Genomic DNA, 72089 nt, shown 5'->3' with positions numbered 1-72089 from the left:
TTGGGATGGGGGTAAATGGCTTGGGAGGGCGGGATTCGAGTGCAGGGACTTTGGGCTGCACGGAGGTTTCCTTTTTTCTTCTTCTCCAGTCTGTTTCCTGCCTTCTTTCCTTCTTTCACCACTTTCCTATATATATATATATATATATATATATATCATTAACCCCTCGTTTCTGTAATCTTTGTTTCTTTCCCTCCTAACCTCTGACATAAAGTATTAATTTTTGGCATTTTTTTCCCTTTTCTTTGAAGTGCTCCTTCTGGCTACAAAAACTTCCAATTAAGTTTTTTAAATAAAAGATAGAAGTTAAAAGCAACGGCTGCCTCGGGTTAGCAGGATGGAAACTTGTAGTTGCTTGAAGCTGTACTTCAAAAAGAGAAAACTCAATTTTAAAAGTGTAGAAGTTTATTCATAAAATACATTGTGCTCAAAAAATGGATTCTATGGGCTGCAGAGGAGTCAAGCTGTAGGTCAGTTGTTCTGTTGTATTTATTTACAGAATATTCTTTCTCTATGGAATGTTTTCATTCTAAACAAAAGTAAAGAGAAATTTTTGAGCATCTGGATTGTTGTTCTAGTCTCAGGAATGTTAATTAAGTTAATATTAAGATTCTCATCTCTACTAACTAAAGAATTTTGACAAAGTTCTTATGTATATTTCCTTTTAGGTGCTAGGGACACATACAAAAGAGTCTTGAATGCATCTCAAAGTTTTCTTTTTTAAAGCACTTTCTCTTATTTCTATTTTTTTAAAAGGTTTTATTTTTACTTATTTTTATTTTTGTGGGGGGGGGAAGGGGCAGAGGGAGAGAGAGAATCTCAAGCAGACTCCATACCCAGCACAGAGACTGACATGGGGCTCGAGTTCCTGACCCTGAGATCATGACCTGAGCCGAAATCAAGAGTTTGATGCTTAACCAACTGAGCCACCCAGGTGCCCCTAAAGATTTTATTTTTTAAGTCATCTTTACATCCACTGTGGGACTTGAACTTACAACCCTGAGATCAAGAGTCATATGCTCTACTGACTGAACCAGTCAGGCGCCCCATCAATTTCCCTTATTTCTAAATTCCACTTATAATAGACTCCCCAGAATGTGGAGGTGTTCTGAGGAATCACAGGAGTGCGGAGTCAGTGGCCAGCGTTTATGAAGTTTTACACGAGCAGGTTTCCAGGGTTCTGTGAGCTTCTTGAATGCCACGAGGGAACACCCACCTGGCCTCTCTTTCCCTCTGGCTCAGGGCTACTCTATATTCTAGCCAGGAAGGGATGACCACTCTATTAATTCAGCATCAGAGGCTGCAGCAAATCCAAGAAAAACTGGGCTTCCTAGAGAAACTGGGGCTGACCAGCAACATGGACAAAAAAAGGGGAAACTTCCAGGGGTGGCTCAGTTGGTTGGGTGTCCGGCTCTTGATTTCAGCTTAGGTCAGGATCTCAAGGTTGTAGGACTGAGCCCCATGTTGGACCCTGTGCTCAGCCCACAGTCTGCTCCTCCTCCTGCTTGCATTCTCTCTCTCTCTCAAAAATAAATAAAATATTTTTTTAAAGGGGAAACTTCTAGAAAAATCACTCCCCCCATTTTCATCCTAAAGCCAAAGCAATAATCAAGACGAAAAATAAACAATCATCACTAAATGCCATGTTTTTCGAATGGCCAGCTGGTCCCATTGGTGAATCATGAAATCAATTCAAAGGCTTATGATCTGCATTAAAATAGAGGAGCAAATAGAAAATCCAAATGCATGGGTCAGTGAAGGTAAATATTGTTTCAGTGAATCTTTTTTTTTTTAAGAGTTTATTTATTTATTAGAGAGAGAACGAGCACGAACACAAGTAGGGGGGAGTGGGAGAGGGAGAAGCAGGCTCTCTGCTGAGTAGGGAGCCCAATACGGGGCTCCATCCCAGGACCTAGCCCAAGGCAGAGGCTTAACCGACTGAGCCACCCTGGTGCGCCTCAGTGAATCTTTATACATGCGTCTGTATGTGTGTATCTACCCACACAGGAACCTGATATAAACTGTTGACTTGAGGGGCGCCTGGGTGGTGCAGTCGCTTAAGCATCCGACTCTTGGTTTCAGCTCAGGTCATGATCTCAGGATACTGAGATCGATCCCCGAGTTTGGCTCTGCACTGGGTGTGGAACCTACTTAAGATTCTCTCTCTCCCTCTCTGCTCCCCACTCCCCTGTGCTTTCTCTCTCTCTCTGAAATAAATAAATCTTAAGAAAAAAAAATGCCTTGAAAGGAGTCTGAGAAAGTTGGCTTAAAGGGTGCAGAGCTTCTCCCGTGTGCCAAGTCTTCCCCTCTGGGTAGGGCTCCCATTTCCCACGGAAGCCCCACTCTTTACTGGTGCTCTGCAGGCCCGACTGACATGCTTTTTGAGGGACTCTATCACCTTTTCCTAATTTCTTGATCTGTGTGTTAATATCACCATTTTTCAAATAGATCTGCCTTTGGAGCTCCAAGCCCATCCACCTCTCTCCAAGCCTACATAAGCCTCTTTAGTCAAACTGCTGTCTGTCATCTGGGAGAATGCCCCCTGCCAGGGTGTGGGGGGCTTTGGGCGACCGAGCAAGGGAAACAATATGACCACAAGGTGGCAGTAGCACATGCTGGCTTTATGGGGCAATGCTTTCCTATTTCCCAGCTGTGAAGTCACGCTCAGCTGGAGTGCGTGCGTGCGTGCGTGCGTGCGTGTGTGTGTGTGTGTGTGTGTGTGGTTGCTATTCAGAAGGGGAAGGGGCAGGGCACTCCCCGGGGAGGGGGGTTATGTGTCTAGGGGGTGGCCCTCAGCAGCACAGCAGGGAGTCTCCGGGTCAGAGTGCTCTGAAGGACAGTAGCCCTTGAAGTCTTGTAACCATAATGCTGTCAGGTGAGATTTGTGCACTGTGTAAGGCAGGGAGGCCCTAAATGCCTAAATATCTGTTTGTTTGGACTGTTTGCAAATTACTGAACATGTAAAAGTTTGAGCCTGATACCAGTGGGCTTCTGAGCTCACGGGCCTCAGCCAGCAGTGGAGAAATAACCTAGGGGTCTTCCACAAGGGTCATCTTTGGCTCATTTATACAACACACCCTCAATCCATTCTCCACGAAGAGACCTGAGCTGTTTTTAAAAATGCAAATCAGGACTTGTTACTGCCCTGCTTTCTTATGGTTTCCATTTGCCTGGAATACCTTTGCCCACCCCTTTATTTTGGCAAGACAATGATGCCAGGGGGCAAGATGCGATGTAGCTGTGTCCAGGGGCCACATGTCTGGAAAGGTATATAAAGGCCAGGTGGAGAGCCTGGTGTGTCAAATTGAGGAGCAGCTTCTGCAAAGAGGGTAGAACTATGAGGGCCCAGCCCAGCATCCTGTACACAGTAGGTGCTCTCCAGCATTTGGTGATGAATTGGCCCTTAGGTATATTCTTTGTTCAGACTCTTCTCTGATTGAAGCTTGACCCTGATATGAGCAAAAGGAATAAGGGAGGGGAGGCCCGCATCATGTAGAATGCTTGAAAACGACACGTCTATAGGAGTGTTTAGCTTGCTATTGGCTCCAGTTATCTGTTCTCAGAAGTTGTCTTTTGTGCTTTAAAATATATTTAATGAAAACCTATCTTATCTTAAAATTGACATTTTAACATTTTTAAAATTCCAATTTTTGGGGGTGCCTGGGTGGCTCAGTCGGTTAAGTGTCTGACTCTTGATTTCGGCTCAGGTCATGATCTCAGGGTTGTGGGATTGAGCTCCATGCCAGGTTCTGTGCTGGCCGCCAAGCCTGCTTAAGATTCTTTCTCTCCCTCTCCCTCTGCATCCCCCCAAACCCAACTCATGCTCTCTCAAATAAATAAATAAATAAATAAATAAATAAATAAATAAATAAAATTCCAATTTTTTTCCAATTGGTGATTCAAATAGGAAAACATTCTCACCATTTGATCCCTTATTTGCTTTTTGTCTTTACTTTTTTCTCTCTCTTCCAATTTTATATTTTGCCTGTTTTAGGAGTTAATTTTCTTCTGTAATATTTTCAATGTTTGAAATCTGCTTCTCATGTTTGTGTGATGCTTTTTTCTCTATTAAAAAAGATTAGTTCATTTCACTCATCCAGTTGAAGTAACAGCAATCTTCTGTGCCTTTTTCTGGGGGGTGCATGTTGATAGAGGAGGAGACCGTGCCTACGTTCACCTGTTTGCTGGGTCTGGAGAATATCCCCGTGTAGAGGTTTCTAGCTTTAGGGTGATGAGTTTGGACCTAGCCTTGACTTTACAGGCTGCAGAGATTCGCCTGCCTTCAATTTTGATGAAGTGTGAGAGTTGCCTCTAGTAATGTCAGGATCTTTGGATATTATTACATTAACATTTGCTTTATCCTTTTTTTTTTTAATTCACTATTTTTGATGTCACCAGTTTTGTGGCCCTGGGGGATGGTTTCTAGAAGCTTTGTGACAGCAACTAGTTCTATTTTTCTAATAATTTGGAGTTTCTAAAAAGAACACTTTCCTTATTTAAGAGGAATTATACTTTATCTTATATTATTTGTAATCTAAGAACCTGAAATTCTTAGTCACCCACCCCACCAGTATGGATGGACACACTTAAGCTATTGGGAAGGGCAGGGCTGAGAAAGAGCAGCTTTGCAGCTTTGGTACATGAATGAGATCGTGCATCAGGGACAAGTCCAAATGCATCATTTGGTGTTACATTGACTTTTTGTAGTCTTCTAAAAATATGCAGTTGTTTCTAGTAGTAAATGAAGATAAATATTAGAACATTCCAGCTCTTCATTTTGTTTCATGGGAAAGAAAGAAATTTTTTCTATAGCATCTATTAACACAGATGAGGGTGGGAAGCAGGAAATGTGACTGATTGGGGTGGCCACACCTCTGGGGGCGGTGTCTGGGTGTGACCCCGGCTTTATACACCAGAGTGTGGAAAATTGTCTTTATGCGCCCCTTCTGTGGTTCCAAGTTCAAATCATTTAGAGGGGGCCTTTATTATTTAGCAGATCAAGTTTTCCTTTTTGTGATGTCCCTTTTTTTAAACAAGGGTGTCCCTTTTGTATTCTCAGGGAACAGAGATGAGAGGGATTTAGGAGAACTTTTTGCTTCAAAGTACCCCTTGGTACATTCAGTGGCCATTTTCCCTTTCTCAGAGCCGTTTTATGGGCATCAACTCTCAGTCCCTGATACACCATTTTCAAGTTTATCCTGGAAGTATCAAGTGCTGGAAGAACTGAGTCTAAATATGTTCTGAAAATATCCACAGCTGATTGTGTGTATGGGTAGAGTATTAGTAACAATTTTTCTCTTTACACAACTAGCTTGGTTTTTAGGAGTTATTTGGTAGTCTTGGCTCACAAAATTTTATTTTATTTAAAGATTTTATTTTTAAGAAACCTGTGCACCCCATGTGGTGCTCGAATTTACAACCCCAAGATCAAGAGTCGTACACTCCACCCACTGAGCCAGCCAGGTGCCCCTTGGCTCACAAAATTTTAAAATGAAGGCTTTTAAACGTTTGTTCTTCAGACCTTTGTGTTATATGCTGGGCGGTATGTACAGGCTTTGGAGTCAAGGAGATGTGAATTCAAGTCCTGATTCTTCCTCTGCCAACTCTTGGGCCATTGGGCAAATCGCTTAACCATTCTGAGTTGCAGTATATAAAATAGGCTTCATAAAGTGTAGCTTATGTAATGTCGTAAGGGTTAAATAAGACACTATGTATAAAACAGTACTTGAGGGGCGGAGCAAGATGGCGGAGGAGTAGGAGACCTGGATTTCGTCTGGTCTCAGGAATTCAGCTGGATAGGGATCAAACCATTCTGAACACCTACGAACTCAACAGGAGATCGAAGATAAGAAGAGTAACAACACTCTGAACAGAAAAGCGACCGCTTTCTGGAAGGTAGGACGTGCGGAGAAGTGAATCCGAGGTGATATTCGGGAGGATAGACGGCGGGGGAGGGGGCCTCCTTTGGCCGCTTCCGGCAAGTGCTAGAGCCGCGGAGCACAAAATCGGACCTTTTAGAAGTTGGCTCCGCTGAGGGACGTCGCTCCAGTGGCTAAGCAGGGGGGGAACCCTCGCGGGACAGTGTGGTCTCAGGACCCTCGAGGTCACAGAAAGACCGGGGGTGCCTGAGTGCGGCAGAGCTCCCAGGTATCGGAGCGGGGAAGCCGGCTGTAGAGACGGAGCCGAGGCGCGGGCTCTCAACTCAGGGTGGCCATAAACTGTGATTCGTGGCCCAGTCGGGCCACTGCTCCTCCAGCAGGGACCCAACAAGCGACAGAGCCGGGGAGATTCCCCTTCCTCCCCCGGGAGGAGCGGCGCGGGAGCGCACCGCAGGGATCTGCTGGGTTTGGAGAATCCACACGGGGTCGGGTGACAGAGATGGAAACACTCGGTCACAGGCCGGGTGAGCACGGAGTGCGACGGGGACCGGGGACACGGGAGTGACTGACTGCTTTTCTCTCGGAGTGCACTGAGGAGCGGGGCCCCGAGTTCTCAGCTCCTCCGGGCGGAGATTGGGAGGCCACCATTTTTGCCCTGGTCCTCCAAGGCTGTACGGAGAGCTTGCAGGGAACAAAAGCTCCTGAGATCAAACCCGAGCAGACTGCTTAGCCAGGACCAACAACGCGGGGGGGGGGGCAATTCCGCCTCCGGAAAAGACATTTGGGAACCACGGCAACAGGCCCCTCCCCCAGAAGATCAGCCCGAACAGCCAACAAGCCAAGACCAACTTTACCGATCAAGGAGAACGGGAGAACTCCAGCGCTAGGGGAATACTGTACATAGAATTCATGGCTTTTTTACCATGATTCATTAGTTTTTCAAAGTTAATTTTTTAACTGTTTTTTTCTTTTTTTTTGAATTTTTCTTTTTCCCTTTTTCAACCAACATCTTAGCAATCCCTTTTTTAAAAAATTTTTTTATTTTTTTATTTTTAGAAAATTTATCCCTTCATAGTAGTTACCCTTATTTTTCGCATATATATATAAGTTGTTCTCTCTTTAAAATTTTGAGATACAGTTTCTTCTAACAGATCAAAATATACCCTAAATCACTAGTATATGGCTTTGTTCTAGTCTCCTGCCTGATCACATTCTCTCCCTTTTTTTTTTCAAATCTTCTTCTTTCTTCTTTCAAACAACTTATCGATTCCGTTTATAAAACCTTTTATAATTTTCATCTTTACAGTCATCTTCCATCCCTTCATTGTATCAACCCTTATTTTGTACATATATAAGTCTTTCTTCCTTTAAAATTTTAGGAGGCACTTTCTTCTAATAGACCAAAATACACTCAAAATCTAGTGTGTGGCACTGATCTATGCACTAGCCTGATCATATTTGATCGTATTCTGGTTTTTGTTTTGTTTTGTTCTGGTTTTGTTTGCTTTTATCTTTTTCTTTCTCTTTTTTCCTCTTTCTTTTTCCCTGGTTTCAGGTCTTTTCTGGTTTGTATAGAGTATATTTGCTGGGGACGTTGTTAACCTGTTAGCATTTTGTTCTCTCATTCATCTATTCTCCTCTGGACAAAATGACAAGACGAAAAAAATCACCTCAGCAAAAAGAACAAGAGGTAGTACCGTCTGCCAGGGACCTACTCAATACGGACATTAGTACGATGTCGGACCTAGAGTTCAGAATCATGACTTTAAAGATACAAGCTGGGCTTGAAAAAAGCGTGGACGTTATTAGAGAAACCCTTTCTGGAGAAATAAAAGAACTAAAATCTAACCAAGTCGAAATCAAAAAGGCTATTAATGAGGTGCAATCAAAAATGGGGGCACTAACTGCTAGGATAAATGAGGCAGAAGAGAGAATCAGCGATATAGAAGACCAAATGATGGAAAATAAAGAGGCTGAGAAAAAGAGAGAGAAACAACTACAGGATCACGAGGGCAGAATTCGAGAGATAAGCGATACGATAAGACGAAACAACATTAGAATAATTGGGATCCCAGAAGAAGAAGAAAGAGAGAGAGGGGCAGAAGGTATATTGGAGCAAATTACAGCAGAGAACTTCCCTAATGTGGGGAAGGAAACAGGCCTCAAAATCCAGGAGGCACAGAGAACCCCTCTCAAAATCAATAAAAATAGGTCAACACCCCGACATCTAATAGTAAAACTTACGAGTGTCAGAGACAAAGAGAAAATCCTGAAAGCAGCTCGGGAGAAGAGATATGTAACCTACAATGGTAGAAACATTAGATTGGCAACAGACCTATCCACAGAGACCTGGCAGGCCAGAAAGGACTGGCATGATATCTTCAGAGCACTAAACGAGAAAAATATGCAGCCAAGAATACTATATCCAGCTAGGCTGTCATTGAAAATTGAAGGAGAGATAAAAAGCTTCCAGGACAAACAAAAACTAAAGGAATTTGCAAACACGAAACCAGCCCTACAAGAAATATTGAAAGGGGTCCTCTAAGCAAAGAGAGAGCCTAAAAGCAGCATAGATCAGAAAGGAATACAGACAATATACAGTCACAGTCACCTTACAGGCAATACAATGGCACTAAATTCATATCTTTCAATAGTCACCCTGAATGTAAATGGGCTAAATGCCCCAATCAAAAGACACAGGCTATCAGATTGGATTAAAAAACAAGACCCATCAATATGCTGTCTGCAAGAGACTCATTTGAGACCCAAAGATACCCCCACATTGAAAGGGAGGGGGTGGAAAACGATTTACCATGCTAATGGACACCGAAAGAAAGCTGGGGTGGCAATCCTTATATCAGACAAATTAGATTTTAAAACAAAGACTGTAATAAGAGATGAGGAAGGACACTATATCCTACTTAAAGGGTCTATCCAACAGGAAGATCTAACAATTGTAAATATCTATGCCCCTAACATGGGAGCAGCCAATTATATAAGGCAATTAATAACAAAAGCAAAGAAACACATTGGCAACAATACAATAATAGTGGGGGACTTTAACACCCCCCTGACTGAAATGGACAGATCATCTAAGCAAAAGATCAACAAGGAAATAAAGACTTTAAATGAAACACTGGACCAAATGGACTTCACAGACATATTCGGAACATTCCATCCCAAAGCAACGGAATACACATTCTTCTCTAGTGCCCATGGAACATTCTCCAGAATTGATCACATCCTAGGTCACAAATCAGGTCTCAACCGGTACCAAAAGATTGGGATTATTCCCTGCATATTTTCAGACCACACTGCTTTGAAACTAGAACTCAATCACAAGAGGAAAGTCGGAAAGAACTCAAATACATGGAGGCTAAAGAGCATCCTACTAAAGAATGAATGGGTCAACCAGGAAATTAAAGAAGAATTAAAAAAATTCATGGAAACCAATGAAAATGAAAACACAACTGTTCAAAATCTCTGGGATACAGCAAAGGCAGTCCTGAGAGGAAAGTATATAGCAATACAAGCCTTTCTCAAGAAACAAGAAAGGTCTCAAATACACAACCTAACCCTACAGCTAAAGGAGCTAGAGAAAAAAACAGCAAATAAAGCCTAAACCCAGCAGGAGAAGAGAAATAATAAAGATCAGAGCAGAAATCAATGAACTAGAAACCAAAAGAACAGTAGAACAGATCAACGAAACTAGGAGCTGGTTCTTTGAAAGAATTAACAAGATTGATAAACCCCTGGCCAGACTGATCAAAAAGAAAAGAGAAATGACCCAAATCAACAAAATCATGAATGAGAGAGGAGAGATCACAACCAACACCAAAGAAATACAAACAATTATAAGAACATATTATGAGCAACTCTATGCCAGCAAATTAGATAACCTGGAAGAAATGGGTGCATTCCTAGAGCTGTATCAACTACCAAAACTGAACCAGGAAGAAAGAGAAAACCTGAACAGACCTATAACCACTAAGGAAATTGAAGCAGTCATCAAAAATCTCCCAAGAAACAAAAGCCCAGGGCCAGATGGCTTCCCAGGGGAATTCTATCAGACATTTCAAGAAGAATTAATACCTATTCTCCTGAAACTGTTCCAAAAAATAGAAATGGAAGGGAAACTTCCAAACTCATTTTATGAGGCCAGCATTACCTTGATCCCCAAACCAGACAAAGACCCCATTAAAAAAGAGAATTACAGACCAATATCCTTGATGAACATGGATGCAAAAATTCTCACCAAAATACTAGCCAATAGGATCCAACAGTACATTAAAAGGATTATTCACCACGACCAAGTGGGATTTATCCCTGGGCTGCAAGGCTGGTTCAACATCCGCAAATCAATCAACGTGATACAATACATTAACAAAAGAAAGAACAAGAATCATATGATCCTCTCAATAGATGCAGAAAAAGCATTTGACAAAGTACAGCATCCTTTCTTGATCAAAACTCTTCAGAGTATAGGGATAGAGGGTACATACCTCAATATCATAAAAGCCATCTATGAAAAACCTACAGCGAATATCATTCTCAATGGGGAAAGGCTGAGAGCTTTTCCCCTAAGGTCAGGAACGCGGCAGGGATGTCCACTCTCACCACTGCTATTCAACATAGTATTAGAAGTCCTAGCCACAGCAATTAGACAACAAAAAGAAATCAAAGGCATCCAAATCGGCAAAGAGGAAGTCAAACTCTCACTCTTTGCAGATGATATGATACTGTATGTGGAAAACCCAAAAGACTCCACCCCAAAACTGCTAGAACTCATACAGGAATTCAGTAAAGTAGCAGGATACAAAATCAATGCACAGAAATCAGTGGCATTCCTATACACGAACAACAAGACAGAAGAGAGACAAATCAAGGAGTCGATCCCATTTACAATTGCACCCAAAACCATTAGATACCTAGGAATAAATCTAACCAAAGAGGCAAAGGATCTGTACTCAGAAAACTATAAAATACTCATGAAAGAAATTGAAGAAGACACAAAGAAATGGAAAAACGTTCCATGCTCATGGATTGGGAGAATCAACATTGTGAAGATGTCAATGCTACCTAGAGCAATCTACACATTCAATGCAATCCCCATCAAAATACCATCCACTTTTTTCAAAGAAATGGAACAAATAATCCTAAAATTTGTATGGAACCAGAAGAGACCCAGAATAGCCAGAGGAATACTGAAAAAGAAAAGCAAAGCTGGCGGCATCACAATTCCGGACTTCCAGCTCTATTACAAAGCTGTCATCATCAAGACAGTATGGTACTGGCACAAAAACAGACACATCGATCAATGGAACAGAATCGAGAGCCCAGAAATGGACCCTCAACTCTATGGTCAACTTATCTTTGACAAAGCAGGAAAGAATGTCCAATGGAAAAGAGACAGTCTCTTCAACAAATGGTGTTGGGAAAATCGGACAGCCACATGCAGAAGAATGAAACTGGACCATTTCCTTACACCACACACAAAAATAGACTCCAAATGGTTGAAAGACCTAAACGTGAGACAGGAGTCCATCAAAATCCTAAAGGAGAACACAGGTAGCAACCTCTTCGACCTCAGCCGCAGCAACTTCTTCCTAGAAACATCGCCAAAGGCACGGGAAGCCAGGGCAAAAATGAACAATTGGGATTTCATCAAGATAAAAAGCTTTTGCAGAGCAAAAGAAACAGTCCACAAAACCAAAAGACAACCGACAGAATGGGAGAAAATATTTGCAAATGACATATCAGATAAAGGGCTAGTATCCAAAATCTATAAAGAACTTATCAAACTCAACACCCAAAGAACAAATAATCCAATCAAGAAATGGGCAGAAGACATGAACAGACATTTCTCCAAAGAAGACATCCAAATGGCCAACAGGCACATGAAAAAGTGCTCAACATCGCTCGGCATCAGGGAAATCCAAATCAAAACCTCAATGAGATACCACCTCACACCCGTCAGAATGGCTAAAATTAACAAGTCAGGGAACGACAGATGTTGGCGGGGATGTGGAGAAAGGGGAACCCTCCTACACTGTTGGTGGGAATGCAAGCTGGTGCAACCCCTCTGGAAAACAGTATGGAGGTTACTCAAACAGTTGAAATTAGAGCTACCGTTCGATCCAGCAATTGCACTACTGGGTATTTACCACAAAGATACAAATGTAGGGACCCGAAGGGGTACGTGTACCCCAATGTTTATAGCAGCAATGTCCACCATAGCCAAACTGTGGAAAGAGCCAAGATGCCCATCGACAGATGAATGGATAAAGAAGAAGTGGTATATATACACAATGGAATATTATGCAGCCATCAAAAGGAATGAGATCTTGCCATTTGCAACGACGTGGATGGAACTGGAGGGTGTTATGCTGAGTGAAATAAGTCAATCAGAGAAAGACATGTATCACATGACCTCACTGATATGAGGAATTCTTAATCTCAGGAAAGAAACTGAGTGTTGCTGGAGTGGTTGGGGTTGGAGGGATGGGGTGGCTGGGTGATAGACATTGGGGAGGGGATGTGCTACGGTGAGCGCTGTGAATTGTGCAAGACTGTTGAATCACAGTTCTGTACTTCTGAAACAAATAACGCAACATATTTTAAGAAAAAAGAAAAAGAAGAAGATAACAGGAGAGGAAGAAAAGGGGAGTATGTCAGAGGGGGAGACGAACCATGAGAGATGATGGACTCTGAAAAACAAACTGAGGGTTCTAGATGGGAGGGGGGTAGGGGGATGGGTTAGCCTGGTGATGGGTATTGAGGAGGGCACGTTCTGCATGGAGCACTGGGTGTTATGAACAAACAATGAATCATGGAACACTGCACCAAAAACTAATGATGTAATATATGGTGATTAACATAACAATAAAAAAAAAGAAGGCACATTCTGTGTGGAGCACTGGGTGTTATGCACAAACAATGAATCATGGAACACTACATCAAAAACTAATGATGTAATGTATGATGATTAACATAACAATAATAATAAATAAATAAATAAATAAAAGGAGTGGGGGAGGGGTGCCTGGGGTGGCACAGTCAGTTAAGCATCTGACTCTTGGTTTCAGCTCAGGTTTTGATCTCAGGGTCATGAGATTCAGCCCCATATCGGGCTCCAAGCTCAGTGCAGAGTCGGCTTGAGATTTTCTCTCCCTCTCCTTCTGTCACTCCCACTCATGATCTCTCTCTCTCTTTCTAAAATAAATAAATCTTTTTAAAAAGAGAGAGCGATCTAAAATATAAAGAGAGAATGGAAGTAAAAGGGGCAAGACAAGAAGTGTTAACCAAACATTCACCCACACGGAGCTAGTATAACATAAATGGAACTGGAAGCAAAAAGCATTATTAAAGATAAAGATAGGGGCGCCTGGGTGGCTCAGTTGGTTGAGCGACTGCCTTCAGCTCCGGTCATGGTCCTGGAGTCCCAGGATCGAATCCTACATCCCGCTCCCTGCTCAGCGGGGAGTCTGCTTCTCCCTCTGACCCTCCCCCTGTTCTGTGCTCTCTCTCTCAAATAAAATCTTTGAAAAAAATTAAATTAAAAAATAAAGATAGTCATTGCTTAACAATTCAGAAAAAATCATGATCTCAAAAACACCTATTAACATAACCTCAAAATATATAATCTGTATACTTTTTTCCCCAAAAAGCTTTAATTCTGAAGTAGTCTCCCAAATGAAGCCCACCATCTGCTCATTTTTCCATTATTGCCCTGCTTCCTGTCTTAAAGTCTACTGTGACATACTGAAAAATATTCCAAGTTTTACTGTATGTAACTTTAAGTGAAATTATGAAATCATAATCATTCCTCCAGGCAAAAGAAAAATGTCTTTAAGGCAACTCACATCAAGAATGATCAGGGACAGGGGCGCCTGGGTGGCTCAGTCGTTAAGCGTCTGCCTTCGGCTCAGGTCATGATCCCAGGGTCCTGGGATCGAGCCCCGCATCGGGCTCCCTGCTTAGCGGGAAGCCTGCTTCTCCCTCTCCCACTCCCCCTGCTTGTGTTTCCTCTCTTGCTATGTCTATCTCTGTCAAATAAATAAATAAAATTAAAAAAAAAAAAAAAGAATGATCAGGGATATCCCACGTTTAGACCTGAGGTTTTGAGTTTATAATTTAACATCAGCCTGAAGTAAAAACACCCAACTCAGTGGTTCACTTGCTTTCAATCTCCTCCCTCTCCAGACTCAAAGACACTGCCTGAATTAGACTTCCATTTTATCAAGAGCTACACAGAACACTGTGCTTGGGGCTCTCACAGCCTCCTGGTGACTTCAAGACCAGCAGGGATCATCCCAAAGAGAGTGTCCTGACTTCAGCATCTGGAGAGGTCATCTACAGAAAGAAGGTCAGACATAAAGAAACACAAAAAAGAAGAAAGACTACAGAAATAAAAGGGGGACTCGGGTGGGTCAGTTAACAAGTAAGCAAATATATTTACAGAGTTTATCAGGAATGTGTGACATTACAGTTACATGGATTTATAAAAAGAGAACAAGTTTGGTAAATCACAAAGTATGAAATAGTACCAAAAGTAGAGAAAACTGCTAAATACTCTGCCTTCCCAAGCAGCAAACAAATGCAAAAAACCTGAAGCCTGCCAATGTCAGCATTTTAAGATTTCCCTGGCACCGCCAATTGCAAATGACAATGAGATTCCTAGTTAGGTCTGCAAAAGTTTGCTAGAATGTAAATGCCCTCAGGTAGTCTTTTTCTGTTAATTCTAAGTCAAAGGAACACAGTTTTCTCTTTCACGTGCTAAGTAAATATTAATCTGGCTGGATTAATCTGCATTTTACAAGATACCTATATAATAATCACAAACAACACATATTTGGAAAAATGGGCATTTGCAACCACGCTTTTTCATATCAAAGGGGTTTCCCAGCTCAGAATCAATTAGAAGAACTCAGTTGTTTAGGGCATGCGCAATGCATAGGTATGTTTCTAAAAACAAAATTATTGAGAGCAAAACTCATTTTATATAATTAATTTTTAAAATACTGGTAAATCGTCTGATTTTTAAATTTGTTTAAAAAAAGGGGTAACTTTTAAAGTTTGACATCGTTCAGGAGAAGGCAAAATTAACATGTATTAAGTGCTTGCTAAAAATCAAGTACCGTTTTTTTAAATTTTTTATTGTTATGTTACCATATATTACATCATTAGTTTTTGATGTAGTGTTCCATGATTCATTGTTTGTGCATAACACCCAGTGCTCCATGCAGAATGTGCCCTCTTTAATACCCATCACCAGGCTAACCCAACCCCCCACCCGCCTCCCCTCTAGAACCCTCACTTTGTTTTTCAGAGTCCATTGTCTCTCATGGTTCATCTCCCCCTCTGACTTACTCCCCTTCATTCTTCCCTCCTGCTATCTTCTTCTTCTTTTTTTTTTCTTAACATATACTGCATTGTTTCAGAAGTACAGATCTGTGATTCAACAGTCTTGCACAATTCACAGTGCTCGCCATAGCACATACCCTCCCCAATGTCTATCACCCAGTCCCCCCAGCCCTCCCACCCCCACCACTCCAGCAACCCTCGGTTTGTTGCCTGAGATTAAGAATTCCTCATATCATTGAGGTCATATGATACATGTCTTTCTCTGATTGACTTATTTCACTCAGCGTAACACCCTCCAGTTCCATCCACGTCGTTGCAAATGGCAAGATCTCATTCCTTTTGATGGCTGCATAATATTCCATTGTGTATATATACCACTTCTTCTTTATCCATTCATCTGTCGATGGACATCTTGGCTCTTTCCACAGTTTGGCTATGGCGGACATTGCTGCTATAAACATCGGGGTGCACGTACCCCTTTGGATCCCTACATTTGTATCTTTGTGGTAAATACCCAGTAGTGCAATTGCTGGGTCGTAGGGTAGCTCTATTTTCAACTGTTTGAGGAACCTCCACACTGTTTTCCAGAGTGGTTGCACCAGCTTGCATTCCCACCAACAGTGTAGGAGGGTTCCCCTTTCTCCGCATCCCCGCTAACATCTGTCGTTTCCTGACTTGTTAATTGTAGCCATTCTGACGGGTGTGAGGTGGTATCTCATTGAGGTTTTGATTTGGATTTCCCTGATGCCGAGCGATGTTGAGCACTTTTTCATGTGTCTGTTGGTCATTTGGATGTCTTCTTTGGAAAAATGTCTGTTCATGTCTTCTGCCCATTTCTTGATTGGATTATTTGTTCTTTGGGTGTTGAGTTTGATAAGTTCTTTATAGATTTTGGATACTAGCCCTTTATCTGATATGTCATTTGCAAATATTTTCTCCCATTCTGTCGGTTGTCTTTTGGTTTTGTGGACTGTTTCTTTTGCTCTGCAAAAGCTTTTTATCTTGATGAAATCCCAATAGTTCATTTTTGCCCTGGCTTCCCTTGCCTTTGGCGATGTTTCTAGGAAGAAGTTGCTGCGGCTGAGGTCGAAGAGGTTGCTACCTGTGTTCTCCTTTAGGATTTTGATGGACTCCTGTCTCACGTTTAGGTCTTTCAACCATTTGGAGTCTATTTTTGTGTGTGGTGTAAGGAAATGGTCCAGTTTCATTCTTCTGCATGTGGCTGTCCGATTTTCCCAACACCATTTGTTGAAGAGACTCTCTTTATTCCTTTGGACATTCTTTCCTTTGTCAAAGATGAGTTGACCATAGAGTTGAGGGTCCATTTCTGGGCTCTCGATTCTGTTCCATTGATCTATGTGTCTGTTTTTGTGCCAGTACCATACTGTCTTGGTGATGACAGCTTTGTAATAGAGCTGGAAGTCCGGAATTGTGATGCCGCCAGCTTTGCTTTTCTTTTTCAGTATTCCTCTGGCTATTCTGGGTCTCTTCTGGTTCCATACAAATTTTAGGATTATTTGTTCCATTTCTTTGAAAAAAGTGGATGGTATTTTGATGGGGATTGCATTGAATGTGTAGATTGCTCTAGGTAGCATTGACATCTTCACAATGTTTGTTCTTCCAATCCATGAGCATGGAACGTTTTTCCATTTCTTTGTGTCTTCTTCAATTTCTTTCATGAGTATTTTATAGTTTTCTGAGTACAGATCCTTTGCCTCTTTGGTTAAATTTATTCCTAGGTATCTTATGGTTTTGGGTGCAATTGTAAATGGGATCGACTCCTTGATTTGTCTCTCTTCTGTCTTGTTGTTCGTGTATAGGAATGCCACTGATTTCTGTGCATTGATTTTATATCCTGCTACTTCACTGAATTCCTGTATGAGTTCTAGCAGTTTTGGGGTGGAGTCTTTTGGGTTTTCCACATACAGTATGATAACATCTGCAAAGAGTGAGAGTTTGACTTCCTCTTTGCCGATTTGGATGCCTTTGATTTCTTTTTGTTGTCTGATTGCTGTGGCTAGGACTTCTAATACCATGTTGAATAGCAGTGGTGAGAGTGGACATCCCTGCCGCGTTCCTGACCTTAGGAGAAAAGCTCTCAGCTTTTCCCCATTGAGAATGATATTCGCTGTAGGTTTTTCATAGATGGCTTTCATGATATTGAGGTATGTACCCTCTATCCCTATACTCTGAAGAGTTTTGATCAAGAAAGGATGCTGTACTTTGTCAAATGCTTTTCTGCATCTATTGAGAGGATCATATGATTCTTGTTCTTTCTTCTGTTAATGTATTGTATCACATTGATTGATTTGCGGATGTTGAACCAACCTTGCAGCCCAGGGATAAATCCCACTTGGTCATGGTGAATAATCCTTTTAATGTACTGTTGGATCCTATTGGCTAGTATTTTGGTGAGAATTTTTGCATCCCTGTTCATCAAGGATATTGGTCTGTAATTCTCCTTTTTGATGGGGTCTTTGTCTGGTTTGGGGATCAAGGTAATGCTGGCCTCATAAAATGAGTTTGGAAGTTTCCCTTCCATTTCTATTTTTTGGAACAGTTTCAGAATAGGTATTAATTCTTCTTTAAATGTTTGGTAGAATTCCCCTGGGAAGGCATCTGGCCCTGGGCTTTTGTTTCTTGGGAGATTTTTGATGACTGCTTCAATTTCCTTAGTGGTTATAGGTCTGTTCAGGTTTTCTCTTTCTTCCTGGTTCAGTTTTGGTAGTTGATACAGCTCTAGGAATGCACCCATTTCTTCCAGGTTATCTAATTTGCTGGCATAGAGTTGCTCATAATATGTTCTTATAATTGTTTGTATTTCTTTGGTGTTGGTTGTGATCTCTCCTCTCTCATTCATGATTTTGTTGATTTGGGTCATTTCTCTTTTCTTTTTGATCAGTCTGGCCAGGGGTTTATCAATCTTGTTAATTCTTTCAAAGAACCAGCTCCTAGTTTCGTTGATCTGTTCTACTGTTCTTTTGGTTTCTAGTTCATTGATTTCTGCTCTGATCTTTATTATTTCTCTTCTCCTGCTGGGTTTAGGCTTTATTTGCTGTTTTTTTCTCTAGCTCCTTTAGCTGTAGGGTTAGGTTGTGTATTTGAGACCTTTCTTGTTTCTTGAGAAAGGCTTGTATTGCTATATACTTTCCTCTCAGGACTGCCTTTGCTGTATCCCAGAGATTTTGAACAGTTGTGTTTTCATTTTCATTGGTTTCCATGAATTTTTTTAATTCTTCTTTAATTTCCTGGTTGACCCATTCATTCTTTAGTAGGATGCTCTTTAGCCTCCATGTATTTGAGTTCTTTCCGACTTTCCTCTTGTGATTGAGTTCTAGTTTCAAAGCAGTGTGGTCTGAAAATATGCAGGGAATAATCCCAATCTTTTGGTACCGGTTGAGACCTGATTTGTGACCTAGGATGTGATCAATTCTGGAGAATGTTCCATGGGCACTAGAGAAGAATGTGTATTCCGTTGCTTTGGGATGGAATGTTCCGAATATGTCTGTGAAGTCCATTTGGTCCAGTGTTTCATTTAAAGTCTTTATTTCCTTGTTGATCTTTTGCTTAGATGATCTGTCCATTTCAGTCAGGGGGGTGTTAAAGTCCCCCACTATTATTGTATTGTTGCCAATGTGTTTCTTTGCTTTTGTTATTAATTGCCTTATATAATTGGCTGCTCCCATGTTAGGGGCATAGATATTTACAATTGTTAGATCTTCCTGTTGGATAGACCCTTTAAGTAGGATATAGTGTCCTTCCTCATCTCTTATTACAGTCTTTGTTTTAAAATCTAATTTGTCTGATATAAGGATTGCCACCCCAGCTTTCTTTCGGTGTCCATTAGCATGGTAAATCGTTTTCCACCCCCTCCCTTTCAATGTGGGGGTATCTTTGGGTCTCAAATGAGTCTCTTGCAGACAGCATATTGATGGGTCTTGTTTTTTAATCCAATCTGATAGCCTGTGTCTTTTGATTGGGGCATTTAGCCCATTTACATTCAGGGTGACTATTGAAAGATATGAATTTAGTGCCATTGTATTGCCTGTAAGGTGACTGTGACTGTATATTGTCTGTATTCCTTTCTGATCTATGCTGCTTTTAGGCTCTCTCTTTGCTTAGAGGACCCCTTTCAATATTTCTTGTAGGGCTGGTTTCGTGTTTGCAAATTCCTTTAGTTTTTGTTTGTCCTGGAAGCTTTTTATCTCTCCTTCAATTTTCAATGACAGCCTAGCTGGATATAGTATTCTTGGCTGCATATTTTTCTCGTTTAGTGCTCTGAAGATATCATGCCAGTCCTTTCTGGCCTGCCAGGTCTCTGTGGATAGGTCTGTTGCCAATCTAATGTTTCTACCATTGTAGGTTACATATCTCTTCTCCCGAGCTGCTTTCAGGATTTTCTTTTTGTCTCTGACACTCGTAAGTTTTACTATTAGATGTCGGGGTGTTGACCTATTTTTATTGATTTTGAGAGGGGTTCTCTGTGCCTCCTGGATTTTGAGGCCTGTTTCCTTCCCCACATTAGGGAAGTTCTCTGCTGTAATTTGCTCCAATATACCTTCTGCCCCTCTCTCTCTTTCTTCTTCTTCTGGGATCCCAATTATTCTAATGTTGTTTCGTCTTATCGTATCGCTTATCTCTCGAATTCTGCCCTCGTGATCCTGTAGTTGTTTCTCTCTCTTTTTCTCAGCCTCTTTATTTTCCATCATTTGGTCTTCTATATTGCTGATTCTCTCTTCTGCCTCATTTATCCTAGCAGTTAGTGCCCCCATTTTTGATTGCACCTCATTAATAGCCTTTTTGATTTCGACTTGGTTAGATTTTAGTTCTTTTATTTCTCCAGAAAGGGTTTCTCTAATAACGTCCACGCTTTTTTCAAGCCCAGCTTGTATCTTTAAAGTCATGATTCTGAACTCTAGGTCCGACATCGTACTAATGTCCGTATTGAGTAGGTCCCTGGCAGACGGTACTACCTCTTGTTCTTTTTGCTGAGGTGATTTTTTTCGTCTTGTCATTTTGTCCAGAGGAGAATAGATGAATGAGAGAACAAAATGCTAACAGGTTAACAACGTCCCCAGCAAATATACTCTATACAAACCAGAAAAGACCTGAAACCAGGGAAAAAGAAAGAGGAAAAAAGAGAAAGAAAAAGATAAAAGCAAACAAAACCAGAACAAAACAAAACAGAAACCAGAATACGATCAAATATGATCAGGCTAGTGCATAGATCAGTGCCACACACTAGATTTTGAGTGTATTTTGGTCTGTTAGAAGAAAGTGCCTCCTAAAATTTTAAAGGAAGAAAGACTTATATATGTACAAAATAAGGGTTGATACAATGAAGGGATGGAAGATGACTGTAAAGATGAAAATTATAAAAGGTTTTATAAATGGAATCGATAAGATAAGTTGTTTGAAAGAAGAAAGAAGAAGATTTGAAAAAAAAAAAGGGAGAGAATGTGATCAGGCAGGAGACTAGAACAAAGCCATATACTAGTGATTTAGGGTATATTTTGATCTGTTAGAAGAAACTGTATCTCAAAATTTTAAAGAGAGAACAACTTATATATATATATGCGAAAAATAAGGGTAACTACTATGAAGGGATAAATTTTCTAAAAATGAAAAATAAAAAAATTTTTTAAAAAAGGGATTGCTAAGATGTTGGTTGAAAAAAGGAAAAAGAAAAATTCAAAAAAAAAGAAAAAAACAGTTAAAAAATTAACTTTGAAAAACTAATGAATCATGGTAAAAAAGCCATGAATTCTATGTACAGTATTCCCCTAGCGCTGGAGTTCTCCCGTTCTCCTTGATCGGTAAAGTTGGTCTTGGCTTGTTGGCTGTTCGGGCTGATCTTCTGGGGGAGGGGCCTGTTGCCGTGGTTCCCAAATGTCTTTTCTGGAGGCGGAATTGCCCCCCCCCCCCCCCGCGTTGTTGTTCCCGGCTAAGCAGTCTGCTTGGGTTTGCTCTCAGGGGCTTTTGTTCCCTGCAAGCTCTCGGTACAGCTTTGGAGGACCAGAGTGAAAATGGTGGCCTCCCAATCTCCGCCCAGAGGAGCTGAGAACTCGGGGCCCCGCTCCTCAGTGCACTCCGAGAGAAAAGCAGTCAGTCACTCCCGTGTCCCCGGTCCCCGTCGCACTCCGTGCTCACCCGGCCTGTGACCGAGTGTTTCTATCTCTGGCACCCGACCCCGTGTGGAGTCTCCAAACCCAGCAGATCCCTGCGGTGCGCTCCCGCGCCGCTCCTCCTGGGGGAGGAAGGGGAATCTCCCCGGCTCTGCCGCTTGTTGGGTCCCTGCTGGAGGAGCAGTGGCCCGACTGGGACACAGATCACAGTTTATGGCAACCCCGTGCTGAGAGCCCGCGCCTCGGCTCCGTCTCTGCAGCCGGCTTCCCCGCTCCGATACCTGGGAGCTCTGCCGCACTCAGGCACCCCCGGTCTTTCTGTGACCCCAAGGGTCCTGAGTCCACACTGTCCCGCGAGGTTTTCACCTCGTCCTTAGCCAATGGAGTGACGTCCCTCAGCGGAGCCGACTTCTAAAAGTTCCAATTTTGTGCTCCGTGGCTCTAGCACTTGCCAGAAGCAGCCGATGGAGGCCCCCTCCCCCGCCGTCTATCCTCCCAAATATCCCCTCGGATTCACTTCTCCGCACGTCCTACATTCCAGTAAGTGGTCGCTTCTCTGTTCAGAGTTGTTGCTACTCTCTTCTTCGATCTCCTGTTGAGTTTGTAGGTGTTCAGATAGGTTTGATCCCTATTCAGCTGAATTTCTGAGACCAGAGGAAATCCAGGTCCCCTACTCCTCCGCCATCTTGCTCCGCTCCTCCCCCACTCCTTTTAGAAAAAACTTTCTCTTTTTAGGACAGGTTTATATTTTACAGAAAAATTACAAAGATAGTACAGAGAGTTCCTATATACTCTGCCCGGTTTCTCCTATTATTAATCTTATGTTAGTTTAATATATTTGTTACAGTTAATAAACCAATATTGATACACTGTTATTAACTAAAGTCCATACTTGATTCACCCACCCTTAGTTTTTACCTAATGTTCTTTTTCTGTCCCAGAATTCTTTTCAGGAGACAATATTACACTTAGTTGTCATGTCTTCTTAGATTCCTTTTGGTTGTCATGGTTTCTGAGGCTCTTGTTGTTTTTTGATGACATGGATAGTTTGGAGGGGTCCTGGTCAGGTATTATATAGAAGATCCCTCAAATGGGGTTTTTCTGATTTTTATTTTCATGATTAGACAGGGATTGTGGGTTTTAGGGAGGATCACAGAGGTAAAGTGCCATTTTCATTATATCATATCAGGACATTTGTAAATCAGCATGATTTATTACTGTTGATGTTGACCTTGGCCACCTGGCTAAGCTAGTGTTTGTCAGGATTTTCCACAGTAAAATTACTCCCACCCCATCCTTTCCATGTTGTCCTCTTTGGAATGAAGTCACTATGTGCAGCCCACATCTGAGGGGTAGAGACTTACGCTCTACCTGTTTGAAGGTGGAGTACCTACATCCATTATTTTAGTTTCTTCTGCATGGGAGATTTGTCTCTTCTGCCCATTTATTTATTTAATCACTTATTTATGTCCATATGGGTTCCTGCATATTTATATCATACTTTGGGTTATGATCCAATCTACTTTATTTTCTTGTCCCAACTTTAGCCAGTGGGAGCCTTTTCAATTGGGTCCCTTTGATAGGCTTCCAGTGATGCAGCCTTTTTTTCTTTTTCTTTTTTTTTTGCCCTAGCCCCAGAATCTGTCATTTTCCCAAGTAATCCTGGTTCCTTTTGTTGGAGAATGGTATTAGAAACCAAGATCTGGGGGCTAGGTGTGCTCATTGCTACTGGGATGCCATTGCTTCTGGGCTCTCTCAGCTGTGAGAGCAAGGAAATATACTTATGCATAGGCATGTCTCTTTTTAAATGGCATATAAGTGGAATTATCTTCCTTAAAAAAAATCCGACCTGAAAAACTCTGTCTTTTATAAGCAGTTTTAATTGGTTTATATTTATTATGAATGCTGATTGCAGCAGAAGCTCTGGGATGCCCAGCCTCATCATAGTTATCCATGGCAGCATTTGTCTCCTGTCCTGAAGTTTTCTCTAACTGCTGGAGACTTTTCAGCCACAAGCAGCCTAGGGGGGAAGCGTCTGAGAATTAATACCTGGCAACTCTCAGATCTCTCCAACAGGACTAAGCTATAGGTATGCACAATGGGAATGTGCTGCACAATATATCATTTTGTGACTGCCTTCCCTGTTCCCCAACCTGGATAGTTCCTGGAACTCTCAACTAAACTACTTGCACTTGAATCTTTATTTCAGGTTATGCTCCTGGAGGAACCCAAACTAATTCACTGATACATTTAGATATATTTCTATCATGTCCTGCTTTCTCTATGTAATTATGCTTCTCCCTCTCCTAGTCCCTTCCTTTCTTCATCAAGTTTTTTTTTTCTCCCTACCCTGCCAATAGTTTAGAACTTCTACATTCGCTTCTCTTCTTTTTGAGGTTACCTTTATCTTTTTAACATGCTTAGTAAGCATATCTCTACTGATAATATAAGGACTTTAGGAAACTTTTGAGCTGTTCCTCTCCTATCATTCATACTGGCATTGAGTAATTTTAAATTCTACCTTCTTTTAGTTACTTCTTCTTGCCCCAAATTGGACACTACTTTTTAAAAATATGTTTTTATAGTCAATACTTATTTAGATATGTTTATGAGTTTCTTTGCTAATTATTCTCTTTGCTTTTGAAGTGTCTTTCTTCCCAAAATACACCCATTAGTAATTCTTCCAGCAGAGGTCTGTGAGTGACACACTTTCAATATTTGTTTGAAAATGTCTTTATTTCACTCTTACTCCTTTAAAAAAAGATTTATTTATTCATCAGAGAGAGAGAGATGAGGGAGAGGCAGAGAGAGAATCCTTAAGCAGCTTCCCCACTGAGCACAGAGCCTGACGATGTGGAGCTTGATCCCAGGACCCTGAGATTATGACCTGAGCCAAAATCAAAAGCTGGATGCTTAACTGACTGAGCCACCCAGGCGCCCCTCACTCTTACTCTTGACTGATAATTTAGCAGAGTATAGAATTATAGACAATTATATAGAATTCTAGATAATTTTTTCCCTAAATACTTTTATACTACCATCCACTGATTTTGGTGTCTATAGTTTTGATGAAAAATGTGCTGCCAGTCAGATTACAATTTCTTTGTAGGCAATGAAATTATGGTAACTTTCTAAGATTATATTCTTATATTTGATATGTTTTCTAGTTTTAGTAGGATTTTTAAAAAAGATTTATTTTTGGGGGGGAGGGGCAGAGGGAGAGAGAGAGAATCTCAAGCAGACTCCCTGCTGAGTGCAGAGTTCGAGGCCAGGGCTTGGTCCAATGGCCCTGAGATGATTACCCAAGCCAAAATCAAGAGTTGGACACTTAACTGACTGAGCTACCCAGTTGTCCCACTAGAATTTTTTGGTGGATTTGTTTTTACTTATCCTACTCTGCAGTAAGGACTTACAACTTCATAATTGAAGCCATTATATCTTGAAATACTTCCTTCTCCTATCTCTGTGAATTTTGAATTTGTAGCCTTCCTATTATATCATGTCATCCACAAATAGTGACAGTTTACTTCTTCCTTTCCAATTTAGATGCCCTTTATTCTTTTTCTTGCCTAATTGCTCTGGCTAGGATATCCAATACTATGTTGAATAGAAGTGATGAGAGTAGGTATCTTTATTTTTCCTGATCTTAGAAAAAAAGATTTTAGCTTCTTACCACTGAGTATAATGTTAGCTCTGGGCTTGTCATATGTGGCCTTTATAATGTTGAGGTACATTCCCTCTGTATCCACTTTTTTGAGTGTTTATCATAAATGGATGTTGAATTTTGCCAAATGCTTTTTCTGCACCTATGGAGATGATCATATGATTTTTATCCTTAATTTTTTTAATATGGTGTATTAATATGGTGTATTGATTGATTTGCAGATGTTCAACCATCTTTGCATCCCTGAAATAAATCCCACTTGATTGTGGTGTATGATCCTTTTAAAGTATTTTCGAATTTGGTTTGCTAATATTTTGTTGAGGATTTTTGCATCTATATTCATCAAGGATGTTGGTATGTAATTTTCTTTTCTTGTGGCCTCCTTGTCTAGTTTTGGTATCAGGGTAATTCTGGCCTTGTAAAAGCAGTTTAGAAGTGTTCCATCCTCTTCTGTTTTTTGGAAGAGTTTGAGAAAGATGGATATTAATTCTTTGTTGGCTGTTAGGCTTAATTCACCAGTGAAGCCCCTGGTCCTGGGCTTTTGTTTGAGGGGAGGTTTTTGATTACTGATTCAATCTCCTTACTGGTAATTGGTCTGTTTAGATTTTCTGTTTCTTCATGATTCAGTCTTGGTAGGTTGTATGTTTCTAGGAATTTATCCATTTGTTTTAGGTTGTCAAATTTTTTGGTGTATAGTTGTTCATAGTAGTCGCTTATGATCCTTTGTATTTCTCTAGTATCAGTTGTTATATTGCCTCTTTCTTTTTCTGATTTTATTTGTGTCCCCTCTCTTTTTTTCTTGGTGAATCTCCCTAAAGATTTGTCTGTTTTGCTTATCTTTTCATAGGACCAGCTCTTACTTTCACTGATCTTTTCTATTGTCTTTTTAGTCTCTATTTTATTTATTTCTTCTCTAATCTTTGTTATTTCCTTTTTTCTTCTTTATAAACTCTAGGCTTTTTTTTTTTTCTCTTCTAGTTCTTTGAGGTGTAAAGTTAGGTTTATTTGAGATTTTTCTTGTTTATTGCTGTAGGGATTTATTGCTATGGACTTCCCTCTTAGAACTACTTTTGCTGTATTCCACAAGTTTTGGAATACAATGTTTGGAATACAATACAATGTTCTATTTCCATTTTCATTTGTCTCAAGGTATTTTTTAATTTCTCTTGATTTCTTTGATTCATTGGTTGTTTATGTGACCTTCCTATTATATATATGTTGCGTCTTATCATTTTATTTTTTGTGTATCCTAATTACTTTCCCACACTCTCTGTGTCATTCTGGGTGATTTTTTTTGTATGTTTTCCAATTTTTAAATTCTTTCCTCAGCATTGTCAATCTATTTAATCCATTCATCAACTTTAAAATTTAATGACTATATTTGTCATTTCCAGAAGTTTCATTCTTTAAAATCCTACCTCTTTGAAAAGAAAAAAAAGAAAAGGATTTCTCTTTAAAAAAAAAACAAAACTCCCTAGGTATTTTAAAACATATTTTACAGGGTCTATCTACTCTCCCTTGTGGTGACTTGTTTTCTTGTGTACTATGTAATTTTTAACTGTGAGTTTATCTTCCCTTGGAATTGTTTTTAAAAACAAGTGATTTTTCTATGTTCTGGGATTTGAAAGTGTTTCTACAGAGTGATACCATGTTTTCTTTGGCAGACTTTTGGAGTTTTGGTAATCCTAGAGCAGCTTGTATGCTAATTAAGCATCTTGGATTTCCCACACTACTCTGGAAGTGTAAATTTGGATCCTGCATCTATCTATGTCATAGACATAGGAATGATATTACCTGGAAATTATTTTTTCTTCTTGTCACTCTTAGTTCAGAGTAAATGGCATGCTTCCATACTTCTCTTGGCTGAGGATGGGCTAGGGTCTCTTTTTAGTCTGCTTATCATGGACTAAGGAGCCCTTGGGAAGCCTTAGGTTTCATGTAAAGGAGCAAATTCCAGGCCCCTGCTTCAAGTGATCTTAAGGCCATACATACCTTTTATCCCCATTTACCCTTAAAGCCTATTCTGGTATCTGAAAGTTACTGTCAGTTCAAAGCCTAGCTTTGAGAGTCCTCTATTTTTGGTGCTTGGGCATTTCCATCTTTGTTTTGAGTTTCATTTTGTGTTAAACCATTTAAATAGTATTTCATTCATTGTTTTGTTCATTTACTTAACACAAATTTATTGAACACTTTCCTTGTATTCAGGCACTATTCTACACACTGGGGATACATAAGTTGTGAGAAGAGTGACATGATCATACTAACATTTAAAAAGGATTAAGTCCAGCTGCTTTGTAGATATTAGACTACAGGAAAGCAAAACTAAAAGCAAGAAGAGGTATAGGCTATTATATTAAGTCGGACAGGAGAGGATGGTGGCTTGCCAGAGTAGCAAGAAGAAGAGACGTGGTCAGATTCTGATCATAGTTTAAAGGAAGAGCCAACATGATTTGTTGATGAGTTTGGGAATGGGATATGAGAGAGAGCCATCAGAGAACTTCCAAGTTTCTGACTAGGGTCCCAGAAAAAATTGATTGCTAACCAAAAGAAGACTGCAGGAAGAGCAGGTGGGGAGTGGTGGAAAATAAGGAATTCAGTCTTGAACATGTTAAGTTTCAGGTGTTTATGACACATCCAAGTAGACATAATGAGTAGGCCACTGAATATACAAGGGGGGAGAAGAGTTTGAAATGAGAGCTATATATTTGGAGAATACATATGTAGAGATGGAATTCCAATTCCTGAGATGAGAAATGGTATAGCTGAAGAAAAAAAAATCCGAGGACTGACCCCATAGAATCTCCAGTGTTAAGAGGTGTTTGTAGTGGGGTAGGAGGGTTTTATCTGCTTTAGTATAGTATGTCATGAGTCCTCAGCACATTTGAATTCGTATTTTTTACCCCTAATTATTTTATAGAAGAAAATTTGATGCTCTATTTATAACAAAATTTTCCATTTGATTGCTAAATACTGAACTTATATTCTGAGACCTTTACAAAAGGATATATTCTATAGTTTTCTGGTAGATTCCTTAGGATTTTACATACATGATTAAACTGATAACAAGTAAGGGTTGTTTTTTTTTTTTTTTTTTTTTTAGTAAAGGCAGTTTTACTTCTTTTCTAATTTGTATGTGTTTCCTTGCCTTATTGCACTGGCTCGGATCTCCAGTACAATGTTGAATAGAAAAGGTAAAAGTGGACGTCCTTGCTTATTCCTGATTTGGGGGGAAATGTTAAGTCTTTCATCAGTATGTAAGGCTTTCATAAATGTCCTTTATCAGACTGAGGAAATTTCTTTGTGTTCCTAATTTGCTGAAGCTGCTTTTCATGAATGGATATTGAATTCGGTGAAGTGCTTTTTCTGCATCTATTGAAATGATCATGTGTTTTTTTTTTCCTTTTTATTCCATGAGTAAAAGTGAATGCAGTGGATTACATTGACTGATTTTTGAAAGACAAGCCGACCTGCCTCCTTAAAAAAACCCGTTGGTTTTGCTTATTATCCCTTATATATATTGCTGAATTTGATTTGCTAGTATATTGTTAAAGATCTCTGTATCTACATTTGTGAGAGATATTGGTCTGTAATTTTATTTTTCTGTAATATCTTTGTCTGATTTTGATATAACAGTAGTGCTGACCTCATAAAGTGAATTCGGAAACTGCTTCTTCTAACTGTTTTCTGAAAGAGTTTGTGTAAGATTTCTTCCTTTAAAAAATCTGGGTTTTTAGTTTTCTTTGAGGAATAGTTTTAAAATACAGATTCATTTCTTTAATTAAGGTCTATTCAGATTTTCTGTTTCTTCTTTTGATACTTTTGGTACTTTGTGTCTTTCAAAGAAATTTTTTTTCAAAGCTGTCAAATTTATTGGTATAATCTTATTCATTTTATTACTTTGTTATCTTTTTAATAACGTTGGATCTGGCAATATCTCCTATTTTATTCCTGATATTGGTAATTTGTATTTTCTCTCTTTATTTCTTGATCAGCCTAGCGAGAGGCTTATCACTTTTATTAATCTTTTAAAAAAATTAGTTTTTTGTTTCATTGATTTTTTTTCCTATTGTCTGTTTGCTATTTCATTGATTTCTGCTCTTATTTTTGTTATTTCCTTTTACTTTGGATTCATTTGTTCCTCTATGTCTATTTCTAGCTTCTTAAGGTAAAAACTTAGATAATTTATTTTAAGGCTTCTTTTCTGATATAAGCATTTTTTTTTTTAGATTTATTTATTTATTTGACAGAGAGAGACACAGCAAGGGAAGGAACACAAGCAGGGGGAGTGGGAGAGGAAGAAGAAGGCTTCCCAACGAGCAGGGAGCCCGATGTGGGGCTCGATCCCAGGACCCTGGGATCATAACCTGAGCCGAAGGCAGATGCTTAACGACTGAGCCACCCAGGCGCAATAGATATAAGCATTTTAAGTTATAAAATTTCCTTTAAGCACTGCTTTAGCTCCATCCCACAAATTTTGGTATATTTTCATTATAATTCAGTTTGAAATGTTTTCTAATTTCTCTTGTGATTTCTTATTTGACTCATAGGTTACTTAAAAATGTGTTTAATTTCTAAATATTTTGGAATTTTCCATATGTCTTTTTGTTATTTATTCATTTTAAAAGATTTTATTTATTTATTAGAGAGAGAGCATGAGCGAGAGAGTGAGAGAGAGCAAGAGCAGGGGGGAGAGGCAGAGGGAGAAGCTGACTCCCTGCTGAGGAGGGAGCCTGATGCGGGGCTTGATCCTAGGACCCAGGGATCATGACCTGAGCTGAAGGCAGATGCTTAACTGACTGAGCCACCCAGGCATCCCTATTTTAAAGATTTATTTGTGTGTGAGAGAGAGAGCAGGAGTGTGGGGAAGGGGCAGAGGGAGAGAATCTCCAAGCAGACTCCCTTCTAAGCATGGAGCCTATTGTGGGGCTTGATCCCATGATCCATGAGATCATGACCTGAGCTGAAACTAAGACTCAGCCACCCAGGCGCCCCACATATAAGACTTTTAAACCAATATTTCTATTTCTCCCTCTGCCCCTCATTTTGGGGCTATTTTTATTATTATTATACATTTTATTTTTATATATTCCATGTATTCCACAATATATTGTTGTTACTTTTGCTTTTAAAGGTCAAATAGCTTTTAAAGAAATTGAAAAACAAGAAAAGGGTTTTATGTTTATTCAAATATTTACCATCTCTGGTTATCTCCATTTTGCCTTATAATTTTAAGTTTTCATCTGCAACTATTTTCCTTCAGCTTGAAGAACCTTCTTTACTATTTCCGGAGGTCTCTGGCAACCGTTACCTTAGCTTTTGTTTGAAAAAATACTGGTTTTGTCTTCTTTTTTGAAAGATTTTTTTCGGGTATTTTAAATGATATTTTCTAGGTTGCATTTTTTTTTTAAAGATTTTATTTATTTATTTGAGAGAGAGAGAATGAGAGATAGAGAGCATGAGAGGGAAGAGGGTCAGAGGGAGAAGCAGACTCCCTGCCGAGCAGGGAGCCCGATGCGGGACTCGATCCCGGGACTCCAGGATCATGGCCTGAGCTGAAGGCAGTCGCTTAACCAACTGAGCCACCCAGGCGCCCTCTAGGTTGAATTTTTTTTCAGATTTTATTCATTTATTTGCCAGAGAGAGAGAGAGGGAGCACAAGCAGGGGGAGCAGCAGACAGAGGGAGAAGCAGGCTCCCTGCTGAGCAGGGAGCCTGATGTGGGACTTGATCCCAGGACCCCGGGATCATGACCTAAGCGGGAGGCAAATGCTTAACTGATTGAGCCACCCAGGAGTCCCCTAGGTTGAATTTTTTTTTTAAGATTTTATTTATTTAGGGCGCCTGGGTGGCTCAGTTGGTTAAGCGACTGCCTTCGGCTCAGGTCATGATCCTGGAGTCCTGGGATCGAGTCCCACAGCAGGCTCCCTGTTTGGCAGGGAGTCTGCTTTGCCCTCTGACCCTCCCCCCTCTCATGTGCTCTCTCTCTCTCATTCTCTCTCTTTCTCAAATAAATAAATCTAAAAAAAAAGATTTTATTTATTTATTTGACAGAGAGAGAGACACTGAGAGAGAGGGAACATAAGCAGGGGGAGTGGGAGAGGGAGAAGCAGGCTTCCCATGGAACAGGGAGCCCGATGTGGGGCTCGATCCCAGGACCCTGGGATCATGACCTGAGCCAAAGGCAGACGCTTAACGACTGAGCCACTCAGGTGCCCCATAGGCTGAATTTTTAAAAACACTTTAAAGATGTCATTTATTGTCTCCCTGCTTAGCATTGTTTTTGATGACAAGTAGGTGATAGTTCTTTTCTTTCTCTGTCCATCCTGACTCTTTTTCTCTGGGGGCTCTTAAGATTTTCTCGTATTGGCTTTCAGCAATTTGATTATAGTAATTCTTTGCATTGTTCTCTTTGTGTTTTTCATACTAAGGGTTTATGGATCTTCTTGTATCTTGGGTTTATAGTTTCAGAAAATCTGGAAAAATTTCCACTACTACTACTACTTCTTTTTCCTCCTCCTCATTTTTTTTTTTTTTAGAGAGAGAGAGAGAGAGTGAGAGCATGAGTGGGGGGAGGGGCAGAAGGCGAGGGAGAGAGAGAATCTTAAGCAGTCTCCACACTGAGCCCAGAGCCCAACATGGGGCTTGATCTCACGGCCCTGAGGCTATGACCTGAGTGAAATTAAGAGTCGGACACTCAACCGACTGAGCCACTCAGGTGCCCCACCACTATTACTTCTATATTATTTCTGCTATATTCTCCTTTCCAACTACACACATGTCAAAACATGTGATAATATCAGAGGCTGTATAAACTTTTTTTTTGTTTTCTTTATTTCTCTGTGCTTCAATTTGGATAGTTTCTGCTGCTTTGTCTTTAAGTTTACTGATCCTCTCTTCTGCAGTAACCCCTCAGATTTGTATTTTTCATCTATGGATGTTCCATTTGGAACATTTTAATTTTTATCTTCATTGTGTCGAAGATTTCCTTAAATCTTTGAACATATTTATATTTCTTTTAAAATTTTTGTTTTCTTATTTTATCCTCTATAATTTGTGGGTCTGTTTGTATTGACTGATTTTTCTCCTGGTTATAGGTAACTGTTTCCTGCTTCTTTGCATGTCTAGTAATTTTTTATTTAATGATAGATGATGTGAACATCACTTTGTTTAGTGTTTGGATTTTGTTTGGTTTTTTAAAATTTTATGTTGAAATTGTGTTTTGGAAGTTGATTGACTCATCTATGGATTAACTTCATCTTACTGAACTTTGTTTTTAAACTTTGTTAAGATGATGGGTGCCTGGATGGCTCAGTCTGTTAAACATCTGCCTTCAGCTCAGGTTCTGATCCCAGGGTCCTGGGATCAAGTCCTGCATTGGGCTTCCTGCTCAGCAGGGAGTCTGCTTCTCCCTCTCCCTCTGCCTGCTGTGCCCCCTGCTTGTGCTCTCTCTCTCTCTGTCAAATAATTAAATAAACAATATTTTTAAAAAAATTTGTTAAGATGAGTCTATTGAACCTTGTTTTTAAACTTGGTAAAGTTAGTAGGGCCAGTTTAGCCCACTTCCTACTTATCTGTGGCCTTTCTCGCATTTCTGCTCCATGCCCAAAGTTTTCAATGAGGTCATTTCCCTCTAGCTGTTTGGTATTCAAACATCAAACACTCAAACACTCCGAGTTCCAGCAGTCTTTAGGCTTATAGTTGTACTTCTCCCCACAAATTCCAGCTACCTCATACTTTCAAAACTCTGATATCTTGGGCGCCTGGGTGGCACAGATGGTTAAGTGTCTGCCTTTGGCTCAGGTCATGATCCTGGGGTCCTGGGATCGAGTCCCACATCAGGCTCCCTGCTCCTTGGGGAGCCTGCTTCTCCCTGTGCCTCTGCCTCTCTCTCTCTCATGAATAAATAAAAAAAATCTCTGATATCTTTCTTTTCAGCTCAGTAAGTTTGCTCTAAGCTTTTAGGGATTTCCCTACTTGTGCCGTGGTCTCGGTAAATGCATCCAGGCAGAAATCAGGGTAATTGTAAGTGTCACATTGTTTGTTTCACTTCTCTCTAGGGTCACAGTCTTGTGCCGCCTGTTGTTCAGTGTTGTTGGTTTATACATTTGGTACAATTTTTAGTTGTTTGCATTGGTAGGGCAAATCTAGTTACTCTATCATGTCTGGGTGTGGAACTCCCATTTTGCTTTTTTTATTGTAAAAAAAATTAAATCATTTAATCAAAGAATTTGGTGTTTTAAAGACTCTTATGGGGAATTTTTATTCTTAAATGAGTTTTCTTAGAAAGGTTTCCTTTTATGCATGGATAGAAAAAATATTAAAATGAGTATAACATTTTGGTATAATCTAGAGCTTATTCCTTATAGAAATTATCCCTTTTGTGTATATTTGTTTGTATGTATATGTATTCATATATGTGTGCCTTACATATGCTGTACAACGTATGTGTTGTGTGCATGCAAATGTATTTAAATGTATATGTTTGAAACACACACACACAGAGCCTATTGGTGGGAGTTAGAAACTCTCAAGAACCTGAAATGCCACTGCACTAGGTTGAATTGTGTTCCCCAAAACGATATGTTGGTCCTGACCCCTAGTAGCTGTAAATGTGATCTTATTTAAATATCAGATCTTTGAAGATATAATCAATTTAAGACGAGGTCATACTGGATTTAGGGTGGGCCCTGATCTAATGGCTGGTGTTCTTATAAGAGGGGAATCTGGACACAGGGAGACAGAAACAGAGGGAAAGCAACCAGGCAGGCACGGGAGTCATGCTGCCAGCAGCTAAGGACCACCAAAGATTACCAGCCGCCAGCAGAACCTAGAAGCGGCCAAGAAGGACTCTTCTCTAGAAACTTTGGTGGGAGTATGGCCCTGCTGACACCTTGAATTTGAACTTCCAGTCCCCACAACTATGAGAGAATAAGCTTTTGGTTTATTTGGTTTAAACTATCCAGTTTGTGATACTTTGTTACAGCAGCCCTAGGATGTTAATATAGCCAACTTATGTAGTTTCTTGGCAGCTATGCCAAAGACATTCAAGTAGAGAAAACAAGTGCCCAAGGGGATATAAATCCAGGGCACTTAGGGGACAGGTCAGGACAAGTGATATACGTTGGTAATGTCATGTTTCTTTTATTAGATTGTGTTTCTTATTTATTTGTAGGAACACTTTATAAACGCTGGATAGCTCAGTTTACATTGTGTCCAAACTTGGGTAACCAGTTTGTGCAAAAACACTCTTCTGTAGTGATCGGTCTAGCAGAGTTAATTAAGAACATGGCTTCTGAAGTCAGAATTCCTGGGTGTTAATGCCACTTCTCATTTTCTTGCTGTATGATCTTGGAAAAATTATTAACCTCTATATATGTCATTTTCCTCCTCTATAAAATAAGTATATACCGGGGCACCTGGGTGGCTCAGTCGGTTAAGCCTTCGGCTCAGGTCATGATCCCAGGGTCCTGGGATCGAGCCCCGCATCGGGCTCCCTGCTCAGCGGGAAGCCTGCTTCTCCCTCTCCCACTCCCCCTGCTTGTGTTCCCTCTCTTGCTGTGTCTCTCTCTGTCAAATAAATAAATAAAATCTTTAAAAAAAAATAAAATAGGGATATACCTACCTGGTAGAGTTTGAGATGATTAAATGGGATAATTCTGGTAAAGTACTTGTTAGTGTCTGGTATATATTAAATATTCAATAAATATTAGCTATAATTAAATTATATTACTATAACTTCTCTTGCAAATTTATGTCAAAAATTCCTTTGGTTGATATTATTTTTTGTTAATTTCAAATAAGCATTTTGTTAAACATTTATTATGAAGTTCTAAATATAAAATGAGTAGAATACAGGAATGTAGTTGCTTCAAAATAGTGAAATTTAGGTAAATATTTTTTTCTAATAAGTATTACAATACCTACAAATTCTAAGTCTCAGATCTGACAAATTAAAAATTGTAGCCATTTGAGATTATATATATGTAGCCAGCCTGAGATGGAGACATTCTAAACTCAATTTATGTGAGAAAACGTAAACATTATTTAAGATAACCTCTTTCAGAGTTTGTTTTTAACTCAGTGGTAACATAGTATTACTTGTATTTAATTACCTTTTTGAGTTTTTCTGCTAAGATTGCACATGTAATTCTTGTATGTATAACTGTTAAAACTAACTTACTTCCTAAATTATTTCGTTTAAATGCTCCTAAGCAGGATAAAAGGATCAATGTGCAGATAGTTACTGCCAGCTTCTTTTGCTAATGTTGCTGTTTGTTTTGCATAAAGATTGTCTCACATTTTAAAAGTCTTCTATAATATATGGTATATATAATACTCCTATTTTTATTTTTCCTACCAAAATTAATAGAGTTTTCCTGTGAAAAAAAATCTTTGGTTTATTTCCAAAAAACCCCTTCCCAGCAGAAACTCTTAAAATACTTTTTTTTTTCTTCTCAAAGAGAGTTGAATATAGTTCCTGGAGAAAAAAATTCTCTTCTATGAATTGGCTAAGATAGCTTGTAATAACATTACTTGGTATTTTTTTCAGGTGCAGTAGGGAAGGTGTCCACAATATATTGCGGTAAAATCCTGTGGGATTTTGTGTTCAGATTTTTGCAAGCCAGAAACAAGTCCCTGAAGGTAGTGATTCTTTTTTTTTCTTTAAATTTTTTATTGTTATGTTAATCACCATACATTACATCATTAGTTTTTGATGTAGTGTTCCATGATTCATTGTTTGTGCCTAACACCCAGTGCTCCACGCAGAATGTGCCCTCTTTAATACCCATCACCAGGCTAACCCATCCCCCCACCCCTTCCCCTCTAGAACCCTCTGTTTTTCAGAGTTGAAGGTAGTGATTCTTACGCTTAAGAAAGCCTTTTTCTTTTCTCTTTTTGTATTGTATTAACATATAGAATGACCTCAACACCAGAGGGCAGTATTTTATAGTAGTTGCCAAAACGTCCTCCTAGCATGTGTAAGTCTGATGGATTAAAAAAGATGTCTTATGTATAGTGTTTCCCCGCATGTTGCATATAATGCACCTGCTCCTGGTAATTGTAATGAATCAAGAATCTCATAAACCACCAGCTTTTTTTTTTTTTTTAATCATTTTGTTTTGTGGAGTTAAACCTCCCTGAGTCAACTCACACTAAGTGGTGCTGGTCCTTAGTCTGGCTGGCAGGGACGAGTGGCTTTCACAGAGCCCCACAGGCCCAGGCCCAGGCCCAGAGGAGGCCCCGCCTGTTCCAAAGTATAAGGCAGACGTGTGTGCAGCCAGCAGACTTGGTTTGGCTTCAGAGATGGTCAGATCTTGAGAGTTCTGTTCCAAAAGAGTATCCTGGTCTTAGAAGAAAATGGTTTTTTTCTCCAGAAGCTTTTATCAAATAATTTAATATGCCTTTAAATGCACATTTATACCTTTTGCAGTTTAAAAACAACAAACAATAGTGAGGACATTTCATATTCTGCATTTGGTTCTCTCTTTTTGTTTGCTAGCTTCCACTCCATATAACTATATGTTGAACATTTTATTTATTTTTCCTTTTTTCAAAGATTTTATTTATTTATTTGACAGAGAGAGAGACAGCGAGAGCAGGAACACAAGCAGGGGAGTGGGAGAGGGAGAAGCAGGCTTCCCACTGAGCAGGGAGCCTGATGCAGGGTGGATCCCAGGACTCTGGGATCATGACCCGAGGCTGAAGGCAGACCTTTATGACTGAGCCATGCAGGCGCCCCTACATTGAATCTTTTAAATTACTTTCTTACTCTTTTGGTATCCTTGTTAAAACAGAAAGGTATATTTATATTGACTAGGTAATTCCTATTTTCTCCCCTTAAAAAAAGTTTTGCCCTGTTTGCTACACATTTAATATATATTCATTATAGAAAATAAATATATATTATTTATATAATATATATTGGCAAAAGAAGTAAAAAATACTTGTCATCTCACTTCATAGATAAGATTTTGTTATATATATACTCTCTGCTCTTTTCTATTTATTTATTTATTTATTTTTAAAGATTTTATTTAGAGAGAGTGTGAGCAGGGGGAGGGGCAGAAGGAGACAGAGAGAGAGAGAGAGAGAGAGAGAGAGAGAGAGAAGCAGACTCCCTGCTGAGTGTGGAGCCAGATGCGGGGCTTGATCCCATGACACTGAGATCATGACCTGAGCAGAAATTGAGAGTTGAACACATAACCGACTGCACCACCCCCCAGGTGCGCCCCTGATTTTTTTCTTTTTAAAAAAATATAGTGGAAGCATATTGTACATGCTATTTTATAATTTGTGTTTTTCACATAACAATGTACTGAGCATTTGGTCACATTACAAAACGTCACTTTTAAGGACTACTTAGTATTTTATAGTATCAATAAGTATGGTTCATTTTATCAGTATACCCTCCTACCAGCAGTACATAAGAGAGTCTGGGTTATTATGCTCTTGCCTACTGTGGGTATTATTATTATTATTATTAAAAAATCCCCAAATTTGCTAATCTGCTACATTCATTTAGCACGTGTATATTGATTGCTGATTGCATCTCAGGCATTATTCTCAGTGCTTGGGATAGATTAATGAAAAGGAACAATCCCTGACCTCATGAAACTTATATTCTACTGGAAGAGACAAACAAGTAATAAATACAATAAGTGAGTAAATCATTTAGTGCTTTAGAAAAAATATTATTTATTTATTTAAAACTTTATTGATTTATTTAAAAAATATTATTTAGGTTTTAGAAAAAAGCCAGAGCAGGTTAAGGGGGCAGGAGTGAAGAGGGTATAGTTTAGTTACAGTAGTCAAGGTAAGCTTAATTGAGAAGGTGACAGCCTAAGACTTGATGGAAATGACAGGTATTTTAATTTGCACTATTATTATTACCAAGGCTCAACACTCTTTTATGTGTTTATTCTTACGTGCATTATCTGTTCATATCCTATGCCCTTTGATTAGATGATCAAAATTAACATCTCTATTTTGGAGCAGATATATATCGAGTACCTCCAGATGGATATGCTCAGGACACATACTATGTAAATGATATTCCAGCCAAGGATTCATTTCCTATTCCAGTCATGAAGAAACATCAGAGATGCCCCAAAATGAGGAACATTATCATTTAAAAAGTGAGGGATAGAAAAAAAAATTTTTTCTCTGATTGGGATGTTAGGTTTTTTGTTTTGATTTTTAAAAAACTTTTCATTTGGAAATAATTTCACACTTACAGAGAAGTTGCAAGTCTAGATCTAGTTTTGAACACCTGTATGCACTGTACCCAGCTTCACATATTATTAACATCTTCCCCATTTTTCTTTATTATCAATTCTGTATATACCTAATTTTTTTCTCCCAAACCATTTGAGAGTAAAGTTGCACACGTCATGGCCCTTTACCTCGCAATAGTTTTGTGTATTTTACCTGCGAAAAAGAACATTCTTGTACATCACCACAGTGCAATGATCAACTTCAGTAAATTTGCATAATACTTTGCTCTAACCCACTGTTGGCATTGTGATTTTGTCAACTGAACCAATAATATCCTTTCTTTTTTTTTGAAAGACTTTATTTATTTATTTATTTGAGAGAGAGAGAGAACAAGCGGGTTGAGGGCAGAGGGAGAGGGAGAAGCAGACTCCCTGCTGAGCAGGGAGTCCAATGTGGGGCTTGATCCCAGGACGCTGGGATCATGACTTGAGCCAAAGGCAGATGCTTAACTGACTGAGCCACCCAGGTGCCCCACAATAATATCCTTTCTAATATTGTTTTTCCTCCATCAAGATCCCATCTAGATCAGATATTGCATTTCGTTGTCCTGTCTCTTTAGGCTCCTTTAATCTGGAACATTCCCACAGCTTTTGTCTTTTATGACATTGACATTTTTTTTTAAGGATAATTTTATTAGATGCTTTTTTTTTTTAAAGATTTTATTTATTTATTTGACAGAGAGAGATACAGCGAGAGCAGGAACACAAGCAGGGGGAGTGGGAGAGGGAGAAGCAGGCTTCCCACCGAGCAGGGAGCCCAATGCGGGGCTCAATCCCAGGACCCTGGGATCATGACCTGAGCCGAAGGCAGTCGCTTAAGGACTGAGCCACCCAGGCGCCCGACATTGACATTTTAAAAGAATATTGTCTTCGTCCGTTCAGGTTGCTATAACAAAATACCACAGACTACAGTTCTTATAAACAACACAAATTTATTTCTCACAGTTCTGGAGGCTGGCAATCCAAGGTCAGTGTGCCAGCAAGGTCAGGTTCTGGTAAAGACTGCACATTTTCCCTCTTATGCATTGCAGACTGCACATTTTCTCACTGGTCCTCATGTGGTAGAAGGGAGCTCTGTCAGCCTTCTTTTATATGAGCGCTAATCCCATTCACAAGGGCTCAGCCCTCGACCTAATTACCTCCCAAAGGTCCCACCTCCTAACACCGTTGCCTCGGGGGTTAAGTTTCTAACATAGGAATTTTGCGGGGGACATAAACATTGAGATCATAGCAAATACGATCCCTCACTCTTTAAATGATAATGTTCCTCATTTTGGGGCATCTCTGATGTTTCTTCATGACTGGAATAGGAAATGAGTCCTTGGCTGGAATACCATTTACATAGTATGTGTCCTGAGCATATCCATCTGGAGGTACTCGATATATATCTGCTCCAAAATAGAGATGTTAATTTTGATCATCTAATCAAGCTGTTGTCTTATTTCTCTACTAGAAAGTAACTCCTTTTCTCTTTAAAACTAATAAGCCATCTATGAAAACTATGCAAGTGTCCTGTTCCTCATCAAAACTTCCCCCTAGATTTAGCACCCATTGATGATCCTTGCCTAACCAATCTCTTTTATGGTTGTGAAATTATTTTCCAACTGTAGCATTCCCACCATATTTTCTAATTGGTACTCAGTACCTACTATAAGCAAGAATCCTCCCTTCTTCCCTGTCTGTCTCTCCATCCTTCATCTATCTATCTATCCATCTATTGTCTATTGAACTGTCCATCTATCGATCTATCAGTCTATCTAATCATCTGCCATCTATCATCCACATACACTCATGGATTTCTATTTTTCAGTGATTTGTAATTCATTTGCTTTTATTATTTTGGTGCTCAAATTGTTCCAGATTTGGATGTGGTAGTTCCTGTGCCTTTGTGAGCCTCTATCATTTTGGGAAAACATTTTCTTACTTTCTAATCTAACAAGATATTCCAGGCTCATCATGTACCTTCCCGGCAATAGGATTCATTCATTTCTCCAAGGATCCATGATTCTTCTTAACATGAAATTGTTTTAGTGACCTAAATAGGGACACATATATATTGCTCCTGGGGGTTTTGCTTTCAGGCCCTTTCAGTGGACGTTGCTAGGAAGTATGTGGATGTGTATTCACGTATACATACATATATACATTTTATACTGATGTGCAAGACTTCTTTATGTATATTAGAGAATATGTTAGAATTTCATATATATTAAAAACACCTTCCTGGTTTATAATTTGCACTTCAATTTTTCTTGTTATTTTGTATGAGTTTTTGAAGTTTTACTATCATTTCTTTTTTTAAATTTATGTTTTTGCCTTTGGTATTGATCTAAGATTCTACAAATATTCACATATTTTGGTCATTTCATTAAAAAAATTTAAACCTCTACAGGGTACCTGGGTGGCTCAGTTGGTTAAGTGTCTGACTCTTGATTTCAGCTCAGGGTCCTGGGATTGAACCCTGTGGCTGGATCCATGCTCAGTGGGGAGTTTGCTTGAGGATTCTCTTTCCCTCTCCCTCTGCCCCTCCCCCCATTTGCACTTTCTTTCTCTCTCTCTCTCAAATAAATAAATAAATCTTTAAAAAAATTTTAAACCTCTAATTCACCTGTGATTCATTTTTGTATGTTGTATAACATAACAAATATTATCTTTCCCCAAATATTTAGCAGATTGTGTTAATAGCATTTATTAAATATTTTATGCTATTACTCCTTATTGGCAATGCCACTTTTATACTAGTTGTCATGTCTCATATCATATTTGGCAGTGTGACATTTATCATATGGTTTGTCTTTTAGATTTTAAAACATTCTCTTCCATTGATCTGTTTGTTTTGTCTTGTGCCATGACTGCATTTTCTAGCTTTACGGTTTTTTTCTTTTTTTTTTTTAAAGATTTTGTTTATTTATTTGACAGAGAGAGAGAGAGAGCATGTGCACAAGCAGGCAGAGAGAGAGAGGGAGAAGCAGGTTCCCCGGCAGGGACCCCCCGATGCGGGGCTCGATCCCAGGACCCTGGGATCATGACCCAACTGAGGGCAGACGCTTAACCAACTGAGCCACCCAGGCACCCCTAGCTTTACAGTTTTTTCATGTCTGCAAAGCAAAATTCGCATTCGCTCATTGTTTTCATTGAGCCATTTGTCATGTTTGCTGAGTACTTGCTGTGTGCCAGGCTTTGTTGTAGGCACTGACGATACATCACTGAGCAATATGGTGGCTCTCTCATCTGTCTTAGAGAAGCCTGCAGGCCAACAGGGGTAATGACAAAGTTGCCTGATCAGTGGTACACCAAGGAGGGGCAGAGCAGTATGGGACATGCCTATCTCCCTTCCTGCCTTCATGCCTGGACACTCTGCCTTCCCTCCTATTATTGTGGTTGGACTTTCTGCTTCTGTCTGAGACTAACTGTCCACTGTCCACTGGATCCTTTCTCCTCTCACCTTCTCAAGGATTTGTGCTAGCAATTCTCTCCTTTCTTTCCTTCTCTACTGGATTAGTCCCATTGTGATGAGGGAAATCCTTTCCTTGTTTCATACTCTCCTCCAACTACCACCCCTTTCTCTGCCTACCTTTATAGCCCAAATCTTTGAATTATCAATACTCACTGTCTCCAGTTCTCTTGTTCTCTCTTGAAGCCACCCCAGCCAGTTGTTCATGTCACCACTTCACCAATGCCTCTCATGCCGAAGTTACCTGTGACCTCCATGTTGCTAAATCCATTGGTCCATTCACATTGTCACATTGCTTAACCTACCAATGGTGTCTGACATGGCTGATTGCTTCCCTGATACCCCTTCACTGGCTTCTGGGACACCACTCTCTTGATTTTCCTTCTGTCTGATTGGCCACTACTTCTCAGAGTCCTTTGCTGCTTTCACTTTATTTCCCCATCTCTAGATGCTGGAGTAAGCCAGGAATTAGACCTTGCACCTGTTTTGTTTTTTTTCTCTGTCTGCCCTCACTCCTTTGGTAATCGTATCTTGTCTCAAGGTTTCAAATATCAGCTCTATAAGGGAAACTCTAAATTTATGTCCCCAGGTAAGACTTCTCTGAGTTCCAGACTTGCATATCTACTTCCCTTTTTGCATCTAACTTACTACCAGCTAACATACCCCATTATTTGATTTTTTAATCTATTCGTGTGTCTGCTTTTTCCTGCTAGCCTGAGGGTCCTATGGGGCAGAAAAAAATTTTGTCTGTTTCTTCAAGGTTGTTAATATAGCTCCTGGAATGGTACATAGTGCATAACAATTGCTCAATAAATATTTGTTGAATGAATGAATGGTCAAAATATTCGAATTGTCATTTTTTGAAGTTTCTCTAATTTCTTACAATGAGACTTCAAAACTTTTATTTTGAAAGGGGTAATCCCTTTTATTTTAAGCTATTGATTATTCTTTGATAATTTTTTGTTGTTGTTCATCTCTAGAGAGGGAACAATGTTGGGCCAATGCTTAAATAAGAATAGGTTTGGTCAGTTATTATATCATGGATGCCTGGTTCAAAGATTTCATGTCAAGGTGAGAGGAGAAGAGACTAGTTGAATTTGCTGGGGGTTTATTTTTCCAGACTTACAACTGCCTGTATAGAGGCGAAAGAGAGCTCTAGAGGCAGCCAAGGGCAGGGAACTTCCTTGTGGTGCTAGAGTTTTCTTGTTTGTTTGTTTTTTTCTTTTGTTATTGTTTTGGAAGTAGCAGCTGCAGGAATAACAAAAATGAGATTGGTAACAATTGGTAGCGCTTATGAGTGCTTCACTGAGTGCCAGGCATGGTGGTAAGGCTTTATATCTATTCTCACACTTAAGCCTTATCATTACCTTATAAGCCAAGTACTATTATGATGACATCTTTATTTATTTATTTATTTATTATTCACTTAAGAGAGAGAGAGAGAGATCGACTGAGCGAGAGCATGAGCAGGGGGGAGGGGCAGAGGGAGAGGCAGACTCCCTGCTCGGCAGGGTGCCTGACATGGTGCTTGATCCGGGGACCCTGGGACTGTGACCTGAGCTGAAGGCAGGTGCTTAACCGACTGAGCCACCCAGGCGCCCAGTTCTACCACCTTTAAAGGGAGTATCATAGGGTGCCTGGGTGGCTCAGTTGGCTGAGTGTCTGCCTTTGGCTCAGGTCATGATCCTGGATTCCCAGGATCAAGTCCCACATTGGGCTCCTTGCTCCCTGGGGAGTCTACTTCTCCCTCTGACCTTCCCCCATCTTGTGCTTTCTTTCTCTCACTCTCTTTCACTCAAATAAATAAATAAAATCTTAAAAAAAAATAAAGGTGGTAGACTGAGACTTGGATAAATTAGGTAATGCAGTAGCCAGCCTCCAGTGGTCTCCAATGATTTCCACCTCCTGGTGGTTATATGCTTGTATAGTTCCCTCTTACCAGTCCCCAGGGCTGACCTTTGGAGGTCATGCAGTAGAAGTGAGAGTATGTCTTTTTTTTTTTTAAGATTTATTTACTTATTTGAGAGAGAGAGAAACAGAGAGCATGAGTGGGAGGAGCAGAGGGAGAGGGAGAGAATCTCAAGCAGACTCCATGCCGAGCACAGAGCCTGATGTGGGGCTCGATCTCATGACCATGAAATCGCAACCTGAGCTGAAACCAAGTGTCAGTTGCCCAACTGACTGTGCCATTCAGGCGCCCACCTGAGCCCATGACTTCAAAGGGCATCTTTCCCTCATTCCCAGTATGGATTCACCTTTTACCTATTTTAAATTCCCTAAATTATTATTTTTTAACTTTTTAGTTATTAATTTATGTTTATTCAAGTATAATTAACATGCAGTGTTATAATAACTTCAGGTGTACAATATAATGATTCAGCAGTTCTATATGTTACTTAGTACTCATGAAGACAAATGTACTTTTTGGAGTGGAGGAGGTGGAGGGATGGGGTAACTGGGTGATGGACACTGGGGAGGGTATGTGTTGTAATGAGCGCTGGGTATTTTATAAGACCGATGAATCACAGACTTGTACCCCTGAAACAAATAATACATCATATATTAATTATTGAATTTATATAAACTAAATAATCCTATGGATGGACACTTGGGCTGCCTCCATATCTTAGCTATTGTAAATAATGCTGCAATAAACATAGGAGTGCATATAAGGTCAACAGACACATGAAAAGATGCTCAATATCACTCATCATCAGGGAAATGCAAATCAAAACCATGGAATTACTGGATCTTTACCCAAGGGAAATGAAAACACTAATTCGAAAAGATCTATGCACCCCTGAATTGTTTCTATAAGCATTTCTGGAGAGCACATTTAAGGTATGGATTGTGATGTCCAACTTAAACTGGAAGCCAAGAATTCCCTTTTAGATGAGGAGCTAGCCAACTGTTTTGTAAAGGGCCACACGGTAAACATTTTAGGCTTTGCAGGTATAATAGAGTTTTAAGAAATGCTGTCTTGATCTAGTTGGAGGCCCTGGCTAGGGGCTGGTTGGTTCTAATGCTTGAGCAGCTATTAAGTCCGTGTCCCCAACTACCTCCCTCATCGGCTCTCACACACTGGGCCACTGTATCCCCACCCAAGGGCAGCTCCAATGCCCCAGGGCCCCTGAGATGATTCACATTAGCCAATCTTAAGCCTGCCTACCTTTTCACCTCCTTTCCTTTCCATGGAAACCAGGATAAAGGTGCTTGCTTATAGTTTCCCTCATCCCTCTGCCTTGTGATTGGCCCTAATGCTTCCCCTGCAAGGTGTGACGTGTTCCCTCCCCCGCCCCCTGCCCCAGAGAACTGTGAGTATCACGACTGTAAAACTCTTTCCAGTTTCTCTCTTGATCTGCATCTGGCCCTACCCTACCTCACCCAAGTTAATATGGTTACAACAGCTACTCAGCTGTCAGTGTAGTGCCCAAACAGCCAGGACAATGTATGAAGGAGTGGGTGTGATTGTGTTGCAATGAAACTTTATTTATAAAAATAGGTGGTGGGCCAGGTTTGGCCCTTAGGCTATGATTTGCTGACCTCTGCTTTAGAACACCCTCACAGGTGTCAATTTTTCTGGTCAAAGGGTAACACTAAAGAAAGCTTAATATATGTATTAGTTAATTCATAAACCTTTCCAAACTGTCAGTTAGTTGACATTGAAAAGCCTTGCAAAACCTAGAAAGGAACTTTGTATTCTGTGAACTACTTCAGCTCTCGCGCCTGTCTGTCTTGTAGTCTGTTATTCTAGTATTCTACTTAATATGATTTTAGGAGGACACTAGTAAAAATATCAATGCCACGGTAGAAATTGACTGCTGTGTCACTACGCATCTCTTAAGGACCATCTCCTCACTTTACAGATGAGAAAACTGAGGCTTGGAGAAGCCCAAGGAAATGCACCTGCAAAGTGCTAGAGATGGCAGTCAGTTTGGAGAGACTGACTTAAAAAAATCACGTTTTTAACCCAGTTATGCAATTACATTTCCGAGATTCCCTTTTCTCCTTTAAAGCATGTGAAACCATTAAAAAAATGTCTAATGGCCCCAATAATGATTATTTAATACATTATTTCTTTCATTAAATAACTTTTAATTTTAGGTATCCCCAACAGGATAGACATACTTTTTTTTTTCATAATTGGATGTTGTACAAAGTGACAGGATTGATCCTTGCATTCATTTTAGTTCATAATAGAATATATTAGTTTAGTTGGAATTGTTAATTTTCCCTTGGGGAGAATCAAGTGCCCAAGGCACTGATTGATAAATCAATAAATCTTTAGTGAGTCTGGTAAATCAACCGTCACACATATGTCAACCTTTTCTCCAGAGTATAGATTTTACCCAGGGACAATTGTGTTTATTCCTTTCCATTGTTTTCTCCCTCAAAACTGTATTATACTAGGGTGTTTAAACAAATCCCTAAGATTGCAAGCATTTCCCCTTCTTTTTCCTTTTAGAAAAAAATAGCAAGAGGGATCCTGCCTTTTTCAGCTATTTTAGGGAAAGAACTCAGTTGTTTGCATATTTGCATTGCAACCCCTAACCTCTCCTGAGGACAAATGGCTGTCTGACTATTAAGCCCACAGGCACAGCGCTGGGACTGTGGATTAAGCCTCTGAATGCTGACTAGTTTTCGGTTGCATTCCCAGCATGTGTGAAGAATGTGTTTGTAGCTGGGAGGCAAACAGAACATCCAAAGCCGAGCAAGAATTTTGAAAAATAGTTGTCTTAAGTATAAATTTATTTTGCTGTTGGTGTTTTATTTTTGCCTGTGTCCTTAATTCCTTATTTCTGGCTTCTTTTAAAATAGCTTCGTGTTTTGTTTGATATTCTCCTTTCCAAAGTTTTGGTCACTTGTTGTCCAATGCGGCAGTCTTGATTTTTAAAACGTTCTTTGTTTCTTTGTCATTTAAATACCAAGCCACTGATGGGTGGCTCAGATATTTTCCCCGTGGTAGAGGAGGCCTGGTGCTTTCCGCACAAGATGTCTGTGTGGCCTTCTCTCGACACAAATAAGGGCCCAGTTGGAAGCACAGCACGTCCTGGGAGGCAAGAGCTTAGGTTTGTAGCACATATAATAAGAACAGCACGGCTTTGGGCTGTGGATTTATTACTCCAACAGTTTAAGTTATTATTGTGGTTATGTTTAGGTTAAAAAAAAAAAGAGAGAGAGAGAGACCAAATGTGTTCTCTAAGCTGGCTCTTTATTCATTTAACCAAGAAGCTATATTGAAGAATGTGAGTTCTATTTGTGTCGAAAAACCAAACTAATTCGATGCATTGGCACATTGTCATAAAGGGTCACCCGTAGTAATTTATTGAGAACCACCTTTTTTGCCAGGCACTGGAGGTAGGGAGGGTGAGGCAGGATCCAAAGTGAAGCCAAATCCAGCCTCTGCCCTCAGGAGCTCGAGATACAAGACAGAATAAAGAGAATGCCGGAGAATTTAACCATCAGTGAAAGAATCCCATCTGCGGGGTTATGGACAAGGTAGATTTGGAGATGAACCTTGAAGGATTAATGGCATTTTAACAATGTCGTTACAGTTATCCTGGTTATAAAAGCACAGGGGAGAGGGAGACAGGAAAAAGAGAGAGAGAGAGCGCAAGCGAGCGAGTGCGTGCGGGAGCACAAGTGAGCCCAAGAGAGAGGGGAGGGAGGGGGAGAGAGAGAGAGCCTGTCTGTGTGTGTCTGTCTGTCTCTGTGGGGAATAATTAGCTATTCACTTGAGCTGGCACAAGTTTGGGGAGCAATGGGAGATGATTTTCTAAAAATAATTTAAATTTACGTCTCATAATTTATTAGGTCTTCAGGAGACTAGCAACGTATATGTTCCTTTCATATGCAGTAAAATTAGATCCTTGTCTGTAGGGATGATGGTTAAATGTAAAGTTAATGCCAAATCCATTGTTAGCTATTTTGTAAATCGTAATGTGACCGACACATAATGAGCTCTATGTTGTAATTCTTAAAAATAGTTACAATAATGCTGCCCTCTAGGTCAGTGTCATGGTGCCATGATATTCCATCACACAGCCTGTGCTTTCTAAATCTCTTTATTAATTATTTGCCGGTGCGTTTAAACTGGGAATTGATCCCTAGGGTAGGCCAAACGTCAGGATTAGTAGCAAGTAGTTTTAACCATCTCATGGTTTTTGAAATGCAGCTTCAATACACTGTTCGAATGAGCTCAAACATTTCACTTACAGAGGAAGTCATGGATAAGACAAAATTGCCTTTCTGCTAACAATATTTTGCTAATTGGGATTTTTTCTGTTATGTCACATTATTAGAAAACGCAACAAATCACATTGCATACCCTTTTTTTATTTTTATTTTTTGTATGTTCTCAGGTGAAAAACTAGCATTACTTTGAACATATGCTTTGTAAACATTCTACTCTGTTGGCATGAGGGACCAGGGAAAGATATTGAATGAGAGAAAGGTTTCAAAAAAAATGGGTTAAAATATTCTGTTTATCAATAAAATTGATTGGAATTTGAAGGCAATATCTTACGGGTTTGTAATTGACCAATATGATTTAGTAGTTTTCCTGAGAATTTATTAGTGACAGAACTATAGCACACCTCCAGAATTCATCACGGTGGTTCAGTAGACGAATGAATCACCTGAAATGTAAAGAGAAGCTTCCCAGCTCTAAACTGTTGACATTTTGATTCTATAACCCTGGGATGGGACCCGTAAAAGCGCATTTTTAACCACTGTCTCAGGTGATTGAGAAATGCTTCGCTGGAACATAGATGCCCTAACAAAAACCCATGCATAGTGTTGAGTACTTGCTCAATGAACATGTGTCGGGTTTGGATTAACAATGGTGGTATGCTGTGTCACGTGATGGTGTAACTGTCCTAGTGCAATAAGCCCAAATCCTTGATGTCCATGCTTTTGGGTTTTCTAAGTACAGATCATCTATGGTTAAGGACAGTTCCGTTTCTTCCTTTCTAATATTTGTCTTTTTTTTTTTTTAAACCTTTTCATGCTTTTCTTTGCTGACTAGAATGCAGCAATGAGCAGAACTGGTCATGGGACACCAGTGATTCATTCTTTTTTTTTTTTTTTCAGTTTTATTGAGAAATCATTGTCCTAGATCACTGTGTAAGTTTAAGGTATATAGCATAAAGGTTTGACTTAAGTATATTTTGAAAGGACCATCGTGATAAGTTTAGGTAGAATATATCATCTCATGTGGGTACAATAAAAAGAGAAAAAGAAAGAAAAGAAAAAAGGATTTTTTTCCTTGTGATGAGAACTCTTAGGACTTACTCTCTTAACAACTTTTATATATGTCATATGACAGTGTTAGCTACAGTCATCATCTCCAGGACTCATTTGTCTTGTAACTAGAAGTTTATACCTTTTGACCATTTTCCTCCAATTCTTCACTTTCCCCCTCTCCTGCTCTCACCTGTGGTAACCACCAATCTGATTTCTTTTTCCATGAGGTTTTTTTTTTTTTTAGGATTCCACGTATACTGAAATCATATAGTATTTGTCTTTTTCTGACCTATTTCACTTAGCATAATGCCCTCAAGTTCCCATCCATGTTGTCACAAATGATGAGATCTCATTCCTTTTAATGGCTGAGTATGGATATATTTCCATTGTGTATTATGACACATCTTTATCCATTCATCCATTGATGGACACTTAGGTTGTGCTCCATGTCTTGGCTATTGTAAATAATGCTGCTGTGAACATGGGTGTACAGATCTCTTTTTAAGTTAGTGTTTTCATTTCCTTTGGGTATATTCCCGGAAGTGGAATAGCTGGATCATAGGGTAGTTCTATTTTTAATTTTGAGGATCCTCCATATTGTCTCCCATACTGGCTGCACCAGTTTGCATTCCCACCAAGGGTGTATGAGGGTTCCTTTCCTCCACATCCTTGCCAACACTTGTTATTTCTTATCTTCTTGACGACAGCCATTCTGACAGGTGTGAGGTGATACCTCATTGTGGTTTTGATTCGCATTTCCCTGATGATGAGTGACGTTGAGCATCTTTCCATCTACTATTTGTCTTTTCATATAAGTGACTTATTCTTGATCCTAAAAAGAAAACTTGTCATTTTATCACTGAGCATGATGTTACCTATAGCTTCTTCATAATAATCTCTATCAGATGAAGGAATAGCAAACATCACACTTACTAGTGGACATGAAAGCTTTCTCTGAGTGCCCTCTTTTACTTCTAGTAACATTTTTTTTTTTTGCCTTAAATTCTCTTTTGTCTGGTAATAAAATAATTACTCCAGCTTTCTCTTGGCTATTATTTACATACTATATAAATTTTTCATTCTTTTGCTTTCTTTATTTTATTTTATTATTTATTTATTTGGCACAGAAAGAGAGAGAGAGAGTTCAAGCTGGGGGAACAGCAGAGGGAGAGGGAGAAGCAGGCTCCCTGCTGAGCAGGGAGCCCGATGCGGGGCTCGATCCCAGGACCCTTGTGATCATGACCTGAGCTGAAGGCAGACACTTAACTGACTGAGCCACCCAGTCCCCCCATTCTTTTGCTTTCAACATTTTTATATCCCTATGTTTTAGATGTGTCTGTTATGATCATTGTATGCTTAGATTTATTGTACCTATTCTTTTAGTTCATTTACTTTAAAGTGAATACTGATATTTTTTGGGTTTAAATCTGGGCTTTCTGTTTGTGTCACTTGTTCTATTTTTCTTCTGACTTCTTTTAGATTGGTTTTTATTTTTTCATTTTATTTATTTATTTTTTAAAATATTTTATTTATTTATTTGACACAGACACAGAGAGAGAGAGAGAGAGAGAGAGCACAAGCAGGGGGAGCAGCAGAGGGAGAGGGAGAAGCAGGGAGCCCGATGCGGGGTTCAATCTCAGGACCCTGGGATCATGACCTGAGCCGAAGGCAGACTCTTAACCGACTGAGCCACCCAGGTGCCCCTTGGATTGGTTTTTAAAAAATGATTTCCTCATCCCCTCCCCTATCCCCAGATTGGAAATTATATATTATTTCTACAGTGGTTACACTAAAAATTCAAAATTATTCTACAATTTATGTAAGTACAATGTAAATCAAAGCCTTTACTGTTTTCTTGAACAATATAGCTACTTTCAAGCACACTAATTCCATTTATTTTCCATTCTGTCTTATATGCATTATTGTTTATTTCAATATTGTATTTTTAAAATCCCACAAGTCACTTTTATAAATATTTTTTGAAGTCAGTGTTCATTTACCCTTACCCACATGTTTACCACTTTATTTATTCTTCACTCCTTCTTGCATCTCTGACATTCCATGTGGGATCATTTCTCTTCTGCCTAAAATTTATACTTAAAAATTGCCTTTGGTTTAAGTCAGCTAATCATGAATTCTCCTTATTTTTGTTTGCCTAAAATGTCTTTATTTCAACTTTATTCTTTATTTTGATTTTTTGTCTTGGTATAATTTTACACTTGCCTAAAAATTTTAAGAATAGTACAAAGAATTCCCAATACCCTTCACCCAGATTCCCCAAATGTAATATTAATACCTTTGTTTTATCCTTCTTTCTCTCTGTCTCGATATGTGTGTGTGCATTTTTTTTCCCTACTGTAATTTTCCCGTTATAAATTAATAAATATCTCCTGGAGAATACATTGAACTTATATAAATATACTGTTACTCAAACTTTTACTTATTAGTTTTAGCCCATTGATCATTCTTGCTTCAATCAATTAATATTAATTATGGCTCTCACATGGTGATTTTCTAATTCCATTATTCTTTCTACACTTTGTTGTAGTTCTTCTATCTATCTATATATCATCTATCTATCTATCATCATCATCTATTTCAGAGAATTTTTGATAGGTTATAATTCTTCTTATAAATATTATTTATTTTGATGACCAAATTGTCTCAAATTTGTCCATTGGGAATCCCCTCCTCCCCCTCCCCACCAAAAAAAAAAAAAAAGCTAGTTCCTGTGTCCCTTTGACATGTTCCTATTATTCTTTGAGGATTTTCTTACTTTTCAAAATTGTGTTAAACGAAGTACACACACATATACAAAAGATAAAATTTGCTAGCTTAACCATTTAAATGTACACTTCAAGGTCACCTGGGTGGCTCAGTCAGTTGGGTGCCGGCTCTTGATTTTAGCTCAGGTCATGATCTCTGGGTCATGAGATTGAGCCCTGAAACGGGCTCTGCACTAAGTGGGGAGTCTGCTTGAGGTTCTGTCTCTCCCTCTCCTTCTATCCCTCCCCTCTGAGCACATTCTCTCTCTCTAAAATAAATAAGTGAATCTTAAAAAAAAATAAATATATAATTCTTTGGCATTAATTGCATTCACAGTGCTGTACAAACATCACCACTATTTCCAAAACTTTTTCATCACCCTAAACAGAATCTCTGTACCCATTCTCCTCTCCCATAGTCCCCGTTAACCTCTCATCTACTTTCTGTCTCTATTATTTGCCTACTCTAGAAATTTCGTATACATGGAATCGTATGATATTTGTCCCTTTGTGTCTATCTTATTTCACTCAGTATGTTTTCAAGGTTCATTCATGTTGTAGCATATGTTAGACTTAATTCCTTGTTATGGTGAATAATATTCCATCAGATGTATATGACACATTTTGTTTACCCATTTACCTACTGATGGACAACTGGGTTGTTTCTACCTTTTGGCCCTTTCTACCTTATGTTTCTAAGAGTTCTGTAGCTGTTGTCTTTGGTTTAGTCTTTGATCTTTGGTCTTTGATCCGTTCTGAGTTAATTTTTGTATATGGTGTAAGGTAAGGTTCAACTTTATTCTTTTGCATGTGGCTATCCAGTTTTAACAGTGCCATTTGTTGAAAAGATTTTTCTTTTCCCCAAAGTTGTCTTTACAACCTTTCAAAAATCAGCTGACCGTATATGTGAGGGTTTATTTCTGGGCTTTCTATTCTGTTCATCCACTTGTCTGTCCTTATGCCAGCATCATACTTTTTTGATTATTTTTCCTTTGTAGCTAAGTTTTGAAGTTGAGAAGTGTGAATACCCCAACAATTTTATTTTCAAGATTGTTTTGACTATTTGGGTTCCTTGGAAGTTCTATATGAATTTGAGGATTGACTTCACCTATTCTGCAGAAAAGACCAGTGAAGTTTTGATAAGAATTGCATTGAATTGTAGATTTCTTTGGGTAGTATTGTCATCTTAACAATAGTAAGTCTTCCAACTATGAACATGGCTATCTTTCATTTATTTATGGCTTCTCTAATTTCTTTCAGCATTGTTTGATAGTTTTCAGTGTACAGATCTTTTTCTTCTTTGGTTAAATTTGTTCCTAAGTAATTATTTTTTTATGTTATTATAAATGGAATTGGTTTCTTCATTTCCTTTTTGGATTGTTCATTGCTAGTGTGTGGAAATGCAACTGATTTTTTTTTTTTAAGTCCCAACATGGGGCTTGAACTCACAGCCCTGAGATAGAGACCTGAGCTGAGATCAGGAGTTGGATGCTTAACTAACTGAGCCACCCAGGTGCCCTGAAGTGCAATTGATTTTTATGTGTTGATTTTATATCCTGCAACTTCGCTGAACTCATTTATTAGATCTAACAGTTTGTGTGTGTGTGTGTGTGTGTGTGTGTGTGTAATATTAGGGTTTTTTATATACAAGATCATGTCTTCTGTGAACAGAGATAATATTACTTCTTCCATTCTATTTGGATGCCTTTTATTTCATTTTCTTGCCTAATTACTTTGTCTAGAACTTTCAGTACTTTATTGAAAAGAAGTGGCAAAAATGGGCATCCTTGCCTTGTTCCTGATCTTAGAGGAAAAGTTTTTAGTTGTCCACTCTTGAGTATGGTGTTAACTGTGGGTTTTTCATATAAGCCCTTTATTATATTAAAGTTTTCTTTTATTCCAAGCTTATTATTTTTATCATGAAAAATGTTGAATTTTGTCAGATGTGCTTCTGCATCAATTAAGATGATTATGGTTTTTTTCCCCCTTCATTCTATTAATGCAATGTCTTACAGTGATTGATTTTCATATATTGAATCATCCTTGCATACTGGAAATAAATCCCACTTGGTCATAATGTATAATCCTTTAAATATGTTGCTGAATTTAGTTTGCTATATTTTGTTGAGGATTTTGTATCAATATTCATAAGGGATAATGTTCTGTAATTTTCTTTAGTGTCTTTGTCTAGAATTAGGAAGTATTCCCTCTTTTTTCAGCTTTTTTGAAGAGTTTGGAAGGATTGATGTTATTTCCCTCAATTTTTAAGAGTCCTTTATATATTAGGTTACTGCTCCTTTATCTGTGATATATTGCAAATGTTTTCCCCCATTTGTTCTGTTGATTTTGTTTATGGTAAAACCATGCAGGTTTTAAATATATTTGTGTATATTTAAACTCCTGCATGGTTGTACCAAATTTATCACTTTTTTCTTTTATAGAATTGGGATTTAGGGATATAGTTAGAAGGGGCCTTTTCCTAAACTCAAGTTCAAGCAAAATTCAGTATTCCAGTACTTGTATGGTTTTATTTTTATATTTAGATGTCTGATACTTTTAGAGCTTATTCTTGTGTATTGTATGGGACATGGATCTAATTTAATTTTTTCTAAATGATTAATCAGTTGTCCTAGTACCATTCATTAAAAACTCCATCTTCCCCTCTGTGATTTGAAATGCCACCTTCATTATACACTAAAGTTTTATGTGTACTTGAGTCTATTTCCAGCATTCTGTGCTACACCATTGGTCTGTCTATTCATATGTACCATTCTACTTTAAGTATAGAATCTATATAGTATATTTTAATATCTGGTAGGACTAGTCCTTCTAGTAGCATTTGTCTGTCTCTTTCCTCCCTCCCTCCCTCCCTCCTTTTGCTTTATTTTCAAAGACTCTATTTTTTAGAGCAGTTTTAGATTCACAGCAAAATTGAGAAGAAGGTACACAGATTTCCCATATATCCTCTGGTTCTACACATGCACAGCATCCCCCATTACCAACATTCCCCACAAAAATGGTACATTTTTTACAATTGATGAACCTGCATTGACACATTATACTCAACCAAAATTCATAGTTTACAATAGGGTCCACTCTTGGTGTTGTACATTCTATGGGTTTCAACAGATATTTAATGACACGTATACAGTATTACTGAATCATATAGAATATTTTCACTGTCCTGAAAATTTTCTGGGCTTATAGCATTTATTTTTTAGTATATTCCTAATTTTTTTATGTTTTTTATTTTTTTTCATATCAAATTTAGTGTCATCTTGCCTACTTCTATAAAAAAAACTTGGTAGGTTTTTGGGTTTAATTTTTTTTTTTTTTACTGGTACTGCATTAAAATTTTAAAATAATTTAGGGAAAACTGACATCTTTATGATACTTTCCCATCTTTTCTAAGCACAAAGGATGTTCTTAGAAAGGATGTCTTTCTATTCAAGGCTACTTTTATGTCTTTCAGGAGTGTTTTATAAATTTCCTTATATAGGCTTTGTATGTTTCTTGCTAAACCTATTCCTAAGTATTTTGTCATCGTTGTTGCTGTAAATGGAGTTTTCTCTACTGTTCATCTTTATTCCTGAAGACTATTGTTTTTTTCTGGGTATAAACAGAGGCAATATGTGAAGATATAATGGCTTTTTAAAAAAATATTTTTTATTTTTTCATTTGAGAGAGAGAGAGTGTGCAAGCAAGAGCACAAACAGGAGAAAGAGTCAGAGGGAGAAGGAGAAGCAGACTCCTCGTTGAGCAGGGAGCCCAATGCAGGGCTCGATCCCAGGACTCCGGAATCATGACCTGAGCCAAAGGCAGATGCTTAACCGACTGAGGGACGCAAGTGCCTCAATATAATGGCTTTATACCATTATGGTACATTGCTAGTTATTTCTTTCAGCATATTGATGATAACATTGTGCTGTTTCCTAGCATCCATATTTTCTCTTGAGATATTAGCAGTCAGGTTAGCTGTTTCTCCTTTGAAGATTGTGTCTTCTTTTCTCTGGCTCCTTTTAAGATTTTTTTCTCTTCGACTTTTTGTAGTTTCACTATGATGTATCTAGATGTGGATTTTAAAAAAATATGTATTCTGTTTGGGATTTGTTAAGCTTTGTGAAGTTATGAGTTGGTGAATTTCTTAATTTCTGGGAAATTCTCAGTCATTATGTCTTCATATATTGCCTCTGTTTATTCTCTCTATATTCTTATCTGGAATTTTGATTAAATGCATATTAGACTTTCTCACTGTGTTCTCTGGGTCTTGTTCATTTTCATCTATATTTATACACAGATGAAATTTATGTATGTTATATGTTTGTTCTGGACAGTTTGTTGTGGACTTATCTTTTGGTTTGTCAGTGATCTCTTCAGCTATGTCTAATTTGCTGTTAAATCTGTCCATTGAACTTTTAATTTTGTTTATTCCTTTTCAGTTGTACAACCGCCATTCGATTTCTTTTCACTTCTGTGGTGCCCCTTTTTAAAGGATGCAACTCCCTAATGATGTTTTCAAGTTTTTCTATTATCTCTTTGATCATAGTAAAAATAGTGATTTTATAGTCTGGGTTCTGAAAACCCTAATATCTGAGACTGTTGTGTTGAAGCCTTTCTGTTGCCTCTCTCTTTCTCTTTTCTGCCGGTTCTTTCTTACAAGGTTTCTTCCCCCCCATATATACTGTCTTCTGGTCATTGTATTTGAAAATTTATTTGTTGGAAAATCTTGAGACATGGGATAATTGAATCTTCTTCCAGAGAGAATTTTTGTTTGCTGTATCAGTAGTTTGGGTGCCCTATTAGTTTAGGACCACCTTACAGCAAGGTCAAGACCTCAGGTTCCCAGAATCGCCCAGATGTACCAAGTCTTGAGGTCTTGTCTCAGCTGAAAGGGGAAGATTGCTGATAAGCCTTTCTGCTCATGTGAATCTTGCAATTACACTTTTATCTTCTTCCTTTCATAATTATACCTTAGTTTTTGTATTCTTATCTTCTAAATTGTTAAATGCCATCCAGATAAAAGGCGTATTGAATGCTGAGTTACTTCTCTGGGCTCTAACCTCTTAGATTTTGTTTCAGTAATTCTTTATTCTCTTTTTAGCTAGCTTCTGCTTTCAAGAAGATTTTTAAAAATCATGTTTAATTCAGGTTTATCAGTTGCCCTTGAAGGATTGTTTTGAATTACCTAACCTGCTAGTACTTCATGGGTCAGTTCTGGAGGCTCTCTTCTGTCGTGAGCATCCAATTTTATTGCATTGTGGCTTAGAAGATGCTTTATATGATATAATTTTTTTTCAGACTTTCTTTGTGATATGGTGTATTTTTTTTTGTTATCTACTTCATGTTGGTAGAAAATAATGTGTTTTCTGTAATTGTCAGGTACAGGGTTCTATAACTTTCCATTCTTTCAGACTTGTTATTTATGATATTTAAATCTGTCATTACAAATTCTTTACCTTCTTGACTGGTCAATTTCTGAAAGTGGTGCTTTATATATCTTATACATTTAAAAATATTTTATTCATTTATGAGAAAGAAAGAAAGAAAGAAAAGAAAGAAAGGAAGAAAGAAAGAAAGAAAGAAAGAAAGAAAGAAAGAAAGAAAGAAAGAAAGAAAGAAAGAAAGAAAAAGAAAGAGCAGGGGGAGTTGCAGAGGGAGAGGGACAAGCAGACTCTGCACTGGATGTGGAGCCCGACATAAGGCTTGATCTCAGGACCCTGAGACCATGACCTGAGCTGACACCAAGAGTTAGACACCTAACTGACTGAGCCAGCCAGGCATCCCTATTTTATACATTTTTATATGTATTGTTAGATATAAACAAGTTAAGGATTATTATCCCTTCCTGGCTAAATTTTTTTTATTATTATTTGATACTTCTTTATAACGCTTCTCTTAATATCTGTTCTGTCTATTACAATACTGTTGTTCTAGATTTCTTTAATTAAACTTTTCTTTTTTCCTGTTCTTTATTTTCTACCTTTTTTTTTTTGGTAGGTATATCTCTGGGAAACACCATATAGTTGGATTTTAGTTTTTATTATTGTGGCAAAATATGCATAACCAAAATTATGTCATTTTAGCCATTTTACGTGTCCAGATTAGTTGCATTATGTACATTCACATTGGTGTTCAACCATCACCACCACTCATCTTCAGAATTTGTTTCCTCTTTCCAATGGAAACTCTGTGCCGATTAAACAATAGCTCCCCAATACCTCCTCACCCCAGCCCCTGGTAACCACCCTTCTACTTTCTGTCTCTGTGAATTTGAGTGCTCTAGATGCTGCATATAAGTGGACCCATACAATGTTTGTCCATTTATTTCATTTAGCATATGTCTTTAAGGTTCATCCATGTTGTAGCATGTATCAGCATTTTGGATTAAAAAATATTTTTTTTCTGGCATTCCAGCGAAACAGAAAATCTTATAGTCTTTTAAGAGGTAGTCTCCCGATTAGCTAGCATGCCTGGGACCTCAGTTCACGTTGTGTCTGAACTGGGACCACATGAAAACCCCCACATCTACCACTTCATCTTCCTGCTGCAGTGCCAGGCCATACACTGCTCTACATTGATTCGCTTTTTTAAAAAAATTCTTATTTTTTAATTTATTGAGAAAGAGAGAGCAAGAGAGAGAGTGCGAAAGAGCACAAGCACGGGGAGGGGCAGAGGGAGAGGGGGAAGCTGACTCCCTGTGGTGCAGGGAGCCTGATGTGGGGCTCAAACCCAGGATCCTGAGATCATGACCTGAGCTGAAAGCAGACACTTAAGCCACCCAGGTGCCCCTTAAATTCTTATTTAAATTCAATTTAGTTAACATATAGTGTATAATTAGTTTCAGGGTACATTGGTTTGCTTTTTAAATTCATCAGTTAATCAATGTGTTAAATTTTACCCATTTGCTTTATATCCTCCAAAAAGTTTGCAAATTTTCAAATATCACCTTCTCTGTTTTAATGTTTCATTCAGTTTATTTTTTGTGTGCTTTTTCTTCTGTTATATTCAAAAGAGTATAAGATTTCTAGATAGAAGAATATATATTTCTTCTGATACATTTATATGGAGTCTAATTCATTATCATGAGCCAGAAGTTCTTTGGGCTATTTATATTACCTTTATTTATCTTAAAATAATTTGAATTCAGACATTAATTTCTGTGACAAAATTTTAATACATTTTTGCCACTTAAATAATGTGTCCTGAATTGGAATGTTTACTAGTATTATGAATATTATATAAACATGGTTGATAGAAAATATCAATATTTCTGTTGTTCTTCATGAGTTTTTAAAGATTGTGGTAAAATATATATAACATAAAATTGATGATTTTAACCATGTTTAAGTGTACAGTTCTGTGGCATATTACATATAATATTAAATATATAATATTCCCTTGTGTATGTATATATATCTACACATATGTACATATATATTCCATATATACAAGGGAATATTATTCATACAATTCAATACACACACACACACACACACACACACACCTCCCTTGGAACATTGGAATATTATTCAACCTGAGAAAGAAGGAAATCCTGCCATTTGTGACAACTTGGGGGAACCTTGAGGGCATTATGCTATGCTAGTGAAATAAGGCAGACAGAAAAAGACAAATACTGAATGTACTCACTTATATGTGGAATCTAAAAAAGCCAAACTCAGAGAAACACAGAGTAGAATGGTGGTTACCAGGGGCTGGGGAAAATGGGAAGATATTGGTCAAAGGGTACAAATTTCCAGTTATAAGTTAACAGGCTCGGTTATCTAATGTACCCCATGGTGATTATAATGAGTAATACTGTATTATATCCCTGATAGCTGCTGAGTGAGGAGATCTTAAATATTTTTTTTAAAGATTTTATTTATTTGAGAGAGAGAATGAGAGAGAGAGAGAGAGAGCATGAGACGGGGGAGGGTCAGAGGGAGAAGCAGACTCCCTGCCGAGCAGGGAGCCCAACGCGGGACTTGATCCCGGGACTCCAGGATCATGACCTGAGCCGAAGGCAGTCACTTAACCGACTGAGCCACCCAGGCGCCCCTTAAATATTCTTATCATAAAAAAGAAATGGTAGTTATGTGATGGGATGGAGGTGTTAGCTAATGTTATGGTGGTAATCATTTTGCAATATATAAATGTATCAAATGTATCAAATAACCAATATATTAAACTTACACAATGTTATATATCAATTATGTCTTGATAAAGCTGGAAAAAATAAAACATTGAGATGATAAAAAAGGATACTTCCAGAAGGACAAGAGCTTGAGTTTGGTTTGGAGTGAAAAAGAGTGAAGGTGGGAGGGGCGGGAAGGACAGTGGCTCTGTTTTTTGTTGTGGTTAAGAGGTGAGGTGGAGAGAAGGTTCCAGAAGCAGCATGCTTTTTTGAACTTTCTTACCAGAACCAAGGGACGGAGTGCCCTGGCTTTCTTATAGGTTGGGCTAGATGTGGGGCAAAAGGGAAAGAAAGTGTGTTGGGGGATGGAATGCCATCAGTGGTCAAACATCAAAAATAGATTCTATCACTGTACTCATAGATCTAATTTATTTATTTTAATGAGCATACAGCATTCTTTTTTTTTTTTTTTTTTTAAGTAGACTCCACACTGGGAACCCAAAGCTGGGAGCCCAATGCTGGGCTCAAACTCACTCTTAGATCATGAGCTGAGCTGAGATCAAGAGTTTGATGCTTAGCCGACTGAGCCAACCAGGCGCCCCAGTATATAGCATTCTATCAGGTGAAAAAAAAAAAAACCAACTTATTTTTCAATTTTTCTACTGAGGGACAGTTATATATTTTATGCTTTTTAACTATTAGAAACAGTTCTGCAGAGAACGTATCTGTACAGAATCTTTGCAAGAGTTTTTCTCGGGGGAGCTACCAGGATTTGGAATTGCTGGCTCGGAAGGTGTCCTGATCTTCAGGTGTACAAGACATTGCCAGACTGTGTTCTGCAGGAACTGTATTAACGTACACTTCCATGTCTGGAAGCAGTAGAGTTTGCACTTTGTTCCGAGGGTGGTGGGAGGCCATTGGACTGGGAGAATGCTCTGATCTGAATAATGAAAATGTAACCTGGGGGTGATGAGTGGGATTGGAAATGGGGAGACAGGTACAAGGCTCTTGTGATCATCTGGGGGAGAGGCGAGAGCGCCTTGGATGGGGGTGGTACAGGTGGAGATGGTGACAAATGGTGGAATTCAGGATATCCTCTGAAGACAGACTTCACAAAACTTGCTGATGGATTGGGTGTGGGCTGTGATAGAATGACTCCTAGTTTGTAGTCTCACTACTGAACTGGGGAAGACTGGACAACAAGGGGATGGGGCTGGGGGGAGGCGTGGGGATCTAAAGTTGTTTTGGCCATGTTAAGTTTGAAATACCTGTTAGCCGTGCTAGTAGAAACATGGAATGGGCAGCTTGTTATGCATGCTGGGGGTGCAGGAGCGGGGTGGGGGCCCGGAGCTACATTTGGGGTCCTATTTAAAGCCCCAGGCATGGAAGATTCTCTAGGTGTATAGAGAAGAGGTTTTCAGACTGAGTTCTGTGGAACTCTAACAGAATCTGGGAAAGGGAAGCAAATCTAGCAGGGGGAACAGAGATGGAGGCCAGTGGAAACTGAAATAAAACCAGGAGACGATGGTGAGCCAGGAGGCACATGAAGACAGTACTTCAAGCAGAAGGGAAAATCACTGTGTCAAATGCTTCTGATGGATTAAGAGGAGCTGGGAGAACAGACTGCAATCTTCTGAACCCTTTGGTTACTTTTTCATCTCTGACTTTCCTATATTTTGACACCTTAACTGCAGTCCTCAGTCTTTGTTAATATTATTGGGCGAGTGGGGAATCCACATCACTGTGCAACCCCCATCCCATTCTAAGGATATCATTAAAACGAGAATGGAAAAAACTAAAGAATTAAAAAGTGCTGGAGGCCTTGTATCTGTTGGTAGCCATTTAACCTACCCCATAGTGGCATCCTGGTGTCAAGCAGCTGTGTATATTTTTAAAAAGCCCATCCAAATGCTCTAGAGGGCCTTTTATATCACGAGTTAGAACTGCCTGGAAGATCTGATTGGCCCAATTCCACAAAGAAGTTTCCAATAGGTTTTAAAGCCTTCTGTCTCATTTCTTTGTGCATTTGTTATTAGCTCAATAAATAATAAATAGAGGAATTACCCAGTCACTAATTTGCTTTTTTTATCAAGTCGAGTTCATGTTTTAATGAATTGCCATTTTTTTGGTATTATTGAACATGTGTTATGATATGCCTGTAGTTCAAGTATAAAATTATTTTTATTATACTATTTGTTTCTTCACCCATACATATTTTCTCCAGCTATGGTTTTTGCGAGTATGCTTGTTCACTTATTCCTTCCCTGGTCCCATTCCGGTGATGTCTTCTAGTAAAACGTTTGCTTTCTTCCTGAATTATTACATTAAGAGAATTAATATTTGTTGCTCTCTGACCCTAAGAGTGATTAATGATATTTTTTTAAAAGATGTCTAATTTTTCTTTTTTCTTTTTCTTTTCTTTTCTTTTTAGGCAGAATGTTCTTTGGCTACTGTGATGTTTTATTTTAGTGTTGCCTTTTTAATGGTTACCTATATTTTTAGGGAAATGTTGGGTTGAGCTGTGTGAAATTGCTGATATTTGACTATAGATATGGCAATTTCAGATGGCTCAACCTAATACTTTTGTTTGCTTTAGGAATATTTCTTAGCAGTCACTCAGGCTTTTAATTAAATTTCTGGCTTTTAGTGGTCACAGATTAATTTGATGAGAGCTTGGTTAGTTTGTTAATCCCATGTGCTCTCTTTTCTCAGGGGATTGCAATCTTGGCTTCCTCACCCCGAACTTGAACTTTTGAGGACCACAGGCCGCATACCACACTTTAGCCGTCTTGCATTACATTCTGAAATTGCTAAAACCTGCATAGAAGTAGCAACGAGACTTGACTTTTTAGGAAAGAGTCGGATCTGGATATGAACGTTGAAGGTATGCTTTAGTTTAGAGTCTTGTGGATATTTGCAAGTTTTTTCCACTTTATTAAGGCTGCCACGAGTGTTAGCCTGGGTGAGGACGCCTTGCACAGTCCACCTTCCTGCATCCTTCCTGTGCACCTTCTCCACCCTCTGGAGAGACGTCCTACCCATTCTGTCCTCTGCTTTCCTTCTCTTCCCATCTTCTCCGCTGGTCCCTTATTATAGGCCCCTCCTCTTCTTCTTGGGGATATGATGATGATGATGATGATGATGATGATGATAATAATAATAGTAATAAAATAGTTTCCATTTTATGGAGGACTTAGTACCAGACACTGTGTTTTCTACATGTATTTGCTCATTTAATGTTCCCAATAACCCTCTGGTCATAATAGGTACTATTATTACACTCAGCGGTGAGCAGAACCAGGTACATAATTTGTAGGGCCCAGTGCAAAATAAAAATGTGGGACCCTTTGTTTAGATCTTATCAAGAGTTTCAAGAGAGGGATAACAGAAGATTAAAGCAAGCACAGAGCCCTTCTAAGTGTGGGGCCTTCTGTTACCATGCAGGTTGCAGGCCAGTGAAGCTAGTCCTGAGGTGAGGTGAGGTGAGACAGAAGGAGGTCAAGTGAAAGTTTTGCATTATGAGATGATGAGATGATGAGCTTGCATGAAACCCAGGTCTGTGGCCTCCCAAGGCCGACTTGTCTCACTGCTCTGCTGCCCTGTAGGAATCTCCTGATCAGTCTCTCTTTCTCTGGTCTTGCTCGTCTCCGTTCAACCAGCAGGGTGGTGTTTCTGAAGCTGAAATCTGACCACAGCACACTCCTGCCTCTTCTGGGCCACTGCCTTTGAGTAAATCCTCAACTCCTTGGCGCAGAACCCAGGACCATGTAGGATCTGGCCTCTGCCAATCCCCTGGCCGGCCCCCAATCTCATCCCCTCCCCACATGGACCTCCTATGCTTTGGTCATCCTGACCTGCTTGAAGATCTGGAACATGCCATGCTCTTTCTTGCCTTCTTGGTTTCTCATGTGCTCATCTCTTTCCCTGATATCCCCCTACCCTCAAATCTCTAGCAAATTTGTATTCATTCCTGAATATCCAGTGTGACTATTTCTTTCTGTCTGAAGCATCTTTGAATCAGTCCAGCAGAGCTGGTGCCTTCCTCCTCTCTGCTGTGTCCCATGAAATCACGTCTGTTCAGGTGCATTATTGCCATATGTCCGGTCATCTGTTTCTCGTGCCTGTCTCCGACCACGCCAAGCTCTTCATGGGCAGGAACAGTGTTTTAGTTGGTGTTGTGTCTCCTGTGCCTGCCCCAGGGCTTGACATTAGGTATGTGTTAGATCAGTGCTAATTGTGTTGACCTAAACTCGGGACCGGCCTAAGGAGGGATACGGTGATAGTTGAACTGGATGAGGAGAAGAGTTGAGGGCATTGGCCACTGGCAACAGACCCAAAGTGTCACCAGACTGAAAAGACGTAGGTTAGATGGGTACCTATAACAGTTTTGTGTTTGTGCTCAGCTGGGACCAAGGGCAGGCATGAACAGGCGCGTCCAGGCCTTTCCCTGCCGTGAGGTCACACCAGATCATGGCGCCTGAGCCCAGCAGTGCAGAGGATGGTCCCTTGGAGAAACCGTGGGAAGCTCCTATCCCTTGAGGTCACCACAGGGGAAGAGAACATACTGGTTGTTCAAATGTGGAAGGAAATGATTTTCCCTTCCTCTCCCCTTAGGTAATTAATTAATACTTCAAAGAGAATTTCAACTTTATGCAATGATTTATATTAAAGCCCTGAACAGAAAATATAAAAGCAGCAGCTTTGCTAAATAAACCTAAGTAATTAGCAGTCTCATCTGTATTTTAAAGTATATTCTTTTTCATTTCATAGGTATGTGCTTTTCAACTTCCCGTTCGGCTGAGGCCTCTGTGTGCATGAGCCTCGTGACCTGACCATCATCATAAGCCTCAGAGCGTGTTGCCTCCCTGGTGGGGAAAAGGTAGGATCTTTTCTCTTGAGAAAACTTACCCGTGCTTCTGTGAGCCTTATCCCAGGAGTATCCTTCCCTTCCGTCAGCCTCTTTCACTGACAAGCCTTCTCTTGAAAAGGGGTTTATTCCTGAGGTAGATCACAACTATGAAGCAAGCTTTTACCAAACATTTTTGAAGGTGTGATCCTGAATATTTGTCTTGCTCTAGTTTCTGAAAAAAGATGTGGGCTTTTGTTTTTCTCCCTTTACCGTGTGGTTATATGGACCGTTTCCCAGGGTCCCCATCTTTGCTGTGTTTGGGGCACATTTGGAGTCATGTTCGGGAACATGAGCAGATCTTGAGTGGTTGTCACAAGCTGCTTGAGAAAGGTGTCGCCTGAGTACAGTGGCCCTTCTTTTCGTTTGCATCTGTGTGGTTTCTCTGTAGTCTCCCTCTTTCTCTTGCTCTCTCTGTCTGTCTTGCTATCTCCTCGGATATTTAGGAAGACTTGGATTTTTGTCCTCCTGGTTATCTTTATGGTAATACCTTCGTATAATACCTTAAATACCCATCCCCTTTTTGGTCCTGTGTATCGGATGTCCTACCATGAGTAATGTTTGGAATAGCTTATAAATCTTCTCCATTTCTTTTCTCCAATCCTGCCTCTGATTTAAAATAAAATTTTTTTACTCATAGTTAATACCGATAGGTAATTGGTGAGGTCCTTCTTCTATATATGCTCCCCTCACTCTACTCATTTTTCATGTTTGTATTTTATCTGCATTGTCAAGCATGTCAATCATATGGTCCGGGCACCCTTATCTCCATCACCTGGTCCTGGTTCTATAGTTAAATATGCTCAGTGCCCACCATGGGTCCTTCACCAACCCTCTGCAATCATTTCTTAGTTGTCTGAAGTTTGTTCTCTAGTAGATGCTTTCAGGAAGGGCTCATGGGAACAATATGCCTCGAACCTTCTTTGTTTATGTATTTTATTTATTTTCAAACAATCACAGACTTACAGAAAAGTTCAAGTACTACACCAAGAAATTTTTTCCCTACAAATCATTTGAGAATAAGTCGCTTACCTGATGCCTTGTCCCAGTGAATACTTGGGTGTATTTTTCCTACAAAGACATTCACCTACGATAACCTCAATATTAGGAAAATTGCATTGACACGGTACTAACATCTCATACTCAGACAAAACTCAAAGTTTGATCAGGTGTTCTGATAACATCTTTTAAATCAAAAAGACCCAGCCAGGATCATGCATTGCATTAAGCAGTCACTTCTCTTTACCTCCTTCTATCTGGAACAGTTCCTCAGACTTTCCTTGACTTTGACAACCTTAAGATAATAAACCAGTTAACTTGTAGAATGTCCCTCAAGTTGGGTTTGTCTGATGCCATCTGATGATTAGACTAAGGCTGTGCATCTTTGGGAAGAACACTACAAAAGTGCTGCTACCAATTGCACTAATAGGTATTTACCCCAAAGATACAAATGTAGTGATCCGAAGGGGCACCTGCACCCCAATGTTCATAGCAGCAATGTCCGCAATAGCCAAACTATGGAAAGAGCCCAAATATCCATCGACTGACGAATGGATAAAGAAGATGTGGTGTATATATACACAACGGAATATTATGCAGCCATCAAAAAATGAGATCACCACTTACAGTGATGTGGATGGAACTAGAGGGTATTATGCTAAGCGAAATAAGTCAATCAGAGAAAGACAATTATCATATGATCTCACTGATATGTGGAATTTAAGAAACAAGACAGAGGATCATAGGGGAAGAGAGGAAAAAACCAAAACAAGACGAAATCAGAGAGGGGGACAAACCATAAGAGACTCTTAAGCATAGAAAACAAACTGAGGGTTGCTGGAGGAGAGAAGGGTGGGGGGATGGGGTAACTGGGCGATGGACATTCAGGAGGGCGTGTGATGTAATGGCCACTTGGTGTTATATAAGAATCAATGACCTCTACCTCTGAAACCAGTAATACATTATATGTTAATTGAATTTAAATAAAAATAAATAAATTTTAAAAAATTGATGCTGTGTTCTCAATGCATCCTGTCAGGTGGCACACATTTTTGACTTGTTCCCACAACTGATGTGTTTACTATGATCACTTGATTGAGGCGATGTTTGCCAGGCTTCTCTACTGTCAAGTTACTCTTTCCCTTTTTGTAGTAAATTAGCACTTTGTGGGGATATACTTTGAAACTGTACAAATACTGTGTTCCTCATCACATTTTCAGTTCATTCATTCATTCATATCAGACTCAAGATTTCCTATTTCATATGGTAGATTATATTCCATTGTTATCATTAATTATTTTGAAGCTCAACCTGTCTCAGATTTGTCCCACATTTGCATCTTTGTTTATCTACCATTCATCAATCAATCATATCATATTCCAGTATCTAACTGGAATTATATCAGTACCTCCAATTCCCGGGGCACCTGGGTGGCTCAGTCATTAAGCGTCTGCCTTCGGCTCAGGTCATGATCCCAGGGTCCTGGGATCGAGCCCCACATCGGGCTCCCTGCTCCGCTGGAAGCCTGCTTCTCCCTCTCCCACTCCCCCTGCTTGTGTTCCCTCTCTCACTGTGTCTCTCTCTCTCAAATGAATAAATAAAATCTTAAAAAAAAAAATACTCCAATTCCAATTCAATACCACAAAGTTCTTTCTATTTTATTCCTTTTCTTTTTCTTTTTATTTATTTATTTATTTTTAAAGATTTTATTTATTTATTTGACAGAGAGAGAGAGAGACAACGAGAGAGGGAACACAAGCAGGGGGAATGGGAGAGGGAGAAGCAGGCTCCCTGCTTAGCAGAGAGCCCAATGCGGGGCTTGATCCCAGAACCCTGAGATTGTGACCTGAGCCAAAGGCAGTCACCCAACTGAGCCACCCAGGCGCCCCTCCTTTTTTTTTTTTTTAAGATTTTATTTATTTATTTGCCAGAGAGAGAGAGCAAGCGAGCACAAGCAGGGGAAGCGTCAGGCAGAGGGAGAAGCAGGCTCCCTGCTGAGCAAAGAGCCTGATGTGGGACTCGATCCCAGGACCCCAAGATTATGACCTGAGCCGAAGGCAGAGGCTTAATTGACTGAGCCACACAGGCGCCCCTATTTTACTCCTTTTCCATGTTTGTATCCCTTTTCTTCAACAGAGAGAAACTGGATCCTATTATCCTTAATGTAGTAACTTATTCGTTCCACTCTCCTGCCAGTAACAGATGTCCCAGACTGACTGCCACCTTTGCCCTTTGCATGGATGTTCTTCTTACTCTGCTTGGGATCTCACTCCCCATTTCAGGATGTCCCCATGTGGATGTCCTTTCACCCCACTTAGGCATTTATCCCCTGTACCCCATCCATCCTACTTGGCCTCTGACTCCCTACACTGGGGTGCCTCCCCACCCTCCCTCCACCCACGTTGATGCCCCCTTCCCCTGCCTGGGTTTTGGCATCCTAAGCAAAATTGTCCTTTTCATCCCATTTGGACTATGACTTTCTAGTCAGGCTTTACCCCCTCCAACCCCCCCCGTCCCGTGCCTCAACACTCCAAGTCATGCCTCCCTTCTGTGGACGTCTTCCTCTTCCCACTCAGGTTCTGCTAGGTGCCCTCTCTGTGAATGTCTTCCTCAACCCACTTGGACTTTTGCATCCCACTTTAGGCCATCACGGCTGCTCCCTGCCCTTATCCCCACCCCCTGTGCAAGTGACAACCTTGTTTTCCTCTACCTGCTGGCTGAGTGAGGACTGAACTGTTCAGGAAGGGAAGGAGGAAGATGAAGCAGGAAGAGCTGATATCTGATATCTTACATGCTTGTAAGAAATTGGTCTGTGACCTTATACTTGAAAGGTATTCAGGATATAATTTGGTGAACGTTATCTTTCCTGGAGGATCTGAAATATGCTACTCTTATGTGTTCTGGCTTTGAAGGTTACTGTTGGAATGTTTGATGCCAGGTTGGTTTACTTTTCCTTAAGTGTCACTTTGTCTTTTTGTCTAAATGCTGTAATTTTTTTTTTTCTTCTTCTTTATAGTTCCATTGTTTGACTAGAGTGTTGACCATTCTGGGTTGATTTTCCCAGGTACGTGGTGTGTCTTATAAGTATGAAGGTTCAAGTCTCCTTTTATTTTAGGGAATATTTTTGAATTATACTTGCTTTAAAAGTGTTTTTTTTCGGTTCCATTGCTTTGGTTTTCTTCCCATGCATATGTCGGCTCTTTTTTGCTTGTCTTCTATGTCTATCATTTTTCTCTTATGCTCTTTATTCCTTTCTTCATGTGTTTTAGTTTCCCCTTTCTTCTCATTTTCACAAATTTATTATCTTACTGTATTCACTGTGGTTTCTAGTCATTCCTTCGGGTTTAGTCTTCACTCCTGAATTTTTTTTTCTTTTGTTTAGATTTGTTTCTGAGCTCTGTCAGTTCCTTTCATACACGCCTTGTGTCTGGCTATCTCATTTATGCTGTTTTTTCCATAACTTCTCCTATTTTCTTAATTTCATTTAACTCATTTTGAAATATGAGCTCACTGTTTTCATCTGCTCTATAGTCATATTTTTCTGGTGAATATTTGTTTTCTGAATATATGTTATGGGAACCATTTTTCTCTCTTTTTGATATTTTTGAATGGGGGATTGACCACAATCTTCTTCTGTTGCTGAAGTTGTATTTTTATTTTATTTGTTTATTTAAAGATTTATTTATTTATTTTAGAGAGAGAGAGTGTGCATGAGCGGAGGGAAGGGCAGAGGGAGAGGGAGAGAAGCAGACTCCCCGCTGAGTGTAGAGCTTATAGAGGGCTCCATCCCACTACCCCGAGATCATGACCTGAGCCAAAATCAAGAGTTCATGGCTTAACTGACTGAGCCACCCAGGTGCCCCTGAAATTGTATTTTTAGAAGGAAGTTCATGTATAGGGGTTGGGAGTTGGCCAGAATGTCCTTCTCTCCTTTCTGATTCTATCACAAAGTATTTATTTATTTATTTATTTAAAAAAAATTTTTTTAAGATTTTATTTATGTATTTGACAGAGAGAGACACAGCGAGAGAGGGAACACAAGCAGGGGGAGTGGGAGAGGGAGAAGCAGGCTTCCCGCGGAGTAGGGAGCCCGATGCGGGGCTCGATCCCAGCACCCTGGGATCAGGACCTGAGCAGAAGGCAGACGCTTAACGACTGAGCCACCCAGGCGCCCCTATCACAAAATATTTAATGATTCTTGTGCATTCCTCTCTTCAGTGCTTTGTGACAATTTGCTTCCTCTCGTCCCCTCCCCCACTAGTATTTGAACATTTTCTCTCTTTCATGCGCAGGTGCCCTGCCCTGATTGACTTGGGCTCTACTCCCAGGTGTTTCTCCTCAATCTGCGCTCTCTTTTTGGAAGGAAGCCCCACTGGGTGTTCCTGAGAGTCCTGATGGTCAGCTGCCTAGCACCTTTCTGTCTTCCTGCAGTGGCCTCACTCTCACCATAAAGCCCCTCCCAGTTTCACCTGTTGTGCCTAGATCCACACCTGAGTGGGAGCCCCTCCTTTTAGAACTGACCACGAGGCGTCAATCTCTCATTTGCCCAGCTCTTAGGATCTGGTTTCTCCTGTTTCTGGCCTGCTTTCATTCTCATGTGGGTCTCACTGCTGTCAGTGGTTGGCCCCACCTACCTGTATTATGTTGCTGAGAATTCTTTGTGACCTAGTTTTGTTGATGACATCATCCATGAGTTTTGTCTTTTGCTTTCCTACTTAATCTCCTTTTTTAAGAGGGGAAAACCATGCTGTCAACACTTGTGTCTTACTTCTCTCTTCCTTTTGTCTGTTTTCACAGCTTGGACCCCATCCATCTCTGTGTGCTTTTTTGATTGGGGCTTAAAAGAACCCTCTAAGGACCCATTCTATATGGAATGACTCATCTCATTCTCTAGTGATAGATTCTTGGCTCTTATTCCTGTTTGAGGTATTGGCTGTGAAAAGTCACGTGAGGGAGCAGCAAGCTCTCAGATTTCTTGTGAGGGAAAGGGGAAAGCCAATAGGATTTTTAGAATGTGATAAAAATTGCACATTAGGATGCCTGGGCATAAAGAGTTACTATCCAAAATCTATAAAGAACTTATCAAAGTCAACACCCCAAAACCAAATAATCCAGTTAAGAAATGGGCAGAAGACATGAAGAGACATTTTTCTAAGAAGACATCCAGATGGCTAACAGACACATGAAAAGGTGCTCAACATCACTCATCATCAGGGAAATGCAAATCAAAACCACAGTGAGATGCCACCTCACACCTGTCAGAATGGCTAAAATATAAAACACAAGAAACAACAGGTGTTGGTAAGGATGTGGAGAAAGGGGAACCCTCTTACACTGTTGGTGGGAATGCAAACTGGTACAGTCACTCTGGAAAACAGTATGGAGGTTTCTCAAAAAATTGAAAACAGAGCTACGCTATGACCCAGCAATTACACGACTACATATTTACCCAAAGGATAAAAAAATACAGATTCAAAGGGGCACATACACCCCAGTGTATATATATGTGCACGCACAAACACACACACACACACACACACACACACACACACACACAGAGGAATATTACTCAGCCATTAAAAAGAATGAAATCTTGCCACTTGCAGCAACATGGATGGAGGTAGAGTGTATTAAGCTAAGCAAAATAAGTCAGTCAGAGAAAGACAAATACCATGTGATTTAACTCATATGTGGAATTTAGGAAACAAAACAGATGAACGTGTGGGAAGGGAAAAAAGAGAGAAGGAGAGAGGAACCACAAGAGACTCTTAACTATAGAGAACAAACTTAGAGTTGATGGAGGGATGTGGGTAGGGGATGGGCTAAACAGGTGATGGGTATTAAGGAGGGCACTTGTTATGATGAGCACTGGGTGTTATATGTAAGCTATGAATTACTAAATTCTACTCTTCAAACAAACAAACAAACAAACAAACAAAAAACCTCAACAAATTAGGATTAGAAAGTATCTTTAACCTTCTCATAAAGAACAACATTACACTTAACGGTAAAATATTGAGAAGTTTTAAGAGTGAGAAAAAGAGGAAATTGTCTGTTCTTATTGCTATTCAACAGTAAGCTGGAGGCTCTAGGTAGAGTTAAAGGCAAAAAAGACAGCAAAAAGAAACAAATGGTATGAAGATCAAAAGAAGAAAAAGTAAAATTATTTTCATGTTCAAATGACATAATCATTCATATAGAAAATCCCAAGGAATCCACAAAAACATTACTAGAACCAATACATGACTTTAGAAAGGTTATAAGATCAAGGTCAATATAAAAAAT

The sequence above is a fragment of the Eumetopias jubatus genome, unplaced genomic scaffold (assembly GCF_037043125.1).
Source record: "Eumetopias jubatus isolate StellerSeaLion01/CBP00866 unplaced genomic scaffold, mEumJub1_p1.0 scaffold_10, whole genome shotgun sequence".
Lineage (NCBI taxonomy): Eukaryota > Metazoa > Chordata > Mammalia > Carnivora > Otariidae > Eumetopias > Eumetopias jubatus.
This window is presented reverse-complemented; position numbering follows the sequence as displayed.